Here is a 68,081-nt window from a genome sequence, read left to right on the forward strand (position 1 = left end):
GTTCCTTCGAGGCAGGGACTGTTCTGGCCCTTTTTTGTATACCAAGTGCATAGCACAAGGTCTGGTACATAAGTAAGTGCTTAATAAATCCTTGTTGACAGACTGACTGACCTATAAATATTAACTGGCTGTTGGTACTCTAAATGTGAGATCTTTGTTTAATGACCAGCAAGTGAACATGTTACTGGAAAAGCTGAACCATAGCAGTCTTGATATATTTATTATAAATGAAACTAGGAGAAAGAAAGATGTCATAGCGGAATATAATGCTGCTCATAGGAACCAAGTATAAATGCAAAAGAAAGAGTTGGCAGAATTGGCTTTATTTTATGTCCAAAGGCAATGACAAGAGTCATTTTCTCATATTGCAGGGCTTGTGATAAATATTGGTTTAAAAACCCCACCATGAAAATGATTATAAATTAAGTCTTTCCAAGATGACCTCTGAAAGTATATGGAAACTGGGGAGAGGATAAGGGGATAAATCCACAGCATAGGAATAAGGGGTCATTAAACTTCCCTCTCAAGGGAGAGAAGGAAAGAGCAGAAATAGATAAGAGAGCTCTGAACACAGACACAAATTCTATAGCTAACCTGGCTCTGGGAGGGTTTCCCTTGGGATCAATAATATTTTTAGCACAAAGACAGGTGCAAGATGGATCCTAGAAATGGAAAGGGATATGTCTGGGTTTAGATTAGACAAAATCCTTCACAGTCTGGGGTCACCAGCCTTATTTTACCTTATTCCCCCCACTACATGCTCTATAATTCAACCAAGCTTGGTTACTTGCTACCCTTAAGAATGCACTTTCTTGGGGCAGCTAGGTGGCCCAGTAAATAGAGCACCTGCTCTGGAGTCAGGAGGACCCAAGTTCAAATCTGGCCTCAGACACTTAATACTTACTAGCCATGTGACCTTGGGCAAGTCACTTAACCCCAATTGCCCTGCCTTCCCCCTCCAAAAAGCAAAAGAAAAAAGAAAAAAAGAAAAAGAATGCACTTTCTTCCTCCATACTTCTCTCTCATCCTGGTGAATTCCTCTCCATACACTCAATTGCCACCTCTTCTAAAAAGCTTTCCCTGATCTCTCTGAGCAGTAACAACCTTCGCCTCAGGTCTCACCTAGCACTTTGTTCTGCATCTGTCTAATATACCTATCACAAAATAGCTATGGTTTTTATCTCCCTCCTAGACAGTGCATCTCATAATGGCAATGTCTGTGGGATGATGAGACACTGAGGCAGCAAGACCTGAGCTCAGATCCGGCCTTAGGTTCTTACTAGCCTCTGCCTCCCTCAGTTTCCCCATCTGTAAAATGGGGATAATAATAGCACCTACTCCCCAAGGTTGTTATGGGTCTCAAATAAGATAGTATTAGTAAACTGCTTGACAAACCTTAAAGTGATATATAAATGCTAGCTATTGATATTAATTAGAATTAATTTTCTATTAACACATACTTACTAAGCACCTACTATGTACAGCATTTTGGTTAGGATCAAAATGGTCAACGTTCTAGGTGACTGTGCCAAGGGGCTCCGATCCATCTTGTCCCAGAGACTTGCAGTTCGGGACTGTCTCAGACATTTGCTTGGGTTTCTTTTTCCAATTCCAAATAAATTCATCCTCCTGTATAAACATTTCATGGGGAAAACAAAACAATTCTGGGTTTTATCATGAATTTCTCTCTGGAAAGGGGGCCAGAGCCCAGCCCAACGACTACTGCAGGCACTTTCAAAGTCCACACTGGGAGAGGTGGGCGAACCCTGCCCTGTGACGGTTTATAAGAGAGCAGGGAGAATCTTGGACCAAGAGGCTTATAAAGGGGAAAAAAAAAAATATCCAGCCTGAAATCAACCCGAGCAGACTTAGTGACATAAATTCTCTTCCCAATATAGTCAGCAAGACCCAAGCCCAGCCAGTCCTAATGGATGTGAATGTGAACCATGGGGTGGCAGAGGAAGGAGGGAGAGCTCCTTCAGTAAACAGGGACTCTGAGGGAAGGCATGAAAGAGAAACAGAGGTAGTAAGTGTCCATACCCAGAACTGCAGGCTAGAAAGCCTGGAGCCTGGAAACCCTCAGGGGCCCTGCCCTGAGCTCTGTTCCCCTCAGGGTGGGGAGAAGGACCAAGGGAGGCCAAGTGGGTCCTCTGTGCTTCTCAGCTGGTAAATCCAGCTGACATTTCTCAGTACTCATCCTTCTTGACCTCTCTAGCTTTGGACACTGTAGACCTGGTTCCAGACTGCCTTGGCTTTTGTGATGCTGCCCTCTCCTGGCCTTCCTCCTCCCCAGATGATCACTCCCATTAATGTCCTGGACTTGTCTCCTAACTGAGCGCATCACTCAAGGCTCTATGCTGCATTTCTTGTCAGCTTCCAGACATTAAGTTATCCTGTGTATGTCAGATAAGTCCCCAGTCCCTCTGGACTCAGTCTCCCAGAGGGATAAGATCATGTTGCTAAAGTTCTTAGCACGCTGCCTGGAATACAGTAGGTGCTTAATAAATGCGTGTTCCCTTCCCACTCTGGGGCAGTTAATTCACTCAGCTTTGACTCTGATGATCCACCCAGGGATAGAGCTATCCAGCTGTTCAGTTGCTTTCAGTCATATCTGACCCTTCATTAGTTTTCTTGGCAAAGATACTAGAGAAGTTTGTCATTTCCTTCTCCAGCTCATTTTTTACAGATGGGGAAACTGAGGCAAATGCGGTTCAGTGACTTGTCCAGGGTCACCCAGTTAGTAAATGTCTGAGGCCAGATTTGAACTCAGAAGATGAGTCTTCCTGACTCTAGGTCCAGCACTCTGTGCACTGTCAACGCCTAGCTGCCCTGACTGCTTAATGGGTCAGTCCAAATGTACCTAACCCACTATATCTAGCTGTAAGGACTACTGATGGAAAGTGTGTAACAACTAATGCCCCTATGGCATCATTCACAGTCCCTGTGGCTCACCAGACCAAAACTCTCTTCCTTGACCCGCTATTCCCTTTTGTGGGTTGTATCCCTCTACTAGAATGTAAGCTCAGTTTTCTTAAAATGACAACATGACGGCGGCCAGGTGACTTAGCGAGTAAGATCACCAGCCCCAGTGTCAGGATGACCTGGGATCGAATCTCGGCTCAGATACTTAGCACCACACCCAGAAATAACTGGCCGGGGAACCTTGAGCAAGTTACTTAACCTCAATTGCTTTAAAAAAAAAAAAAAGACACATAAAATGACAACATGAAAGTTCTAAAGCACCCAGATATCCCCCCAAAACATAGAAATACCAGTAAGAGCATCCCACCAGTCCAGGACTACACAAAAATAAAGCTTCCAGAAATCTATAGGCACTCCAAGTGGAGACATCCCATGGGCTTATCACCAGCCCAGTTGCTGATGAATAGGGCTTACAGCCAGAGGGACCCAAGCCCTAACCTGTCTCAATGGCAGCAAGGGGTCAGCTAGTCCCTAGTAGGTCCTGCTCAGGGAGATAGGGCCCCGCTGAATGTCCAAGAGTTCTGAAGCCACAGATGGAGATAGAGACAGCTTATGGTGGGCACTGCTCATAGAGAGAATCAATGCAATGCCCAGGAAGCCCACTTCAAGGGGAAATCAGCACAATCTGCTATATACAGTCAATATTCACCCCCAAATTTAGCTAAGCTAGGTCTCAATGGCAAACAGTTCATAATAATAAAAGCTAACACATATAGCACTCTAAGATTTGCAAAGCACTTTACAAATATATCATTTAGCTTCAAAATAATATTGGGGAGGGGCAGCTTGGTGGTGCAATGAATAGAGCACTGGCCCTGGAGTCAGGAGGACCTGAGTTCAAATCCTGCCTCAGACGCTTAACACAAAAAAAAACTAGTCGTGTGACCTTGGGCAAGTCACTTAACCCCAATTGCCCTGCCTTCCCTCCAAAAAATAAAAAAGCAAAAAAAAATAATTATATTGGGAAGAAGGTGCTATTATTACCTCACTTTACAGCTGAGGAAGCTGAGGCAGGCAAAGGTGACTTGTCCAGGGTCATACCACCTTCAAGTGTCTGAGGCTGAATTTGAAATCAGCTCTTCCTCACTCCAGATGCAGGGCTCTCTCCATTGCACTACCCAGAAGCTGATACTCAATACACAAAGCCTTTCCATCTTAGTGAGACCTGTCAGAACTCATGTTTCTCCTGGGTCATCTTCCCACAGACTTTCATAGAGGATCAAAGTGTATATAAAAGCTTAGTTAGTAATAGCAATCGTTCAGGAGGAGCAAGGTCTTAAGGACAAGTTCCTTACAGATTTTTCCCCATCTTTTACATTTATTTTCCTTTTTTTCTTTTTAATATATTCCATTTGTTTCATTAAATATTTATGTAAAAAGTTTTAACATTCATTTATTTTTTATTTTGAGTTCTAAATTTTCACCCTCCCTCTTGCTCCTCCCCACCTTGAGAAGGTAGGCAATTTGAGATCGATTATACATGTAAAGTCATGCAAAACATATTAGCCTTGTTGCAAAAGAAAACACAGACAAAAAGAAAGAAAAGTTTAAAAAGTATTCTTCAATCTGCACTCAGAGTTCCTCAGTCCTCTCTCTGGAGGTGGATGGCATTTTATTGTTTTCTCCTTACAGATTTCATTTTCATCACAGACACTAATATAGACTCCCCCAAGGTCAAGCTATTCTAGCTCCTGCTTCAGTGTGAGCTTGGAATTAAGCAGCCGATGAAAAACAGTGACTCATGACTCATGGGTCTATGGGTCAATATTACAGAGGACTCTCTGTAATACAAGTACAGCCTGAACTAGAATAAAATGTAATTGTGAAATAGTTAACAAAATAAATAAAAATGAAATAGAACATTTCAGTTGCATTCAACTCTTCATGACCCCATTTGGGGTAAAGATAATGGAGTGGTTTGCCATTTCCTTCTTCAGCTCATTTTACAGATGAGGAAACTGAGGCAAACAGTGTTAAGTGACTTGTCCAGGGTCACACAGTCACTAAATGTCTGAAGCCAGATTTGAACTCAGGAATATGAGTCTTCCTAATTCCAGGCCTGGCACTCTTATCAACTGTGCCACCTAGCTGACCAAAATAGAACAGAGATAATGTTAATAAGGTTTTTAAAGATTTACAAAGAACAATTGCTATTACTAATTAAGCTTTTATATGCACTTTGATCCTCTATGAAAGTCTGTGGCCAGTAATAAGGTGGTCAGTAAGGATCCTTACGAACAGGCTAGTAGCCTTATTTCTATATCACCACTACCTTACAGAATCATCAGTACTTGTGATTTTAATTTATGAATAGCAAAGATTTGTGATTTTACAGATGTGGGAAGATAAATTGCAACTGTCTATAATTCATATTCTCAGAGAATTATCTGCAGCCCAGAGAGTGCCTACCCACAGTCACACAGCAAGGTGGTCCAAGGCAAGATGTGAGTGCACTATAATTGCCTCCTAACTGGTCTCCTTATCCCCCCTCTCCAAGCCACCTCTGCCCAGCTACCCAATGGATCTTCCCAAGGCACAGGCCCAGTATCCTCACTCTTCTGCTCAAGAAACCTTCATGAGTCCCTTTTGCCTCTAGAACAAAACACAGATCTCTCTCCCTCCTTTGAGCTTTTAAAGCCTTCACAATCCAGCTTCAGTGTACCTCCCCAGGCTCATTATTCATCCCTGTCCTTCACACACTCTGCATCTGAGCCAAGCTGGCCCACCTGCTGCCCCCCATCCACAGCCACTATCTCTCTCTCCCTCCCTCACACTTTTGCACAAGCCATCACCCATGCCTGAAATGCACGCCATCCTCATGGAATCCCTGGCTTTTCCCAAGGTTCTGCTCAGGTCCCACTTCCTATAGGAAACCTCTCCTGATCCACCCCAGGGGCTAAAACCATCCCTCTAGGGATTAGTCTATATCTATTTCCTCTGTATCTAATTTTCTGTGTGTGTGTGTTGTTTCCCTTCAATAGAATGTAAGCTACTTGAGGTCAGAGATTTGTGCTCCCAGTGCCTGGCACATAATAGACACTTAATATATTAAGCTCCTTGTTCCTGCATACAAGTCCATGGTTGTGTCCATTATGTCACACTGCCTCTCCATATTGTACTACTGCCATCAGAAAATGCTTCCTGAACTCCTGCTACATAAAAAGGGAGGTGGGTGAGAAGGAAGGAAGGAAGAAGGAGGGAGGGAGGGAAGGAAGGAAAGAGGAAGGAAAGGAAGGAGGGAGGGAGAGGAAGAAGGAAGGAAGGAAGGAAGGAAGGAAGGAAGGAAGGAAGGAAGGAAGGAAGGAAGGAAGGAAGGATTTACTAAACACTCACTATGTGCAGGGCACTATGCCCAGGATTGTAGGAATACAAAAGGATAATATTCCTTATACAAGCTCAGACACAATATAAGGTGGTTTGGGGAAGTCTTTGGGAGAGGAGTGAGGGAGAATGGTCAGCAATAAGGCAGAGGGAAACAGAAAGAATCACACAGCCTGAGATTCAAGGGAACTGTCTTCCTGATCCTTTCTATAGCTGATTCAACATAGGACTTTGGACAAATCACTTCTCTCTGAGTCTCAGTTTCCTCACCTGTAAAATGAGGGGGGTCTGTCTAAGTGATTTCCATCACGCCTTCTAGCTTACACCTACCTCTCTGTTCTCTGTTCTAAAGGCCTATTTAGCTCTAATACAGTATATTCTCAGCAATACCTGCCAACCAAAGGCTACCAACATGGAGCTGAACACAAGAGCCCTGAGGGTAACAGCGCCATCCCCAGCGGTCCTGCTTCCAACCCAGCCTCCTGCAGCCATCATTTGGGGGAGCAGCTCCTGTGGAGAAGAGCCTGGACAACCCCATCATCTACTGACCAGCTGCCACCCGCAGGGCAGCCATGCCAGTTTAGTTAAAGCTGCAAGATCCCCTCAGGGAGAGCCAGTGGGCAGCAGGTGCTGGGCAGGTCAAGTCACCAACCCCACCCTGACCACCCTCTGTCTTCAGATCCCGATGGAGACAGGCCAGAACACTGAACCCAAGAGTCTTGGGAATCGCAGTGGCTCCAGCCCAGCCACCATCCTGGGGAGCCAGTCCTGTGCAGAAGCAACCTCAGTCTGGCAGCTGCTCCCACAGAGGCTACAGCCACCACTACCAGAGACGCACAAACAAATGTCCTTGCCACCAAAATACTTGCTTCCATAGAATCATTCAATATCAGAAACTGATGCCATTTTATCGGTGGAAATGACATCAAGAAGAAGTATTGGGGCGGCTAGGTGGCACAGTGAATAGAGCACCCGCCCTGGAGTCAGGAAGACCTGAGTTCAAATCCAGCCTCAGACACTTAACACAAGAAACTAGCTGTGTGACCCTGGGCAAGTCACTTAACCCCAATTGCCCTCCAAAAAGCAAAAAAATACAAATACAAAATACAAGAAGAAGAATCAGCATTTGCTTTGCTGCTGCCCCCTAAGGACCATAGGACTTTTTCATCGGCCTCACAGCTGAAACCTCAGTAAGGGTGGTCTTCTCCATTAAAATGTGAGCTTCTTGAGAGTGGGGTCTGTCTAACATTTCTATTTGTAACCACAGCTTTACACATAAGTAAAATTTAGTAAATATTTTTTCTTCAATTCATTCCAATTCTGTTTCCTTACAGCACCAACATTCTACAATTCTGTAACTGTAAATTTCATCATTTTGGACCCAAAGCACTGTCCAGGACTTCCTACGATGGGCTTTCCAGATGTAATGAAGAAGCCATTCACTTTCCTAAGTGGGTCCCGCCTGGTAGAATTTCAATTTCATCATTCTCTGGGGAGGACGTAGGGCAAAGTCTGATCCGTAGGTCCAAATACAGAGTAAATTTATCAGCCCTGCCTTATGAGGTATCCTAACCCAGTAAAAAAAAAGTGACTCTGAAAAATAACAACCACTTGTGCCTATATCACATACTCCATTTACAAAACAACTGCCTCATACCAACCCTGTGCAAATATTTATACCCATTTTACAGATAGGTCAGCAAAGAATTTATCAACTAGTGGTCAACCTCCCAGCAATGAGTTTCTCTTATGTAGCTGATCCTGGGACAATGGCTATGGTCTCTCAATTGTATCCATGTCTGAAGTTTGTATAGTTTCATAGGACCTTCAAAAGTCACCTTCATGCCAAAATGGATCAGAGCAGAAATAACAGAATATATCAATAAAGATATTGAGGCAGTGATTTGCCAAAGACAACATAACTAATAAGTGGCCGAGTTGAGATTTGAACCTAGGACTTCTATTAATCCAGTATTTTTTTCTTTCTTTTCTTCCTTCCTTCTTTCTTTCTTTTACTTTTCAGCTACTCAGCCTCAGACTCTCTGGACTCCTCCACATCCAGCCTAGTCACTTTCCCATGCTGAAGATGGCTCAGTCCTTTACTACTCTCTCCAGGTGGAGAAGTTCACCCCGGAATCTTCATCTAAGGAAGTGACCACAACAATCATGGTCGTTTCTAACTTGGCTCAGCCTCACACTCTATGGACTCTGTTATCTTGCCCCACTCAAATTTAAGCTCCTGGAGGGCTATCATTCTTTTTGCTTGTGTTTACATTCCTGTTGCTTGGCACAGTACATAACATAACATGGTTTTTTTCTATCTATAATGATAACGATAACAGCTAATATTTACATAGTGCCCACTGTGTGCCAGGCACTGCTCTAAATGCTTTACAAATATTCTCTCCTTTGAGCCTCACAACAACCCTGGAAAGCAGGTGTGATTATTACCCCCATTTTACAGTTGAGGAAATTGAGTCAAACAGAAGTTGAATGACTTGCCAGAGTCATACAATAAGTGTCTGAAGTCAAGTTTGAATTAAGGTCTTCCCAACTCCATGACCTGTGTTCCGTCCACCCTGGCACTCACCTCTCTGATCTCATTCATTCTCTCTACGGTACAACAGAAAACTCAGAAGATTAATAATAATAATAATATTCAGTCAGCTCAAGTCATGTTCAATTATTCATGACCCCATTTGGGGTTTTCTTGGCAAAGATACTGGAATGGTTTGCCATTTCCTTCTCCAGTTCATTCTACAGATGAGGAAACTGAGGCCAACAAGGTTAAGTGACTTGTCCAGGGTTACCCAGCTTGTGTCTGAGGTCAAATTTGAACTCAGGAAGATGAGTCTTCCTGACTCCAGGCCAAGAACTTTATCCACTGCTCCATCTAACTGCCCAAATAATAACAGGTAACATTTATGTAGCTCTTCAAGGTTTGTAAAGTATTTAGATGGACTGTCTCATTCTTTACAACAACGCTGTGAGGTAGGGACTATTTTTATCCCCATTTTACAGATAAAGAAACTAAGGCTAAGAAAGGTTAAGCCAGTTGCCTAGGATTACACAGTAAGTCAGTGTCCAAGGGAATATTTGAATTGAGATCTTTCAAAATCCAAGCACAGAATTTATTTCTGTCTACCTGGCTTGGTCATGAAAGGTAGACAGTTTTAAAAATGGGAAAAGGCCTTGATAAGAAAATTCAACTGTAAATGAATGGATTTTTTCCAGTTTGACGGTATCTACTATTATTAGAGCATTGTTGAGGCTTCAAAATAGCTTCACAGAGCTCAGAGTGTGACAGCAAAGAGCCCCTTAGGAGAGCTCAGGAAAGGCTCACAGATTTCCAGCTAAAAGGGACTTCAGGGGTTATCTAATCCAAGTCCCTCCAAGATGAGAAACCAAGGCTTAGAGAGACTAAGTGCAGCCAAGATCAAACAGGTAATAAAATGCAGCTGTAGGAATCAACCCCAAGTCTAGGTTTATAGAACTAAAGCTGGAATGTAACTCAGAGATGATCTAGTTAAAATATCTCATTTTTAGAAGAGAAAACTGAGGTTCAGGGAGTTTAAGTGATTTACCCAATGTTATGAAGAAGCAGTTGAACACCAATTCTCTGACAACAAACTCAATCTACCACATTAAGTCTCTTTCCTGGGCAGCGCTCTTAATACTTTGCAAGAGCTTGGAGTTTAGTCCACAGTACATTTCTTTCCTCTGCTCCCCTGTAGTACTACCTGGGAAAGCTGCCCTCTATTTGACTATTCGATCACTTTCATCCCAGTTCCCCTTCTGTGGGAACAGTTGCTGAGGCAAAGGATTTACCTCCCCTCACCCCCAACACACACTCACAACTCATATTGCAGTCTGCATTGTTTTATTTTACCACCTATCTGTGCACCTATACTATTTGAAACTGTTATTAAAGTAGAAAGCCATCTACACTAATTCTTGTTCTAACCTTTAAATGTATGGTCTGAGATCAAAAGAGGGGAAACTAATCCAAAAAGCAGAAGAGATTCTTCCCATCTTAGGCTGGGGTGGGAGCAAACTGATAAGAAAGAAAATTTCTGCAACTGTAGTAACTCAGATAGCCATACCTCCTAGATTGTTTATGAACCCTGAGAGATACTTAACAAAGAAACGAGACAGTAGCAGTGAGAGGTGGATGCTGTTTGTTCAGGTAAGCAGATATACTTCACCCAACCAAAGTTCTATCTACCTATAGATATAAATATAAATTATATAGATGTAGATATATATGTACATATAATTTACTATATTATATAGTTTTTACTTATATTATGTATATACTGCATTCCCCAATAGAATGAAAGCTCTCAGAGTGATGGGGTACCTGGGGTCTAAATCAATTTGTAAAACCAGTTTGTACAATTGTAACTGCAATTTGTATTGTAAAATTGTAATCTGTAAAATCCCTTTCCCAGCCTCAAACTCTGCCCCTTCCCCCTATCCAAACTCTGCCTAGGCAACACCTTGTGACTCCTTTGTTCTTACTTAATCTCTTCATGTCTCCTCTGGTCTGGCCCAAATACTCCTTTGTCCTTGCCTCATGTCTCCTCCATCTGGCCCAAATCCCATCTAAACTATCTATGCACCAAAGTCACAAGTTCCTCTCAGTCAGCTCTAACCTTTATCTATTCCCTGAGGTCCCTTCCCTCCATCCAGTCAGCCCTGACAATGGCAGCCCTACCCTTTAAAAGTAAAAGCCTGTACCCCTCTCCCTTGCAGGTCCCCTAAGGACTCTTGCCCGCTTCTCATAGAAGCATAACAATAAACTTCTACAACTCTCACTCCAATTAAGCCTGAGACCTTGAATTCTTTCCAGATGCTATTGCAGGTTTTCTGGTTTTAGGTAAGATCAGAATTCCTGCTGATCCTATTGGGAGCTATCCCTCATCAAGAGGACATGACTATTTCTATCTTTTTCGTCTTATCTTTATATCCCTAGTGCCTTGCCTAAGATAGGTATATAATAAATGCTTATTGAATTAAATTGAATGAGTTTAGGGACCTCATTTTATTCATCTTTGTATATATCCTGCTACTCCTAGCATATGACTCTGCACACAATAAGTATTTGTCGAATGAATAGCATAAAATAGTTAACTTCAGCCCTGGCTTAATAAAATTCACTTATTCACTTAATAAAAGTAAGGAAAGTAGCAAGACTTCACCTCTAACATAGAAAGAAGATTTTATCTAAGAACAGTAACTCTTCCTGGGGTTTACTCTTTCATTGCACAGCGAGATGAGGGTAGAAGACAGAAAAAACAGATGTTCAGTGTTCTTTGGGGGAAAAAAAACTATCATGTCGTCCTCAATAGGGAATCTAACCCTGATATTTGGGGATAAAGGAGTATTATTTATCCTCCTACACAAGGGGGATGCTCCTTCCCCTCACTAGACTTCAGTTCCATCACCTGTAAGATGAGCAAATTCTTAACCTGGGGTCCTCATACCTCCAAGGGGTTTGTGGTTAGATTTCAGGGAGTCCCCGAACTTCTCCAGGGAAAAATGCATCTTTATTTTCCCTAACCTTTGACTTCCTTTGTGATCCTATCTGTATTATTTTATGCTAAAAACACTATACTGAGAAGGGGTCCATAGGCTTCACCAGACTGCCTAAAGGGGCCATGATACAAACCAGCTTAAGAACCTCATCCTTTAACTAGATGATCTATGAGGGCTCTTCGAACCTGAAAGTCCAAGAATTGATAAAAGTTCTTAGGAGTGCATGTGTCAAAACCAGTTTACTATAGGAGGTAAAACAGGGACATCTTGTGGTAGACTCTATTATTACAGTTCCTCAAGAGCCGGAGAAGGAAGTAGAAAAGGTGGAGATGGGAGGAGGAGAAACAGAAAAAGGGGGAGAAGGGGAGGAGGAGGAGGAAGCATTTGTCTAGCATTTCAGGTTTGCAACGCTCTTTACATATATTATCTCATTTGTTTCTCAAAACATTCCCAAGGTAAGTATTATCATTACCCCCATTTCACAGATACAAAGGAATGCCCTCTGGAACACATGACAAGTGACCATCAAGTGTTTACTTGAAGACTAGAATTGACAGGAAACTTACAGAGGCAGCTCATTCAACTCTGGACAACTCTGGACCCATTTGACTCAGAGGACAATATCTGTCCCAGGCTACTTAGCTGCTGCAATAAGGGCCATCTCCAGCTGTTCTAATCGATATCTGGCCACTGGACCCAGATGGCTCCAGAGGACAGAGAGGCTGGTGACTTTGCACAGCCCTCCCTCCTTTATATCCATCTCATTTGCATGTCATGACATCACCTCCTGGATGTAACGGTCCTTTTCAAACAACAACCACTTCTGTTAGTACTAGAACTGGCCAGTTAGGCAATCGGCTCTTTTTTCTATTTTCCTTCCTTTCTTTCTCTTCTTTCCCTTCCCTCTGTCCACATAGGGTATCATACCCTTACCTGAGGGTGCTCTGCCCAAAGGAATATAAATTTTGATCACTAAAACCTCAAAAGATATCTTTCTAGATTTTTTTTTCTTAAGGATTTTTTTCTTAAGGATGCCTTACCAGGGGTGGGAAACCTATTACCTCAAGGCCAAATGTGGCCCTCTAGGTCCTCAAGTCCCTTTGACTGAATCCAAACTTTACAGAACAAATTAAATCCTTTAATAAAAGGATTTGTTCTATAAAACTTGGACTCAGTTTAAATCCAAATCACTTTGGCTCTCATAGATTGACCAACAATAGGTCTAGCCCAAGCCCCACTTGGTCATTGGGACCTGATTGGCTCAGAGTAAATGTAAATAGAAATTTTCTGTTTTGGCCAGAAACCCTTAGGGTCTTCCCCACCTGGATTTTTTTTGGGGGGGCTAGGTTAAAAAATGCCATTCTCTGCCTCATTTCTTACCTAGACTTAATCACAGAAAGAGTATTGCCTTAGTCAAACTGAGACCTGGGAAAGACCTTAGCTTAAAAAAGCCAAGGTCTCGAGGGTGCCTAGGTGGCACAGTGAATAGAGCACTGGCCCTGGAGTCAGGAGGTCCTGAGTTCAAATCCAGCCTCAGACACTTAACACAAAAACTAGCCATGCAACCTTGGGCAAGTCACTTAACCCCAATTGCCCTCGGAAAAAAAAAGCCAAGGTCTCCCAGACCATCCAGGGCCAACTTCAGTCATCCTGATCTATATCTGGCCACTGGATCCAGATGGCTCCAGAGGAGAGAGTGAGGCTGGTTACTTTGCATAGCCCTCCCTCACTTAAATCCAATTCACTTTCATGTCCTGACATCACCTTTTTAGGGGGAAAGTACCATGCCTTTGAAAGCAGCCCAGTTCCTGACCTTTCCCACACATTTCAGCAGTCCAAATCACTGGCCTTAGCAGAGGCATCTGGCCTATCCCAGTCAACCTAGATACTCAATAATCCTTTTAACAGGCCTTTCACAGTGGCTCTCCAACCACTTAACTCCTTTCATTGTCTGTACCTGGCCCACTCCAGGCTATTTACCACTCCTTTATCCCATCTAGGCCCTTTCACGTAGCCCCAGACCTACTCCAGACTATTTACCACTTCTGGATCCCATCAAAATCTTTTCACTGATGCATTTCCCCTTTTTCCATGTAAGTATCAGTCCCATCCTTATCAAATTTGCTGATTTCACTAGGAACCACATCTGCTCCTACTGACATTACAATAAACCTTGCCACTTTTACTGAAAGATGGTTTAAGTGAATTCATTGCAGGCAGATTCACCCTGTACCCTTACATCCCAGCACCCTAAACCACATTAGTCCCTCTCCTCTCCTCTCCCTCTCCCTCTTTCTCTTCCTCTCCTCTCCCTCTCCTCTCATGCTCTTACCTGAAGATGTTCTGCCCAAAGAAAGGCAAATTGTGATGGCAGAGACCTACCTAGTTAACTTCAGGTTTAAGTGGCCACTGGACCCAGATGACTCTGGAGGAGAAAATAACTTTGCACATCCCTCCCTCATTCAAATCAAATTCCATTGCAAGTCATGTCATTATCCTCTTGAGAGTTAAGGAGAAACCATACCACCTGTTAGTAATGAGAATGATGAGGTACAGGTTCAGGCAACCCCCTTGAACTCTGATTGAATCTTCCCATTAGATGAGGCATTTGCCTGAGGCCACAAGGCTTTCATTATAGACTAAGCCTAGCCCTCCATTGTCCAGCTACTTCCCACCCTTGATCTTCCCAAAATATCTACACACCCTTAAACTAGCCTATCCCTCCATTGTCTCATCTCCAGGTGGCCTCCAGCTATGTGACACCCTTAATCTCTCATCACTGGAGTCTGACCTCATTTGACTCCTCCTCTAGACCACCCCTAGATTCCTCCTGCAACCCTTCTGTATATCTGACCCATCTTGCCTCCAGAGAAGAGACAGGAGAATGATCTAGGGCAGACTCACTCTGTCCAAATGCAAGGTCACAGATACCTAGGCTCCTTGTCACAGAGTCTACCCATTATGGCAAATTTTTAATAAACTTTGCTTTCACTTTGGCTGAGAGAAGGCTTGAGTTGAATTTATTCGGCAAAAACATGTTGATATTTTGGGGTCTGGAGCACCCCTAATTCTATACCTCAACACCAACAACTCTATGAAGTAAGGACTACAGTTATTAGCCACATTTTCAGGATAAGGAAACTGAGGTGAAGTAACTAAGCCACGGTTATACAAAGAGTAACTAGTACAGCTATAATTCCAAACCCAAGTTCTTACTCCAAATTCAGTGTTTGGTGGTATTCGTGAAATGCTCCTCCTCTCCTTTGAGAAAAATAATTTCTTTGCTAAGAAAGGTTCAGCCTGCAGATGCATCTTAGAAAATTACTGGTTGCTAAGTAGTGTCATTTGCGCCCCAAAAAATCCAAGAGGCACCATTTAAGATTTTTTATGAACACACAGCAAACCAAGGGTGAAAATGGGCAAAGGACTGACTTTCAGGGAAACTAAGGTGACCATTGCAGAAAACACACACAAGTCCTGGAAATCTGAGAACTTTCCTTTGAGTGTACAATATCAATGTCCAACTACAAACTATTTTAGGTGAAAATGGAAAACTATAACTAGGTAAAAACAACCATTCTTCTGCTCATTCCCTTTCACACAGTTTATGTTCCAGACAGACTTTACTGTTCCCAGATGGAATCCTGTACTTTTCCATCTCTCTACTAATGTTCATCCAGCCCCCACAGGATTATTCCCACTCATCTAGTGGAAATCCTTTTCCTTCCAAGCACTCCTTCCTTCATTAAGTTTCCCCCCAGTCTTGTCAACCAACAGGTGAGCATTTAGCCCTTAAATCTCTCAAAAGATGAGGTGCAGGCTCTGGGAATCCCCTTGAGCTCTCCTTGAATCTTTGAGGGTAGGCTCTGAGAACACCCCTTGAACTCTGATTTGATGAGGCCATAAACCTTACATTGTGGCTAGGCCCAAACCTCTGTTACTAGCCTAGCCCTCCATTGTCCATCTACTTCCCACCTTTAAGCCTATCAAAATATCAATCCACCCTTGAACTTGCGTAGCCCACCATTATGTGTCCAGGTAGCCTCCAGCAACTTCCCACCCTTAATCACTCATTGACCTCATCTGACTTCTCCTGAAGACCCTCCCCAAATTCCTCCTCTAGACCACCCCTAGATTCCTCCCACAACTTTCTGTATATATGATCCCATCTTTCCTCCATGTGTGTGAGAACACCATAGAATGACCTAGCACAGAACTTTTAATAAACTTTTCTTTTCTTTGGCCAAGAAGGAAGACTTGAGTCAAATTCATTCGGCAGGACCTGGTGTGTTGGTATTTTGGGATCTCCAGAGCAACCCTAACCCTCTTTATGGGTAACCTCTTCATCAAACATTGTTTTGAAAAGAGTTTTCTATTTGTTTCCGAAGTGCCCACCAGAAACCCCCAAAGCCCCCTCCCAGCTGCAACCTGCTAGAAGTGGATCCCTACCAGGGTCCCTGGAAACCACCTAATAGGCCATAATAGTAAGGTTCACCTGTGTTGCTAGAAACATACCCCAGATACAAATCTGTTCTTGTTAGGTACCCAAGACTTTACTAGAAATCGTACCCCACCCCCTTGGAACCACATTTTGTTGATTAACAACACCTAGCTCTATAAAAGTATACCTTTCAGAAGACTCAATGCTGTCTTCCCTACTGGGAGGCAGTCACTGGCTAGTTAAAAACTCCTATCAAATTATAATTGGCTTGGCTGTCATGTCCATTTCATTTGTCCATTTCAGTTTCATTGTTTCTATTGTGAGAAATAATCATCTTACCAAGAATTCCACCTGGCCATTAGTGAATTTAGTGAAAAAGATTTTTATTTCATGTCATCAGCCTTCACCCACCTGTGGAAAAGGGTAATCAACCAGGCACAGGAACACTTCAAGACAATTCCAAAGACCTTTTTGTTGTTTCCATCCTGATTCAAATTCCCCCCCTCCTCCCATTGGTCAGGCATTTCAGGGTTCACAACCTATCCCCATATGGGTCTATAACCCAGCTTACATCTCTCATTTCCACATTTCAATGCCCTCCCCCCTTTCATCCTCATACTTTATATTTTATTTAGTAAAGAAATGCCAAGCCATAAAGGCTCTTAGTCTGCATCACTCAGATTTTATTGTTGAGGTTTGGGGTTGTAGGGGTGCTCAAGGCCCCAAAATATTGACATGCCAGGTCTTGCCAAATGAATTCGACTCAAACCTTCTGTCAGTCAAAGTAAAAGAAAGTTTATTAAAGTTTGGCCATAATGGGCAGACTCTTAAAGAGCCTAAGTATTTGTGATGCTTATACTGGACAAATGGGCCAGAACAATCTAATTGTTAGATTAATCTCAACCCGTTCATGGAGGCAAGATGGATCTTATTACAGAAAGACTGTGGGAGGAATCAAGGAATGATCTAGAGAGGGGTTTGGGGAGGGTCTTGAGGAAGAGTCTAAAGAGGATCTTGAGGAACTGAGATCAGACTCCAGGAAAGGGATTAAGGGTGGAAAATAGCTGAAGGCTACCTGGAGATGACAGACAATGGAGGGCTAGGCTAGTTTAAGGGTAACAGGTTTGGGTGTAGATACTTTGATAGGATCCAGTGTGGGAAAGTAGCTGGACAATGGAGGGCTAGGCTAGGTTAAGAGTAACAGAGATTTGGGCCTAGAAATAATGAAAGGCTTATGGCCTCAGGAAAATTCCTCATCAAGTGGGAAGATTCAAGGGGGTTCCCAGAGCCTGTACCCCATCCTTATGATCTCCATAGCATGAGAAAGGAATTTTCTCAATTGCAAAGAGAGTTGACAAAAATGTGAGTTGAAGATCCAATCTAGGATATCCATAAGAAAATTCCCATTACCTAAAGCAGTGTCTGGGTTAATGGGCCCCCATTCTTGGTTGAGCAATACCTGGTCTGGCACAGAGCACAAAGAAGGGGAGTCTGCTCTTTAGATGTGCTGATTAATAAACAGCTAACATCCCCCACTGCTTTCTTCTGCAATCAGTTTATCTCTTATACTAACAAGAAGTATGACTCCTTAGACTTCGCAAAATTATGTTTCATATAATTTCTGTGGAAACAAAATTCAATCATCCCTGATACTACTACACATGAAAGTTTTGTTGTTTTTAGAAGAAATCTCTCCCTAAAGTCTTCTATAGCCAAAGCATTTTATGAAAAGGAAAGGGAGAAACCACAGCATTAATACTTTGGCTTAGTGTGTTTCTTAAATTCAGATGTAACCCTGTTTCAAAGCAATGGGACTGCTTGACTCTACTTTAGTCAGTAGAATTTTTACAATTTCCTCTGATCTGAGGCATATCTGCTCCAATATCTATGTCCTTCCTTTGCAATCTGAAATCTTGGGAACTACAGGCTAGATTTCTTTCTTAAGAAGGAAGCCTTAAACTAAAATCACTCTGACTCTCACTGATTGGCCAACAATAGGTGCCAGCCCAAGTCTCACCTGGTCATTGTTTTGACCCCCAGTAGCTCAGAGTGAATGTAAATAGCAACTGATTCTGTTTTGGCCAGAAACCCTGAGGGTCTTCCTTTTTTTTTTTTTTAACCAGGTAAAAGAGGCCATTCTTTGCCTCATTTCTTACCTAGCCTTAATCATTAAATGGTAATTGCCCAAATCTAACTGAGACCTTGGAAAAACCTTAGTTTAACAGCCAAGGTTTCCCACACTATCTGAGAACATCTCCATTCATCCTGATCTATATCTTGCCACTGGACCCAAAAGGATCCAAAAGAGAGAGTGAGGCTGGTGACTTTGCACAGCCTTGCTTCACTTAAATCCAATTCACTTGAAAGTCCTGGTATCACCTTCCTGATGTCATGGTCCTCTTCAAGAATGAAGGACAAACAACAAAATCTGAGCCATTTAATGAAGACAAAAATCTTGTACTGATTACATGATGAGATCATCGAGTCAAAGTAAAGATAGAGTAAAAGGACTGAACCTTCCCTGGGGGTGTGATCATCTCTCTTTCCTCAATTCCAGGGTGTATGTATTCCTTTGGAGATGGATTACCTCTATCCTTTTTGCCAGATGGGGAAAGAGGAAGGAGACAAAGCAGCACATGAAGGAGTGGGTAAGATAGAGAAGAAATGTGGTCCAATAAAAAAGTTCTGACTTGGAGTCAGGGAACCTGGCTGAAAATTCCAGTTCTACCATTTCCTACCTCCAACGTAAGGCAAATCACTTACCCTCTCTGCCCTTCAGTTCCTTCCTGTTTATTTTGTCTAGCTCTAAAGCTTTGATCTTTGGAAATCCTCATGCCTAATTCTAGAAATGAATAACTGAATAAAGCCTTTATTAAGTGCTTACTAAGTGTAAAGCACTGTGCTAAGAGCTGGTGGGGAGGGGAGGAAATGGGGCACAACTAGTAAAGAGACAATCTCTGATCTGAAAGAGCTCACATTCTAATGGAAAGAACAAGCCAAGTCAGTAAACATTTATGAGACACCTACTGTGTACCAGCCAATGTGCTACTAAGTGCTAGGGATACAAAGAAAATCAAAAGGTAGCCCCTGCCCTCAAGGAGTTCACAGGCCAGGGGAAGGAAATGACATGTTCACCACTACATGTGAATAGGATATGCAGGGTGTCCCAAAAGTCCTAGTGCACCACTGAGTTTTGACAGGATGAATTAAAACCCTCTCAAAAAGAAGCATTGAGAGGATCAAGAAAAGCCTCTCATAAAAGGTAAGTCTGAGGAAGCCAGAGACTGGAAGGGAGGAGAGAAAGCATTTCAAGCACAGGAGACAGCCAAGGAAAATGCACTAAGAAGATGGCATGTCTTATTTGAGAAATAGCAAGGAGACAACTGACATTGGGTGATAAAGTATGTGCCCGTCTGGGAAGCAGTGACCAGGTAGAGGCAGTATCTGGGTTCCCATCACATGGACACACCTGCTGTTTCTGTGGGAACTAAGTGTTCAGGGACACACGTGTTGTTCCAGTAAGCAGTGAGGCATATATGAAGAAGATAGGACATGGGGGATGGGGGGGGAGTAGGTAGGTGCAGGGGGCAGCTTTATCAGCATTCCATCATTCCCCCCTCAAAGAGTTGGGACCCACATTCATTTGGGAGAAGGGACAAAGGTCTCAGCTTCCATAGCTTCTTTAGGATGAAAAGGGGAGTGGAGCTGTCCCTGTCTCAGTGGGTCCCCAGGAGGAAGTTGACTGGAACTGAGCATAGATCACATGCAGAGGATGATAGGTAAATAGGGACTGGTATCCACTGCTTTCTGCCAACTCTAGGTGAATTGGCCTGTAATCTGAGAGACACAAATCTGACAGGAAAGTTCAATATGCAAGGCCCAAGATATAAGGAGAAAGACAGATATATCTAGTAACAGTCAGTTGACTAGGCCAAGTACCATTTTACTAAATTATTTAGGCTGTAGAAAAGAATATAATTTTAGGCTGAATAGCTCAGATGTATCCAAGCCTTAGTATATGGGATAATGATTAACATTATGTTTGTACTTTTGTTTCACAAACTTCTTTTCCCTTTGTCTAATTTTTCCCATGTCGTTTAGAAAAAAATGTTCCATTCCAGGGATTTAACCTTTCACTTGACTATGCAGGTAGGCAGATGACAAGCCTGCATATTAATTTACCCAGTTGTGTGGGACTATACATTCAGATTGAAAATAGCAAAATTTTATATACCTGCATTGTATTTATGTCTTTTACTGACCACTTACTCTGATTAGAGAAATTTGCCATAAAAGGAAAAAGCAGTGACATGCAAGATATGACAGGATGAAACATCCTTAGCTCTGTTTGAATTCAGATAAGAGTCACTTTAAATCCATCTCATAACCAGACTCAGTTCTAGACCAGTGGAAAACATTCCATTCAAAGGAAGACAATGGGGAAACTGAGCCAAGGTTAGGAACTGTGTGGTTTTTTGTATCTCTCAAATCTACCACAAAGCTTTACAAATAATAGACACTAAATACATATTTCCTGAATTATATTTTGAAAGAAAATTAATTACATTATTCCTTCACTTAGCTTAAAGCCTAGTCAAAATATAATTACTTCTAGGAAAGTTAAATTTTAAAGTCCTATTATATTTCAGAGATTGTATTTCAATATATAATATATTATGTACATTATATACATCTCCCGTGGCCTCTTTTGGTCTCTTACTACTGAACTAAATTTCCCATCATTTTTCACTGTAGTTTCATGTACCTATCTTTGTACTGAATTCACCAAGCATTTAAGTATAGGCTTATTTAGTTAAGGCAGAGTTTGCCAAAGTGGCCAATACTGCCCCCTGGGTGGTACTTGAAAGATGGTGGGGAGGTTGTAGTAGCCTCAGGTGCAGTTGTGGGATGTGGAATAAAAATAAGGGAACAGTGCAAGCATAAGGTAAGGAGAGAAGAAAATTTTTAAAACTGTACATGTTTCATCTGTTGTGTAACAGAGTTAAAAGTCATAGTAATTTCATTATTTTCCAAATAAACACACAAAATGCAAGTTATAAACAAGCAGTGGTCAAGTTCACCAACAGGTCTTTACAAGCAAGTGTTGGCAGGCGAGTGTGTTGAGCATTGTCAGGAAGTCTACAGTATGATACTATATAGTTCCATGATGCAACACTGGATCATCAAAATTTCAATGCTGGGAAAAAAAAACCCACAAATTTGCAATATTATTAAATTTAAGACATGTCTTTTTTGTTTTTTCCAAATCAAATGCTTTATTAACTTCTGGTTTACATCATTCATTTCCACCAGATTTTGAGTTACAAATTTTCTCCCCGTTTTTCCCCTCCCCACCATCCCAAAATAGTGATCCCACTGGATATCCCCTCCTCCAATCTGCTCTCTCCCATATCTTCTCCCATACCCCCTTTGACTTTCCAGTACGGCATGGTAGATCTCTATGCCTCAGTGCCTGTATATCTTATTTCCAAGTTACATGTAAAATAATATTAATAATAGTGTGTGTGTGTGTGTATATAAATGTTAGATTTTAAAACTTTGAATTCCAGATTCATTCCCTTCTTCCCTTGTCACCCACCCTTACTGGGAAGATAAGCAATTCAGCATAGGTTCTACATGTGTAGCTATGCAAAAGCATTTCCATAGTGGATATATTATAAAAGACTGACTATATTTCCCTCCCTCCTATCCCACCACCCACTTGTTCTATTCTCTACTTTGATCCTATCCCTTTTCAAAAGTGGGTACTTCCAACTTCCCTCCCCCCAGCCTGCCCTCCCCTCCTTCATCCCCCATCTCATCCCCTTCCCCCCTACTCTCCTGTAGGGTGACATACCCTATTTAGTGTGTATGTCATTCCCTCCCTAAGCCAAATTCAATGAGAATAAGGTTGACCCATTCCCTTTTGCCTTACTGTTCTTCCCCTCCATTGTAACAGTTTTCCCTTGCCTCTTCTATATGATAGTTTACCCCTCTGTCTCTCCCCATCTCCTCTCATTATATTCCTCTCTCACCTCTTAATTTCACCTTTTAAGTATCATCCCTTCCTATTAAATTGGTCCTGTGCCCTCTATGTATACCTGTAAACATATATACACACATTCACATATGTATTCATACACCCACATACTCTCCTATATAGACATATATATTCCCTTCAACTGTTTTCATACTGAGAAAAATTTTACCAGTTATAATTATCATTTTTCCATGTAGAAATGGTAAATAGTTCAATTTTGATAAGTTCCTTATGATTTCTTTTCCCTGTTTACCTTCTCATGCTTCTCTTGCTTCTTGTATCTGAATGTCACATTTTCTATTCAACTCTGGTTTTTTCATCAAGAATGCTTGAAAGTCCTCTATTCCACTGAATGACCATATTTTCCCCTGAAACATGATACTCAGTTTTCCTGGATAAGTGATTCTTGGTTTTAATCCCAGGTCCTTTGACCTCTGGAATATCATATTCCAAGCCCTTTGATCCCTCAGTGTAGAAGCTACCAGATCCTGGGTTATCCTGATTGTGTTTCCACAATATTCAAATTGTTTCTTCCTGGCTGCTTGTGATATTCTCTCCTTAATCTGGGAATTCTGAAACCTGGCTATAATATTCCTAGGAGTTTTCTTTTTTGGGATCTTTTTCAGGAGGTGATCAGTGGATTCTTTCAACTTCTATTTTGCCCTCTGGTTCTAAAACACCAGGGCAGTTTTCCTGGAGAATTTCTTGAAGGATGATTTCTAGGTTCATTTTTTTTTAAAGCAATTGGGGTTAAGTAACTTGCTCAAGGTTACATGGACAGTTATTTCTGGGTGTGGTGCTAAGTATCTGAGCCCAAATTTGATCCCCAGATTATCCCAACACTGGATCCAGTGCTCTTACTCACTGAGCCACCTGGCTGCCCCTAAATGATGCAAATTTAAAAAAAAAAACTACTAAGGGTTTAAAGAAAGTAGATTTCCAGGGGGCACTGAGTAAGTTTTTTTAAAGGGGGTGGTAGATCAAATAAGTTTGGGAACCTCTAGTTCATATGATCATATTAAGTTTTTATAGAATTTCTCTTCTTCCTCAGATCCTCTGCAATAGCTGATAACACAAAAGCTGCAATTATTTTCATGGTGGTCTCTTTGCAAATGATTTCCATGAGCACTGAAACAAGAAATGACCTATGGTATCACAGTTTTTATTGCCTTTGGACATAAGACAAAAATGCAATTCCACCACCTCATGAATAGCAAATAACTTCACTGAAATAAAATTTATTATATTTTAACAGAAAGCAAACAGCTGATTACCAATGTAGGAGTTACTTCTAAACCAACTGTTTACATATAACTGGAACACTGATTTAGAACAGAGATAAGAAGTGATTCCAAATTAGATTAGAAGTAGAAAGAAAAGCAAGCAAACAAGGCAGTTCCAACGTGGCCAATTTAAGTGAGCTGAGCCTGACCAATGGGAAATAGATAAAAGACATCAACCTCTCTATGTTCATTTGATGAAAAAGTTTAACCAATGTAAATCAATTGCTACAAAGAGGTGAACAAGAGAACATAGAAACCACTCAGCCAGCAAATCCATGATATCTTGGCCAAGCAGAGAGAGCTAGCAACCAAGGGAAACACCAATTTAGAATATAAACTTGCTTGTCAAAACTTAGAGGAGGATGGAAGAGACAATAAGTAAGTAGTATTGCCTCATAAAATAATTAGAAGCAATAAAAGTAAAAACAAGTTTGAAAAAAGCTTGGCATGAATTACAATTAAGCAAAATCATCCCTGGAATATTTATGGATAAAAATGGAAGAAGGACAAGGTGGATAAAAACTGGAAAGGATCCACAAAAGTTTCTCTAACAAACAATTTTCTTCTCAATGAAAGTGAAGTCCACTGCATTTGGACTCCAACACCATGGTCTCTGATATGCTTCATGAAGAAACTAGAAATAACACCAATCATGTAACATCATTGTAAACAATCAATATATTTGGGGCGGCCAGGTGGCTCAGTGAGTAAGAGCACTGGCTCCAGAGTCAGGATGACCTGAGATCGAATCCAGCCTCTGATACTTAGCACCACACCCAGAAATAACTGGCCGTGTAACCTTAAGCAAGTTACTTAACCCCAATTGCTTTAAAAAAAAAAACAACCAATCAATATATTGTTCAGAATAGTTAAACAAAGAGGAGGTCTGTGCTGTAGGTTATAATTTTGAGGGTTTTCAGGGATAAATTCTCCAAGTGTCTGAAAGAAGGGAAGATATTAAAAGCTTGGGAAAAAATTCAGACCTTATTATTATCAATGTTTTTAAAGAAAAAGGAAGAAAATTTCAAAAATAAAATAGATGTCACATACCTGCTAAGTTAGATAAATAGCTAACATTTATGTGGTACTTACCATGTGCCAGGCACTGTGTTAAGTGCTTTACAAATATAATCTCACAACAGCCCTGGGAGGTAGATGTTATTATTATCCCCATTTAACAGATGAGGAAACTGAGGCAAACAGTGTTAAGTGACTTGTCTAGGGTCACACAGTTTATAAGTCAGGACTTCCTGACCCACCCCATCTAGCTCCCTTAAAAGTCCAAAATAGGATCGAACCCCATATTTCCAGGATACAACTAGTTTTTAGTAGAACCAGGATTCAAGCCCAAGTACTTTCCCTCCAAATCCAAGGATTTTTCCATGCCACTAAGGTGGTGGTTTCTCCTTTGATCCCTCTTTTCTCTCAAATCAACACTATATTCACTCCCTCCATGAAAATAATTCAATTCAACAAATATTTTTTAAAGTATATATATGCAAGAGACCATGCTAGGTGATGGAGACAGAGATAAAATTTAAAAATAATCCCTGCCATAAGGAACTTACATGCTATTGGGCAACAGAGCTAAGTAAATACAAGCTACTATCTATCAGAAGGGACTGAGCACAACACCTGGAGTGTGGGAGTCAAACCAGGTTTCACAAAGGAAGATGGCTCTTGATTAGAAATCAGGAAAAGCTCCCTAAAAATTGGAGCTATCCAAAATTGAAATGGGCTGCCTTGAGAAGTAAGAGTTTTTCTCTTCCTTGGAGCTCTTCAAGAATTCCTTTTAGGAATGTTATCATGGGAATTCCCTTCTGACATTGGTTGGACTAGATGGCTAGCCTTCAAATCTTGTAATTCTGTGAGCAGAGAGTGAAAGGAAGCTGAGGATCAAGAGGAAGGAATGAAGTGAGAGAGTATTCTAGGCATAGACAGTCTGGGGAGAAGGAATGATGGATTCAGAAAACAGCCAGTAGGTTAGTTTGGTGGGAACATAGAGTATATGAAGGAAAGTAATGTGAGAAGGTAGGTTGAATCCAGATTGTGATGGATTTTATATACAAGGCTAAGGAGTTTGTATTTTATCCATAAAAGGAACTGGTCAGTGAGCCCAGTGCCTCATGACCATGAGCAAAGGGATCAAGTGATGCAACCTCCAACTGGACTTCAGAGCTTATATAGTCCTCCTGTAACTGGTTCTAGTTAACTGGACTAGTGTAACTAGTCCACTAACCACATGGTGAAGAGGAATATTTGTGATTGTTTGTGTAGCCAAAACTGGGGGGAATTCAAAAAACAGCCTGAGCCGGTCTTTTGGTGACTGATTGGCTGTGTCCTGGTGAAAGAGAAGTATTGGTGTGAAGCCTTGGCATGTATTTCTTTGTTTTTATTTTGGATGGAGATTGAAGGTGGTTATAATCTGATAAGCTTCAGAAGGTTAAGAGAGAAAGCCACCAGTAGGCCTGGGAATGCAGTCCATGCCAGATTAAGCAGCCAGCTAGTCCAGCAGTGATAGCCTAAAGAATGAGGAAGGAGGGACCTTTGCAACCCCAACCAAAAATAGCTGAGATATAAACTCATCCAACATCAATGATGCATTTGAACATGAAGGAGGTGGGAATGATGCTATGCAAAAACTGCATTAAGTCAGAGCCCATTTTCTCTGGGGATGGTATAGGGGAGAATGTTCTTCCTAGGTGTTGGAGGGAAATATATATATAACTTTAACTGGTAGAACTGGGGTGCCAATTGATGGAAGTTAACATCGAGGGACCATGCTGCAAGCCTTAAAGAAGTGATACCCCTTCAGGGTAACCCTAGAACCCTGAGCAGGAGATGGGAGAGTGAAGTCGAAGTCAGAGTCAATAATTACATATCATAAAGGAAATAAGAAACGAGTGGAGATTTTCTTTTTTTTTTCCTTAGGACAAGTTTAATAGAGCTACAAAACATGAGAAGGGCTTGAGCCCAAAGAGGTGACTATGGTACAAACATTGTTAACACAGCACTTGGTCATTAAGAGAAAGAGAGAGAGAGCTGGCAGGCTCAGCCAGCTGGCAGCTGCCCTGAGGGAGGGAGGAATGATGTGGATGAATCAGGCCCTGCGAGCGAGCAGAGGGCATGCCCAACTACCCCACACTGCCTGGGCTCCTGCTACAAAGACCTTCCAGTTGAAAGGTTGGGGAAGATCAAGCACATTTGTTCTGCAGACAGTAGCTAGGGAGTCAGCAGGCCCCAAGGGGGGGCAGGGAGAGGGGCCGGGGAGGACCGTCCATGGCTGCAGAGAGCATCTCCACAGAATACTTGGAGAAATATTCCTTACTCCCCTGAACATCAGGCTTGATGGTGTCACTCCCCGGCTTCCAGCCCACAGGGCACACTTCACCTGGCTCATCTGTGAACTGGAAGGCCTGGACAAGCCGAAGAGTTTCATCTATAGGGCGGCCCACAGGAAGGTCATTGATGGAGATCTGGCGAAGGATCCCCTTCTCATCGATGATGAAGAGAACCCTGAATGAAATTCCCTCATCTGCCTTTAAGACCCCCCATAATCTTGAGCAATGGTGCATTTGGGGTCAGACAACAATGGGATATTCACAGCTCCCAGTCCACCATTCCTCTCTACCGCATTGACCCAGGCAAGGTTCAGAAGTGCGAATCCACTGAGGCACAAATCGCTTGGCAGTTGATTTTCTTAAATTCTTCAGCTCGCTCACTGAAAGCAATAATCTCCATTGGGCACACAAAGGTGAAGTTCAAGGAGAAGAACAGCACAAGGTATTTCTCTTTGTAGTCAGAAAGTCTGATGTCTTTGAAGTGCCGGTCAGGCATAACAGCAGCAGCTTTGAAATTGGGGGCTGGGTACCCAATCTTGGCATTTCCAGCAGACATGTTGACAGCAACAGCAAGGCTCCGCAGACAAGCTCGGAGGAAGGACGAACACGTGGAGGATCTGGAGAACACCACGAGTGAAGATTTTCAAGCAGGGAAGTGACACAGACAAGCTTGCACTTTAGGAAAATTGCTTGAGGCAGCTAGGTGGCAAAGTAGATAGAGTGCTAAATCCTGGAGTCAGGAGGACCTGAGTTCAAATCTAACCTCAGATATTACTAGTTTGTGACCCTGGGCAAGTTACTTAACCCCAACTGTCTTAAAAAAAAAAAAAAAGGAAGAATACTACTTCACCAGCCCTGTGGAGGATGAATTGGAAAGGAGAGACTAGGACCAGGGACACCTATAAGGATGTTGTTGGAATGGTTCAAGTGAAAAGTGCTGAGACCTAAAGTACTGTAATGGCCATACAAGTAGAGAAAGAAGAAACAATGGATGCCAAGGACAACCTTTGTCTTCTGCTTGGAAATAAGTACAAGAACTGGGGGAAGGCAGTGGCTAGATGGCGAAGTCAATAGAGCACTGGTCCTAGAGTCAGGAGAACCTGAATTCAAATTTGACCTCAGACACTTAACACTTACTAGCCATGTGACCTTGGGCAAGTCACTTAACCCCAATTGCCCTGCCTTTCCCCTCCAAAAAAAGCAAGAAAAAAAATGAATTGAGGGAAGACAAGACCATTTTAGTCTTTACCCTAGTCACTGAGTAGTTCACATCCAAGAGACCTATTAACAGATTTTAAAAGGCATGAAACAATGAGTAATGAGAATGTAAAGAAGTGTTTACTGCTTCTTGAGGAGGTATGGAGGAGTTCCTCCATCTATCTGACCCAGTAGTTTGAGTTTGGCTAGGACAGGATGAGTCAGGATGTAGAGAAACACTGAGCCATGACATTTAAAGCCCTTATGCCTAACCCCTTTCCAGTTGTGTGTAATCCAACCACACTGGGCTTCTTGCTATTCCTCACATATAACACTCCGGGTATTTGTACTGGCTGTCTACCATGTCTCAAATGTGATCTCCACACCCATCTAATCCTTGACTTCCTTCAAGACTCAGTTCAAATCCTACCTTCTACAGGAGACATTTCCTGGTCTCCCCACTCAGTCCCTTCTCTCTAAAATTACCTCCCATTTACACGTAGAGTTATTTATTAGTTCTCTCCCCAGGCAGAACATGAGCTCCTCGAGAGCAAGCTTTATGTCTCTGCTTTTCTTTGTATTGCCAGTATTAGCACAATGCCTGGAATATAGTGTAACAAACACTTAGTGACTATAAGTCATGGACCAAGGACCAACTACCCACCTCCTGGAAGAAAGGTGATGGAATCAGGGTGCAGACTAAATTATATTCTTTGAATAGAAGAGAACAGAAAGAAATATCATGCCGTGATTAGGTCTAGGGTGGATAATCAACCAAATAAGACTTCAGGAAGATCTTCTTAGCAGAACTTTAGTTCATTGGCATGCACATAGGCTTGGTTTAGGAACCTAAAGTTAGCTTATGGCAAGTAGTTGTAATGGGAATGTAAATTTGAAAGATCTTCCCTGCCCCTAGGTTAAAGTGCACCTGGAGCCTGGGGTCTGGGAGGCTTGTTTTTCAGTAGATACTTCTTGATTGGCCAGTGAGTCAATAAGGTTGTTACATTCTCTGAGCCAGGAGAAGGCTATATAAGCCCTGATGTGTATCTTTGTTTTGGGGCTCACTTTGAGAAGTGTTCTGTGATTTGATATGGATTCTGGGAAGCCGTTGTCCAGAGCCCCCCAGCTTTGAAAAACCCAGATGTTGAAACCCAGATGTTGATTTGGTATGGATGTAATGCTTGGACAGTTTGGAAAGCTGTCTACTTGATCTGTTTTTGTCTTGATAATTCTGCCTGTATACTTCAGGGTGCTGACCTTTTTCCTCTGAACGAGGTAAAGGATATATGTTTGACTGATTAAAGTAAGCTTGTTAATCCATTTTGAGTTGCTTTCCTTTATCAAAGCAGATCCAAGAACCTGTGTGAGCAGCCACCCTAGGGACGCCAGGGTGCTTGCTGCTATAGTAGTCCAGAAGGCTATTTGGGAGCTTTGAGTATCCAGCACAACTTTCACTTGGTTTGTAAAGTCAGGAAGAATCACCTTTGTGAGTACAAATCTGGTCTCACTCACTAGCCTCATAAAGTGAACTAAAGAAGGAAATGGCAAACCTTTCCAGTCTCTTTGCCAAGAAAACCACAGATGAGATCACACCAGAGTAGGATAGGACTGAAATGACCCAACAACAATAACAGCATAAAGCTATTTGCTGCTCTCTGGTCTCTGGTCACTAGAAGTCAAAGTGGATCTTGTAATCAAGTGATGAACTGAGATGAGATTATTGTAAATCATCATTAACAACAGCTCCCTTTTCTATAGTACTTTATGGTTCACAAAGCACTTTGCATATGTAGGTATCTGTCTATATCTATCTATAGATAGAGATCTATAGATAGATCTGTTGAAAAAGAGAGAGAACATAAGCTTCATAATAATCATGTCAAGTAAGTAGTACAAAGACTAAGCTTCCCATTTAACAGATCAGAAAATTAAGGCTCAGAGAGTTTTAAGTGGTTTGCCACTTAACCCCAAGTGATTCAGCTGGTAAATGTTGGAGCTGAGATATAAAACCAGGGCTCTACTGAAGTCTTTCTCTACCCCTCTTAATTGTAGAGTCTTCCCTCTATTAATTATTTCCTATTTATCCTGTATACAGCTTACTTTTATATACATACATACATACATACATATATATGTGTATATATATATATATATATATATATATGTTTGCATTATCTCCCCCATTAAATAGTAAGCTCCTTGAGGGCAGGAGCTGTCTCTTTTGTATCCCCAGCACTTAGCACAGTGCCTGTCACATAGTAATCACTTAATACACATTTATTGATTCACTCCAAGTCCACTGCTGTTTGCCCTATACCATGTAGCCTACTTACTCGAATAAATATCAAACTAAATAAACATTAGAGTAAATAGAGGCCTTTCTGTTTCAGTTCATTTGAAAGTGAAAGCAGTTGCACTGCTTTTGGCACAGAGCCAACCAGTCATAGGGCAAGGATAGCCTTTTCAAGAAGTTGTACTTGGATGACCCTTACCCTCCCCATAGAAAACCTACTGCACATGTGACTGGCATTGAAAGTAGATTTAAACCCAAAAGGTCTTCTGCCCCGAGTCTGTGTAAATACACTGAGTCTGTGTAAATCCAAAGTGGCTCTCCCTGCAGCTAGTGCCACAGGTTTATGCTTCCAGTTTGTGATTCTGACCCTGGGTAGAATAGGACCTTCTGTCCCCTACACTGAAGTCATTTCTGATGACTCCTGATAAGCAGGACAGTGACAGGTGGTGTGGCATAGTATTAGGAGCTCTGGATTTGCCTTCAGAAGATTCAGGTTCCAAAGCTAGGTCAAGAATCAGAGATTCTGGATTCAAATCCTGACTCACTGTAAAGGTCACTTTGATTCTCTGGAACTCAGTTTTCTAATCTGTAAAATTGGGAGAGCTGGATAGCTGACTTCTCAGAGAGTTTCCCAGTCACAAAATCGCTGATCAAAATGTATTCCATGGGGGTGGCTGGTAGCACAGCGAGTAAGAACACTCCAGTGTCGGGATAACCTGGGGATCAAATCCGGGCTCAGACACTCAGCACCACACCCAGAAATAACTGGCGGTGTAATCTTGAGCAAGTTACTTAACCCCAATTGCTTAAAAAAGAAAAAAAAATTAGATTCATGAAAAGGAAACACCCATCTACCTTCTGATCTTGTGACATGAAACCTTGATCTGAGTAGTCAGCCATTGTCATGGAATACATTTTTTTTTAAGTAATCGGGGTTAAGTAACTTGCTCAAGGTTACATGGCCAGTTATTTTTGGGTGTGGTGCTAAGTATCTGAGCCCGGATTTGATTTGATCCCCAGGTCATCCCAACACTGGAGCCAGTGCTCTTACTCGCTGAGCCACCTGGCCGCCCCTAAGCAATTGGGATTAAGTAACTTGCTCAAGGTTACACAGCTAGGTGTTTCTGGATAGGTGCTAAGTGTCTGAGCCTGGATTCGATCCCAGGACACTGGAGCTGGTGCTCTTACTTGCTGTCCTACCTGGCTGCCCCCATGAATCTAATTTTTTAAAGAAGTCCAGAAGCATTTATTCAGCACTTCATTATTTTTTTTTACTTTTATTTATTTTACTTCATTTTTTACTTTTAATAGGGTTTTGTTTGTTTTTTGCCCTTTTGGAGGGCAATTGGGGTTAAGTAACATGCCCAAGGTTACACAGCTAGGTTTTTGTGTGTGTGTGGGTGGGTGTTAAGTGTCTGAGGCCAGAACCAAACTTGGATCCTCCTGACTTCGGGGGCCAAGCTTTACTTACTCCAACACCTAGCTGCCCCTATTTACTTTACTTTTACTACCTTGATTATGGGCTGAGACTATCAGTACAAGCAGAAAGATAATAAAAGAGTGGGGGGAAGGGTGATGACTCTTGAGTTTTCTGAAGTCTTTCAGTCAACAAGCATCTTCTAAGTGCTTTGTAATCTTTAATCTACTAATACTCCGTATTTATGTAGCAATACCAAGCTGGAGAAACTTGGAGTATGGACTAAGGAACAGGCTCCATCTGCTAACTGTGGACCAGCTAGTTTATGACCAGAGACCACAGCTGATCATCAGAGGATTGGCAACTAGGAGATAAAATTGTTTTGGTCACAATAACTCATTAAACTAAGGCACAGAGAAACAATGATCTGTATCAGGTGAGGTGACCCTCACTTAAAAGTGTAGTTATTTTCAAAGAAACTCAAAACGGATCAACTTTTAGTTATGAGGCATGAGTAGAAGGCTGAAACACCATACTGTAATCATATGGCATCAGAGAGATTTCAGAACGAAAAAGCAACATAAAAAACCTTACTCAAAGTACTTGAGTGGGTTCTCATAGGCCTCACATGCAATTAAGAGAATTTGTCCTTTAAATAAAGCCCTCTTGTAACCAACTGCTCTCCTATTTCAGGTTACTAAATTGAACATTAATGGAAGAAGGGCAAACACATTGTAACGGGAACTTCCCGTGCTTCAGGCCACCAAGTACGCAAGAGTATCCATCCAGCTTCTCTTAAGGGTAGACTTTGAACAGTCTGTTGAAATTTCCAGGGTCAAATAAAGATAGTGAAACAAAAGCTCACCTAATCTATTAACCTAAGGCCCTTAAAAAAAACTAAGTCAGTATAAAAAAAAAAAATCCAAGTGCCAAGATTAGTTTTGCCACTTTATTCACAAGTTGCTCATTTAAATATTTGCGTTAGAAAAAAATCAGTGTCATATGAACATCTGTATATAACAAATACAAATTTCATAAATTATTAAGGAGTACTGTTAATCATTTCTTCCAACACAGTAAATTCTTTTTTTTTTTTTAAGCAATTGGGGTTAAGTAACTTGCTCAAGGTTACACGGCCAGTTATTTCTGAGTGTGGTGCTGAGTGTCTGAGCCGGGGATTCTATCTCCAGGTCATCCCAACACTGGAGCCGGTGCTCTTACTCGCTGAGCCACCTGGCCGCCCCCAACACAGTAAATTCTTAACAAAACAGGACAACTATATTTTCTCCATGGCAAGTTAAACTGGCAGGTGCCTGAGGAATTTGGAGATAAAGATATGTAGTCCACTAGAAAGTGCTTTTAGTCAGTACATCTGGTCAAATCACATTTCACATTCACAGTGGTGGGGAGGACATCACCCTATTAAATATGAGACTGGTAACAGCTATTGCTTCCCCCAAAACCAATACTTCAAAGGACTTTTTTGACCCAGCAGAAAGTAATATTGGGAGCTAGCTAGGCTTCTAAAAATAACTAAGGAAATGCTGTGCTGTTCCTGTGTTTCCCATAGATCAGAAATTATCAGCAATGGTACATTTGTATTAATGGGACCATCAGAAGGTTGAAAACCGCACTAGATAGTGATATTCAAATTTTCCTCATATTCAGAAAGATTGTCCTTTCATTTTGGTCATGAAAAGAGTCCATTTTTTTAATGTTTACTAATGAAAAGTCATTAACATCTCCATTTAAATTAACACTAGGGAAGATAGGTTTAAATTTATCAAATTTTGCAAAAAAGCATTTAATTTAGAATGTGCTTATAAATTATGTGCTTCTGTACACACTTTACAGGTCAGCAGTATCACAAAACTGTTTGGAGAGCTGACACTGAGCAACTTAATTGGCCATATTAATTGTAACTTTGAATTAGTACCATCATCCCTGATAAAATTTTCAGCTCATAATCATTATCAGCAACCAAAGAAAAAATTATCTGTAAATAAAACAATTCCTAAGGATTATTGCAAACACTACCTGAGTTTTACATGTGCAATTTTAAGTATGTTAAGCACCAAATTATGTTTGCAAAATCTATATCCAAATTAAAACAAACTTTCAGTATCATTTGAATCCTACTTCACTGCCACTGAAATACAAAATCATCTTGAAAAGATCTGAAAACAAGCTGAGAAACATGGTCCAACATATGCCTTAGACGTTTTAATTTCTCTCCTAGGTAAGAACTTTATTGCTAACCTCCTATCCCATCCCATAACAGTTCCAACATAAATACATGCCAGAGAAGGTAAATCAATTGGCAGGTTAGATATAACATTCACAACCATCCCCACAATGGAATATATAAGCTACCTCTTTTGGTTGGTCCTTCCAGATCCAAGAGTACATATGGAAAATATATGAAATGAGAGAAAAAAATGTACCAAATTTCTCAGAAGCAGAACAAAGGAGCTCCAGGCACCCTGCCTGCAAAGTGCATTATTGCAGTTAAGTCTGGATTCGACATCTAATTACTCAATAAATTGCTTATATTTATAATCCCAAGTGCTAAACTCAAGTTCAAGTATGGCTCAATATCTAAGATTATAATTATACATATATATATTTAAAGACTTTCCCATCTCTTTAGTAAGCTAAAAGGAAAGGGTAGTTACATGAATTTTATCAGTACTAGAAGTACACTCAATTGTTTACAGGAAAATAATTGTTATTTACTTTGTCAAACCAGAGAAGTCAGAAGCAGCACTAATATTCCCAGAAATACAGGTCCTTGACTCAAGCAATATCTTGAAGAAAGTAAATTAAGGCAAGCCACACTAGTTGACATTTTAAGGCTATCATGAGCATCAGGGATCAAATTTGCCTAGGCAAAAAAATTAGTAACTAGTTATTTCCAATAAATATATTAGATGCAGAATTAAGTTTAAAGGAGTATTTACAGCACCAAATGCCATGTTAAAACTAAAATAGACCACATAAACACAAACAGTCTTTCAGTGAGTGGTGGGTGGCAATGAGAAGAAAACAACAAATTGTCCAAATCCTTAACTGCCACTTATACACAATATCAGGGGCCAAGGGATGCAATAATCTAATAAATACCAAGTAAACAGGAAAGTCCAGTGTCAAGTCACACTAATAGAGGCCCAAAGGGGATGGGGAACTTATGTCTAAGACATACAACTTCCTAGTTAACTTTCAGGGCATCTGTTTCCCTAGAGTAAGGGGAGAAACTTGTTTTCTCAAAATTGGTCTTCAAGTTCATCTCATAGTGGGACCTTTTTAGGTCCCTCGACTTACTCAAAGGTGGTATTTCTGATCATGCCTAGGACACTGCCTGAGTGGTGGGGCCCTTGTTTCCATCCACAGTGGGCACATTCTCAGTGGTTGAAACACCAAACAGCCCTTGCTACAAAGTTCTATTTTCATGAGGGAAAGAAAAAGTCAAACCATTCCAAAGACAAATGAATGTGTTTCAAGGTAGAATTTAAAATATCTACAGCTCCACCTCAGACACCAATTAAAAACTCCCCTTTAATTAGTGCTTTAATTTTTACACTCAGCACTAGATAGCATCTCTAGAGATAATGGCTGTTTGATAACTAGGCCTATTCTAAGAATAACCATTCAGAGGAAGCCCATCCCCAGACAAGCAGACTAGGTTGGCTATTTTGTCCCCAGTTCAGGTAATCAGTCCCCAAATCAGACTACTCTGATTTGAGTCCTAGGCCCAAGCTCAGTCACTAACTTGTTATCAGACTTAAGGCAAGTGTCTTCCTGGTTCTGAGTCTCAGATTATTTGTAAAATGAAGGTGCTGAAACAGATCCTATCTCAAGATCCTTCCAGTTCTGATAGCCTAGGATTCTCTAGGGATTTAGAGATGAATAGCACCTTCTTAGTGCTTCTTAAAACTCCATATATCTGAATATAGGTGAAGGAGCTATGATTTCCTTAATAGGAGGGTCTCCCAGCACAGGAACTCCTATCAATGGACCTTCTATGACTTAGTAGATTCCAAAGGAGGTAGGCAGGTCAATCAAAGTCACAGGGCTAAAAAGCATCAGAGGCAGAGTTTGAAAGTAGTTCTCTTGACCTCAACCCCAGCCCTCATCATCCCTGCTTCTAATTCCATGTCTTGATTTTCACTTCTCAATTCAAATCCTAAATTCATAAGAAAGCCTGCTCCTCCCCATAAAACTGAAAAGCAAGTCACATCTACTAAACACTCTCAAATTTGCTCCTTCAAGTGTTGCTATTTAGCAAGAAAACAAAAATGTAGAATTTCCCCCTCCACTATCATTTCCCCTTTATGTTGTCAGCAATGGCAAACAGAAGGTTTGGTCAAAGTTAAGAGGTAAGCTTAATAACCCTGACAGCTGAAAGCAGGGAAAGACTGCTTCATTAAGAAGTTAAGTTAGATGGATCTTGAGAAGCCAGGACAGGGTTAATATGCCTATTTAAAATCTCTGCCAAAAGTTCTCAGGATAATCTGGGAGTCTGAATTCACTTGCATAATTATTCTACTATCTACTCTTAGGGGAGAAGGGGGGCAAGGTAGGGAAAAGGTTCTACAAATTGAAGATACTTAAAGAGCCTTTGACGTGAAGCCCTTAGCAAAAGTGAGACCTTTATATTTTAAGGCATACATGCAGAGATCTATTTTCAAGTTTCCATACTCACATTTTCTAGGGCCTAAAAAATAAGAACACATCATTACAAAATGTATTCACAAGGACAACAGTCTAAATATTATAATACTGAACAGAATGATGGTGCTTTAGTATGCTTTGTAAATCACGTGTAACATTGAAAACTCCCTTTAAATCCCATTAAGTCTACAAGTGAATCATGACAGAATTATCAAGTTCAGAAGTATAGGGACAATAACCTAAAATGATCATGTTGTACTTCATTTTTAAACAAACTATGACTTTCAAATTTTTATATACCTGATGAAGAGTTCAACAGTAACCTGGAAATGTAGGAAAAGAAACTACTAGTATATTTTATTCTATGGTGACCCAAGAATTAAGCTTTTTTTTACATAAAACAAGCATTATTCAGGATGATTTTCTCAATTCAAATACTCTATAAAAAACCTATTTGTTAAACTAGACTATGCTCTGACCTCAAATTGGTTTCTTTTGTGCTTGTGGAAATAGATACACAACTGAGACCACTGTCTTTATCATCTAACTTAATTTTAATTTTAACCTAATTTAATTTAATTTAGTTTTAGCCTAATCTATTAAGTTAAATACTTTCAGCAGACATTTGTACATCGCTTTTTAAACAGTTAAGTTCAAATTTGATAAATAAAAAAATTCCATATCCCAACATTTGAATCAACTTTGCAATAGGTGGGAGGAGAGGTAGAGACTTACTCACTCCCTTTACAAAACATGTCAATTGAGTCCGAATTAAAATAAACCACTGTAACTGTGATATCATCCCTATACATCCTTGCTAAATCATCTGGCAATGTCAACATGGCAGAAAGCCTCTCCTGGTCCATCTCTCCATATTCGTTGCATCCAATGGCATGCCTTATTAGGTGAGTGGCAGCAGTTTGGTCAGGGGCATGAAGGCCTTTGGCTTTTCTTTGGAGTAACAGGCTTTGCATGAGGCCCAAATTTGTTGGTTTTTCAGTCAGTTCGGGTTTCTGCCTACTGGCCTCAAGGTGCTCCACAACAAGTCTAACCACATCCTCATTACCCAGCAGATCCCACAGTCCATCAGAAGCCATAACAAGGAACTTATCCTTAGGTCTCAATTTGTGGTAAGTTATTTCTGGTTCTGCAGTCAAATAAGGTGGTGTGTAGTAGTTAGAAGGCGTAAACCGATAAATATTCAAAGCCTCAGTATTAAAACCTCTCTGGAGGACACTTTGCTGCAGTTCTTTACTCCATTTTAACTGGACGTCACCAAATGCCCTGGAAGGCATGAGAACGCCTAACAGCCTATCATCCACAATGATAGTTCTCTCCTCAGATTCTGGGTGTTCCTTCTTTAGCCTTAAGAGTTCAGCTTTGTTCCAGGCATTATGGTCTCGGGTGAGGGGCATAGAAGACCATGCCCCATTTTCCTCCTGTACACCAAGTATAGCACGACAGTCCCCAGCATTTGCCACATGTAGGTGAATCCCATCAATGTGAGCCATACAGGCTGTTGCACCAGAAAATGCAACCTGCAGGGAGAGGTTTCTCAACATTTCATCCTCCAAGGGAGCCTGAATTTCCAGAGAGATGTCAGAATCCAATCTCTGGAAGGAATATGTTAATGCTTCCTTTATGCTGAGTCCCATTTCCATATGCAGGTCAAGCAGCTCTTGCCAATAGACGCGGAGATGGTCAAAGTGCACAGAAGTAACTTCCTTGTAAAGACTGTCCCCTGGGTGCTTATGCCACTGAAGGATAGGCAGGAGAGGTTTCATACTCTCCATGGCATCTTCCATCATCTCCAGGGTTTGATGAGACATCAAGGACACGGCAACATAATAGAAGAGCCTTTCACTTACTGCTTGGGCACAAGCATGGCCCCCATGCCCATCAAAGACACCAAACATCATTCCTTTAGTTTGGAGGCAAGTTGCTATACTTTGACGGTCCTCAACTGGAGAGTTGGCTGCCAACTGGTTACTTTCAAACCTTAACACTGAATTGGGAGGTCTGCCCTCATGTTTGATAATTCTATGTGATGATTCACCACCTCTGAAGACTTCACTTATCTGGGCAGGTGTGAGCTGCAAATGAAAGTCATCTTCTTCAGTGGAAGTGTGTCTGAAAGCTTTTTGTATAAAAATGCCATTATTGTGTGGATCACAATCTACTGCTGATTTAAATAGCCCTTTAGAAAAAAACTGCCATTTCAAATTATTCCTGTTTTGGGGGCATCTTGAATACAAATGTCTTTTTCCTTGTAAGGTGGCAATGTTTCTGGCCGAATTTAAAATCCCACAGGTCACAGCATGAAACATTATGAAATTAGACTGGATAGGGCTATTCCTTCAGGAGAACCAGATTTTTTTAAACCTGAAAATCAAAAAAATTAAAAACTTAAAAGCTTAAGGAGATTTAATTCTTGAAATAAGACATGCAAATATATACTGAAATTATTTCACTGTCCTTTAGAATTCAAAACATTTAAGTGCTGGTTTTGGAGTCAGAAGATCAGGCCCAGATCCGAAAGTGACCCCCAGTGGGACTCTAGGGCAAGTCATTTAACTCACCTGGGCCTAGCTAGGTGGCACAGTGAATAAATGCTGGACCTGGAGCCAGAGGGACCTGAATTCAAATTTACTAGCTGTAAGACCCTGGGCAAGTCACTTCACCCTGTTTCCCTCAATTTCCCCAGCTGTCGAATGAGCTGGAGAAGGAAATGGCAAACCAATCCAGTATCTCTGCCAAGAAAACCCCAAATGGGGTTATGGGTTTGGACATGACTGAAACAACTTAACAAAAATGAAAGCTTTGAACCAGCACTGAGAGATGATGAAGTGAATCCCTATCTTAAATACTAATATTCCTACTCAATATATATTTTATTTATTTATTTTTTTAAGCAATCGGTTAAATAATTTGCTCAAGGTTACACGGGCCAGTTATTTCTGGGTGTGGTGCTAAGTATCTGAGCCCAGATTTGATCCCCAGGTCATCCTGACACTGGAGCTGGTGCTCTTACTCCCTGAGCCACCTGGCCACTCCCCCACTATATATTTTAACTTGTAAGGAAAAGACAAGCAAGATTCTGGAACCACAGTCATTAAATATGACTAAAGCTATCCCATCTTCCCAACTGAAATGCAGAAAATATTGGATAAATTTGTCCCTTGCTCAAATCTAAAAAGCAACCAAGCTTCAAAAACAAAAGCCACCAACTCCTGGATCACCAAGCCTCCATCTAATGGACAGGCCTCAGGTTAACTGGGCTAACTCCCAGATGACCCTCAGAAAAACTGGCTCAATCCCCTCAAAGGTCAAGCTCTGAGTCCAGGAAAGGCAAGGCTGGTTTACTTACCCCTTGCCACCACACTCATCACCTCCAGGTGGAAGAGAACAAAGGGCAGGCAGCTTCCTCCTTCAGCTTAACCTCACTTGGAAAGCAAACTCCACCAGACACACCCAGAGTCTGGGCCTGGAGGGTCACTGATGCTCAGGGCCAGGGCTCTTCTGGTCCTGGCAGGGTCTACAGGAGAAAGATACAGGTTAGAGTCCGCAGCTGCATGGGTTTGGGGGAATCACTCAAGGCTCTGAACCTGGTGCTCTAATCTGCAAAATGGGTGGGAGAAGGGGTGGCCAGGTGGCTCAGCGAGTAAGAGCACCGGCTCCAGTGTTGGAATGACCTGAAGATCGAATCCCGGGCTCAGATACTTAGCACCACACCCAGAAATAGCTGGCCGTGTAACCTTGAGCAAGTTACTTAACCCCGACTGCTTAAAAAAAAAAAAATGGGTGGGAGAGGAGGGCGTCGGGCCCTAGCCAAGGGGCGCCCGGGTGGCATTTTATACCTGGAAAAGCTCCGTGCTGACAAAAGGGGGTCAGAGGTCGGGGGTCCAGTAAGGCTGGGCTACCTCGAACTTTGCATGAGTTGGAAGTGGGTGTCGGGGGAGGGGAGCGCGGATGGGGGCGGTGTTGAGGTTGAGAATGATGGCTAACCCTGGCACAGCAGCCTGGTCCAGGCTTTGCTCCTAAGCCCAGGTGAATTACTGATCGCCCGGCCTGGGCCGGAAGCCAGACTGATGCAGACAGTGCAACCCCGGGCACGTCTGGGCCTCAGTTTCCCCAGCTGTAAAACAGGAGGGTCTCTCAGGCGCTTACCGAGTAGGGCTCAGCGCAGGGGGAGCAGGGTCCCTGCCTCCATCGCGGGCAGCCAAGCCCGGCGGCCCCGCCCACTGACCTGGGGCCCGCCTTCCAGCCCCGCCGCGGGCTGCCCTGGGCTCCGCCACCGCCACCGCGCGCTGGCGGCTCGAGAAGGGGCCGCGGGAAGCCCCGGGTCAGGGCGCAGCTGCTGCGGAGACGGAGGAGCCTCGATCAACGGCCGGCCCGGCGCGCGCCCTCCTCCCCCCGCCCGGCGCCCCCCCGCAGTGCCCCGGCCGCACCTGAACAAGCAAAGCCGCAGTCGCAGAGCAAGCACACCTCCCGTCAGGTCCCCAGGTTTCTCCTCCACACCGACAGCTTCAACTCCCCCTGCCTACCCCGGACTCCCGGCAGAGAAGAAGAGAGCAGCAACGCCCACCTCCTTGCCTCCACGCGCCTCTGCCATTGGTCGAGCGAGAGCGGCCCCGCCGGTGACGGCTAGGGGCGGGGCCCAATGGGAAGAGCCGGCTGAGGGTGGCCGGAGGCTTCGTCCCCTCGCCTTACCTCGCTCACCCCGCCTGCCCTGGGTGGGGGCGGGGCGGGGCGGGGGCGCGGCCATTAACCCCTCACCTCCCCATCCCGCCGCTGATGCCCGGAACTGAACCGAAAACGCCTGGGCTGGGGAGAGAGGAGGTTTGGAAATATAGAAGAAAGTCTGTGCTACATCTGAACCCCGAGCGGGGCTGGGGAAGGGGAGGGCGCAGGGACGGCACCCTAGGGCGACCTCAGGGCGACACTGACCTCGGAATGGAGAGTGCTGGACACTCTGTCCGAGCTGGCAGTGACCTCAGACCATAGGCTATCTGCACGCGCAGCGTCAGAGCTAGGAGAAACCCTAGAGGTCATTTCGTTCAGAGGAGTCAAATCAAGGCCTCCGAGGACGAAGCCCAAACCAGATTAAGATGTCATTGGAAAATGTGCAGCAAACTGAATAGAACAGTACGACACAGATGATGCTAATTTGTGATTTTCTAAGACTGTGTGCAACATGTGGCGCCTTCCCTTGGCACCTAAGTTCTTGAACCCAAAGCTTACCTCTTCTTTGAAACTTAATTTCCCACTATGTTTCCTATCTTGTTTTATTTTGTTTTTAATATGATACACAGATAGGATATATACTCATGTAAGTTGTGGACTTGGAGCATTGGCAGCTATGTGCTCCCTCACTGAAATCCAATCCACTTGCAAGAAATTACTTCACCTTCCCAATGTCAGGGTCCTCTTCAAGAATGAAGGACAAACAATGATCTGTATCAGTAGCTGGCCCACTGGGGACCCAACTGGACATTTCCTTCCTTCCTTCTTTCTTTCTTTCCTTCCTTCCTTCCTTCTTTCCCTCACATGTGGATGCTTTGCCCAAAGGAATATAAATTTCGATCCCTGAAACCTCAGGATATCTTGGGGTTTGTAAACTAGATTTCTTTTAGGACCACACCTTAAACCCAATCACTCTTGACTCTTACTGATTAGCCAACAATAGGTCCCAGCCCAAGCCTCTTTTGATCAGTGTTTGGGCCCTGATTGTCTCAGAGTGAATGTAAATAGCAATTGTTTCTGTCTTGACCAGACTGAGGATTTTTGCCTCCCAGATTGATTTTTTTTTTTTGGCTAGGTCAAAAAGGTCATTCTTTGCCTGATTCTTATCTAGCCTTAATCACTGAATGGGTGTTGCCTCAGTCAAAAAGAGACCAGAGAAAGATTTAACTTAAAAAGGTAAGGTCTCCACTGCATCCAGGGCCATCTCCAGTCCCCCTGACCCACTGATGCCACTGGGTCCACATGGCTCCTGAGGAGAAAGTGAGGCTGGTGACTTTGTACAGCCCTCCCTCACTTAAAGCTAATCCACTTATAACTCATGATGACATCACCTTCCTGCTGTCATGGTCCTCTTCAAGAAAGAAGGGCAAAAAAATTAAAAAAAAAAAAAAGAACAAAGGGCAAACAACAAGCTTTCACATAGGTAAAAATTGAGTCAAGGGGTCTGGATGAAAGTTCAGAGAACAATATGAAATAGTCTTCCTGATCATACTCTTATCTACTAGAGTTATTGCTTCCTGCTGTGTAAACAGCCTAATGTTTAAAGCCTCAACAAAACTTCCCAATCCATATGATTCCAGGCCTCTCTGGTCCTGGCCCAGAACAGAGACTTGCTGCAAGGCATTTTCCCCTTATTCTCAATCTAGGGCATGAAATAAAATTACTTTGGAAATGTCTTTGGAGCTCCAAGTCCACAACCTCTTGAGTTGATTCTCTAAGTATCTTTCCCCAGGACTCATAATTATGTGCATTATGTCATCACAATAACTTTATTGAATATAGGATAAAATAAAAAAGAAATTCAGCATAACTCAGTCATCCAAAGGAAATCTGATAAAGGAATCCAGACTCTTATCTCCACCAGAGTGCAGATAGCTATTGATAACTATCTTTCTCCAACATTCCTACTTATTTCCCTCCCCAGTCTTCCTTGCTGACAGAAACATTCTCCAAACACACACATAGCAAGAGTTCACAAAGGATCCTGCAGAAGGAGCTTCTGCTTTCTTTCCTCACTCTCTTGTCAGATTGTGAACCAGATTCATTAGCAGTTTATGGCTCTTGCTGATTTGGGGTAAACAGTCTGCAACATCCCCAGCTTGCATCCTTCTGCTCAAGCTTGATGCTTTATGTTTCTGGATTCCAAGGAAATCAGACTGGCAAGAGAGAGATGCTAAATATAGCCATCATCCCTTTTATCTTGTACTCCTCATCACAAAGGGGATCAGCATGACAGGGGTTTAGGACAAGCCTACTTCACACACATAGTAAATCGGCACTTCATAAATGCTTGTTGATTGACTGAATAAAAAGGATCTCAGAACTTGCCCTCTTCCAGTCATCAGAGGCATAGAGGAAGTGCCCCCTAGTGGGGTGATTTTCCTGTTCCCCACTTTTCAGCTCCTTTTTTGGGTATTGTCTTCTCCCATTAGAGTGTAAATTCTTTGATTGTCTTTCTTCTTCCTTATATTTTTATTCCTTATATTTCTATCACCATGTGCCTAAGCACATGCTGTTCAGTCATTTCAGTTATGTTAATTCTTCAGGACCCTATTTGGGGTTTTCTTGACAAAAATACTGGAGTGGTTTGCCATTTCCTTCTCCAGTTCATTTGATAAAGGAGGAATGGAGGCAAACAGGATTGAATGACTTGCCTGGGGGTCACACAGCTAGAGAGTGTCTGAGGCTGGATTTGAATTCAGGTTTCCATACCTCTTTCTATACCACCTAGCTGCCCTACAAAGACATAGTAAGCATTTAAATTCATGTTGCCTGCCTGACTGTCAGAGACTCAAAGCAGAATCCTTGCCAAGCTACATTCATATACCCCAAACCTCCCCAGACCTGGTCATCATTTTCTCTCTTCCCCTACATTCTGTTGTTATTCAGTCATTTCAGGCTCTTCATGACCCTATTTGGGGTTTTCTTGACAGAGATACTGGAATGGTTTGCTATTTCCTTCTCCAGCTCATTTTCCAGATGAGGAAACTGAGGTAAACAAGGTAAAATGATTTCCCCAGGGTCACACAGCTAGTAAATGTCTGAGGCCAAATTTGAGCTCAGGGAGATGTGTTCCTGACTTCAGGCCAGGCACTGCCCCATCTAGCAGCCCCTAAATTCTTCCACTTCCAATTTCCCTTCTGGAACAGTTGCTTATATGGGTCTATTGCTTAGTTATCAAACAGTTATAGTATCTTTGTATGTCTTATCTTCTTAGAAGAACTTAGAAGTTCTCAAGCACAGGAAATATTTTAATTATTTTAGTAACTCCCCCAGTCTAGTTAGTAATGATTGTTGAACAGAATTGGTGAATTGCTTCTGAGTCTCTCCAACAGAAACACATTCCCCATGGGCAGGAAAATCCAAAGCAGGCAGCTCCTGATCAATCAGAAAATGTAGCAAAGCTAGAAATCCCAGCTCTTCTGTCCATTCTCTGTAAACTTGGGCATTTCCAAGTTCTCTGGTCCTCCTATTTCCTACCCTCAAAAATGAAATGACCTCTTTTTTTTTTTTTTTTTTGCTTCCTCACTACCATAGTTTGAGGGGACAAGTTTCATCATCTTTCTTAGTCTGTTCTTCTAAGGAACCTGAGACAGAGTAGAGAGGAGACCTAGATTTGGAGTGAGAGGACCTGAGTTCAAACCAGGTAACTTACTAGCCATGTGACCTTGGGTAAATCACTTCCTTTGTGGACATTAAACCTACAATAATAAGAATGGGAAGAATAGGAGCAGCAAGCATTGCTTTCACATATTGGAGGACTTTCATGCGGAAGATGAATCAGATTTGTTCGCCTTCACCCTAAGGGCAGAAGTTTTAGAAAAAATAAAAAGCACTGACTGTTAGAACTGTACAGAATTATAATGGGCTCTCTGGAGAGGTGATAGGTTCCTGCTCATTGCAGAATCTTAGCAAAAGCAAAGACCTCAGAAGCCAACTCACATTATTTCTATTACATGCCTGGTCAGAGGGTCGTTCAACCTTTATTTACAGACCTCAAGAGAAACCTACTGCATCTGAGGTGTCAAACTCTGAGCCCTCAAAACTCCCAAGCATAGCCTGAACCAAATTAAAATGGTACTGGAAAATGTTTAATGAAATAAATAAAAATACAATCCAACATAGATAATGTCAAGATGTGGTTTTCTAAGTCAATATACAGCAGCAAGAATCCAATTCTCTTTGATTTGACTCCAAATTACCTCCCAAGGCAATCCATTCTTATCTGGGATAATTCTAATTATTACAAAAGCTTTCCTTACATCAAGCCTAATTTATAGCTTCTTTGCAACCTCTACCAGTTGTTCTTAGTTCTGGCTTTTGAGGGCCAGGCCAAGAAAGTCTAACAATTCTTGCACACAATAACATTTCAAAGGCTTCAAAATCATATAATTTATATGTATAATTTACCCAAGTAACTGACCAAAAAAAAATGTTAAGCAGCATAGAGTCAAGGATAGCTCCCTGGAACCCTCCACTAGAGACCCCCTTTCATCTCTTATGGCCTTTGGATTTGATCATTCAGCCATGTCTGAAGCTACATCATAACTTGAGCAACTCTGTCTCTGTTTCTTCCTTCTTCTCTCTTCTTCCTCTCCCTTCTCCCTCTCCCTTTCCTTCTCCCTTTCTCTTCAGTCCCTTTTGTCCTATCAATGCTTTTTTCTCTTTTTGGAAGGGAAAAACACAGAAATTGAAGCAGAGGTATACTAGAACCAGCTCAAACCTTTTCAAATATGAGCATTTACACCTTGAAAACTAGCAAACAATCAGGGCTTGATTTCTTGTTTCGTTGATTGTCTCAAGATAATGGGAAATTTTTCATAATTCAGATTGAACTTAAAAGTTTGTCCTAGATGTTTTTTTTTTCCTTCAGAAAGCTGGTTGTTAAATATTTGCTAGCACACTCCGGAGGTGAAGCCTTTATGCCAGGTTGAAGGGACTTACTCCAATGTTTTGGGGAGGTTCAGAAAGATTTTGGATTAGGATGGTTGTTGCTGTCCACCTTTAGGAAGTCGGCAGGCAAAAATCAAGGCCTCTAGGGAAACTATATCATGAACCTGGAGGTTAAAATTAAGTTCTTGACTTTCTGCCTTCATTCCTCTTGTTCCCCAATTTGTGCCCCAACCTCCTGGATCCTGATTTTTTATTTTGGTTCCATGTAATGGATTGAACACTTCTATTTTAGCAAAATCACTAAATTAGAAACCTGAGTTATTTTAGAGGCATGATGATGAATCAGAAACCCACAAACAAGGGGAGACTGCAGGCTGTTTTCTAAGTGACCTTAAATGACATTCTGAAGGTATAATAATGGCTCTGGGAAGCCCACCTGGCTATTGAATTGAGCTCAGGGAGTTAGAGAGAAGTAGAGGGCAGGAATGGAAGAACAGACTCATGAAAGTACATTTTTCTGAAGATCTCTTCTTTGTCATTGAAAGGGACAACCCTCACCTAACTGAACACAAGCCTGTTTAGACAGTGAAATAACTTCAGATCCAAACTTTATCCACAACCCTAATATTATCTCAGGCAGCTAGGTGGTGCAATGGATAGAGCACAAGGCTTGGAATCAGGAAGACTCATCTTCGTGAGTTCAAATCTGGTCTCAGACATTTACTAGCTGTGTGACCCTGGGCAAGTCACTTTACCCTATTTGCCTCAGTTCCTCATCTATAAAATAAGCTAGAGGAAAAAAATAGCAAACCACTCTAGTATCTCTGCCAAGAAAACCCAAAATGGGGTCACAAGGAGCTCGACACAACTGAAACAACAATAATATTAACAAGTAGATGAGAAGCCTATTTCCCCAAAAGGGATTCTCCAGTTTTTTTCCATCACAATTGTGTCCCTCTCCAGGTCCTAGTCTGTGAATGTTGGCACAGTGCCCTAAAATGGAAGCTTGTCAACAAGCTGCCCTGGTTTTATCCTTCCCTTCCCTCATGTTCTAGTCTCCAAGTCTCTCTTTAAGCTTCCTCTTTTGTGAGTCGAAATGAACACTTTTATTAAAAGCGTGCAACTAAGTAAAACACTATATTAAGTGCTAAGAGACAGCACAACAAAGGCCTGTTGCCTTAGGCATTTACAAACCTAAGCCCTCTTGTGAAACCTCTTTTAAGTCACAAAAAGATTTAAACTCATTAGTTAGAAGAAGTAGGAAGAGACAACTTCTGAAATCCCTCCTAGCTCTAAATACTCCTTATTCCTATATTCTAAAGTCTCTTCCAACTCTGATATTCTAATACTCAAGGTTCTAAGTGATAAATCCTTTCTTTGGGATGTTTTTAAGAGGCCTCACATGGGACTGACTCAAGGTGAAACTTGTCTGAGGCCAGATAAATGGACAAAATGACCTTAGCTGGGTCATTTCCAGTCCAAGAAAAGTAAGACTTAATCCAAAGGCCAGTTACTCGACTGTGGGAATTAAAGTACACGTTGGACCAGCTTGCCGGAACTGGAAGGTACCCTACTCCAAGAGTTATGTGATTAAGCCCCATGTTATACTCCAGATAAAGGTTTTTAGACACTCTCCCACACAAAGCCACACACTCCAATCTCTTTCAGGAAGCTTAACCAATGAGTCAGGGCTTTTAAAGCCATTCTTCTGACCTCAAATTGGCAGATTTCACACCAAAACTAAAAATGTTGCTAGGAGGTTCTAAAATAATATGTGCCATGCAGGAAGACATAAAGGCATAAATATATTTTTTCAAATTGTTTGTCTGGGCAAAAGAAGTTTTGACAACTAGGCAGTATTTGATAATGAATATGATGGGGTATAGGTTCTGGGAAACCCCTTGAACTCTGAATCTTCCCATTTGATGAGACATTTGCCTGAGGCCATAAGCCTTTCATTATTGCTAGGCCCAAATCTGTTTCTCTTGACCTAGCCTAGCCCTACATTGTCCAGCTACTTGCCACCCTTGATCCTATCAAAATATCTATACCCCAACCTGTTACCCTTAAACTAGCTTTGTCTTCCATTGTCAGTCATCTCCAGGTAGCCTTCAGCTATTTTTCACCCTTAATCCCTTTCCTGGAGTCTGACCTCTGTTCCTCAAGATCTTCCTTAGACTCCTCCTCAAGACCCTCCCCAAATCACTTCTCTAGATCACCCCTAGATCCCTCCTACACTCTTTCTGTATATAAGATCCATCTTGCCTCCATGAAGGTGCTGAGATTCAATCTAGTTCAGACTCACTCTATGTCAGATTGTTCTGGCCTGCTTGTCAACACAAGCTCACAAATACTTGCGTTCCTTAAGTGTCTAGCCATTATGATGAATCTTTAACAAACTTTGCTTTTCTTTGGCTGAGAAAAGGCTTGAGTTGAATTCATTTGGCAGGATCCAGAGTATTGGTATTCTGGGATCTCTGAGCACCTCTAAGCCCCCAACTCTCAATAGATATGTTGTATGCCTTTCAGATATATTTTCACTCATAACAAAACCAGATGTTTTGAAGAGGTCTCTGCTGTATTTCAGTTGTTCCTATTATATTAGAAACCCAGGAAAACTTGAGTTCAAATCCAGTCTCACACACTGGCTGTGTGGATCTGGGCAAGTCATTTAACTTCTGTATTCCTGTTTTCTCAACTGTAAAATGGGGGTGGTGGTAGTATAAAGTTTAGTATAAAATTAGTATATTACTATAAAATAGTTTTTGTGAGGATCAAATTAAATCATGTTTGTATATTGCTCAGCACTGTTCCTGGCACATAATAGGTGCTTAATAAATGCTTATTCCTTTGTCTTCCCTTTTTCAAAAGAAAAACATACAAATCCAGATAGCATGGAGTTTATATCCTAAAAATACCAATCCATTTCAATAGCATTTCTCACATGCCAGCATTGTGGGAACACAGAAGTATAGAAGGATTCCACTTTCAATTTATTTAACTTTTGCATCAGTGGCACTCAAATAAGAGAAAAAAGTCCTGTACATTTGGGAGAGCTCTAACCTGTCTGGTTCCCCCCCCCCCAAGCAGAAACTCTAGTAACTCCATCATATGAAACCCACTCGATGTGTTGTTACTTATCAAAGATATTAATTCTAATATTCTACTCTGCAATTTAGGTTTGGGTCTTCCAATAATAATACATTAACAAATAAAACCTAAAATGTTATATTTAGTAGCTAGTCTGCTGCACCCTCCAAATAGGGTCCATTCCTGTAATTTATGGACAGTTTGTAATCCTCTGAAACTGAAGTAAATAAAAATGTGTATCCTGTACTAACGTCTTGCCCTAATGCTCATCATGGCAACGAGGTGCTCAACTTGGGGCTCTCAAAAGCTATGCCAATAGAGCACAAGCTTTGGCAGAGTATAGCAGACTAGAAAGGCTTTGGAGATGGGCCCTTATTAAGAGACTGTGTTGTTTGTCCAAGAGCCAGGCTAACTTTGGAAAGGCTCATTGTCAGAAATATGGCCATCTAGTGGCAAATTTCTTAACAACAGAAACCTATAAAACATTTGAAAAGGGGTGTTGAGCTTTATCAGTGAGAGATGATAGACTGCCAAAGCTGAAAGGTACCTTAGAAATAATCTAGTCCAACTCCTTCATTTTACAGTTTAACTTGTCCAAGCTCACACATACAGTAAGTAGATGAACCAGGAATTGTACTCAGGTCATGGTAGAATAACTAATTGGTTTAAGATTATAAAAGGAGTACAGTGAGGCTGTATATTGTTACTTTATTTATTCAACTTATAAGCAGAGTACATCGAGCAAAATGCCAGGTTGGATGAGTCAAAAGCTAGAATTAAGATTACCAGGAAAATATAATAGTCTCAGATATATAGACCATACCACTCTGATGGCAGAAAGTGAAGAGGAATTAAGAAGCTCCTTGATGAGGGTGAAAGAGGACAGTGTAAAAGTTCACTTGAAACATAATATTAAAAAAAAAAACAAGATCTTGGCACCTGGTCCCATCACTAACTAGCAAATAGAGGGAGAAGAAATAGAAGCAGTTTTTTTTTTTTATTCTTGGGCTCAAAGGTCACTGCAAACAGCCACTGCAGTCATTAAAATTTTAAAGATGCAAACTTGGAAGCAAAGTTATGGCAAATCTGGATAGCATATTAAAAAGCAGAAACATCGGGGGCAGCCAGGTAGCACAGCAAGTGAGAGCACCAGCTGTAGTGTCAGAACAACCTGGAGATTGAATCCCGGGCTCAGACACTCAGCACCACACCCAGAAATAACTGGCCAAGTAACCTTGAGCAAGTTACTTAACCCCCATTGCTTAAAAAAAAAAAGCAGAGACATCATCTAGATGACAAAGGTCTGTGTAGTCAAAGCTGTTTCTTCCAGTAGTAATATATGGCCTCCAGAGTTGGACTATAAGGGAAGCTAAGCACTGCAGAATTGACATTTTCTAATTGTGGTCCTGGAGAAGACTTTTGGGAGTACCCTGAAGGAAGAGTTCAAATCTGTCAATACTTAAAAGAAACGAATTCAGATTCTTCACTGGAAGGTCAAATAGTGAAGCTGAAATACTTTGGCCACATAAAGAAAAGATGGGACTTATTGGAAAAGACCTTCATGTTGGGAAAGATTTCAAATCCGCAATAACTGAACAACAACATGGGGTTTAGTCGAGGTGTCTTGTCATCTAGAGTGAGTGAGTGTATGTGTGTGAGTGAGTGAGAGAGAGACAGAGAGAGACAGAGACAGAGAGACACAGAGAGACAGAGAGAGAGACAGAGACAGAGACAGAGAGAGAGACAGAGACAGACAGAGACAGAGACAGAGAGAGAGTGTTTCTAAAAGCTGCTGTGAGATTCTCTACCACCACAGAGTAACTGAGATTATCCCCCAGTCAAGTATATGGAGGAAAAAGGAAAATTGATTGGGAGATGATTAAACCACCTGAGTGTCTCTGCTATTAAGTCAAAAATACCAAGGAGGAAGTGTTGAGGGAGCAGACATTCAAACCCAGGAAATATAGAAAGTGGTAGCCTTGAGAAATAGGGTAATAACAGTATTTACTGCTTAATTTAAAAACTTTTTCCTTTACCAATCCATTAGCTTGTAAGCTCCTTGAGGGCAGGGACGGTCTTTTGCCTCTTTTTATATCCCCAGCTCTTAGTTGGTGCCTGATACATAATAGGGTACTTAATTAACATTTATTGATTGGTTTACTGATTGATGTGCTATAAGTAAGTATGTTTTATCTTAATATGATACTCTGGCTGATTAGGGGAGATCCACCACAAAACAGGAATTCCTGAACAGAGGTTTTTAATAAATAATGGACACAAATAGGCTCTACCAACCTGAATGTGACATCAGAGAAAGGGAAATGAACAAGCATTTATTAAGCAACTACTACCATGTTTCCCCGATAATAAGACACTGTCTTATTAAATTTTTTGGACAGAAAAACACCAGAGGGCTTATTTTCAGGGGAGGGCTTATTTTAATGAACATTGACAGCAATTTTAATAAACAGGTAAATGTGAACAAAAAAATGTACCTTTATTCAATAAGCAAATCACTGGGGAAGAACAGGATGACTCGCTCACTGCTGCAGCTCTGATTGGATGTAGCTCGGAGCTAGGCGTGCGTTTCAAGGGGGAAGGGGGGGGCAGGGGATCACCTTCACTACAGTAGCAATCTCAATAGGGCTTATTTTCGGGGGAGGGCTAATTTTAGAGGAATCTTACACAGTAAAGGGAGGGCTTATTTTCAGGATAAGTCTTATTATCGGGGAAACACGGTATATGTCCAGCATAGTGCTATACACTTTACAAATATTATCTTGTTTGATCTTCACAAAAATCCTGTGCCTGACCTTAAGGTACTTGGGAGTCCAAGTACTTGGGTTTGAATCTGATCTTGGTCACTTGCTACCTACCTCACTTTGGGTAAGTCATCTCTCTGGGTTTCACATTCCTCTATAAAGATGAGGGTGTTTGACTAACTGGCATCTAACTTCTATTCCAACTCTAAATCTCTTAGCCAAAGTTCCTTTTACAAGTGACCAAAGTCCTCCATGTTACAATGAAGCTCAAGGTGTCATATAATCTGAGTTGTGTTATAAAGAAGACCCCAAACTCAGTTCCAAAGTTGGAGTCTCACACCTTTTATTTGAGAGGCTGAAGGGTTCTCCAGAGTGGGCACAACTCCTTCCTTAGTAAGGGAGAGTACAGAAGCAAAAACAAGCTTTATAGGATTAGTAATCCTATTTCCTTCCTTCCAGATCAGGACTGGTCCTGATCCTTCCTAGTTATAATATTCCTTTTATGCCCACCCCATGTAACTCCTTGATATGTTCCCCCCCCCCCATGCAACACATGTTCACTTAATGGGGTCCTAATTCTATAGGGAAAGGAGTGTCAGATATATGCATGAGGTTCATTAAGCATGCTCCACTGCAAAAACTCACTGACTGGGGATTAACCCAGACTGGTTAGAAACAGTTTGCCTTGGTCCCCCTAGTTTGTGGTTTCTGAGTCTCACTCAAAGCTGATTGGTTGACAGCCTTTATCTTGTCTTCACAGTTGTCACAAGGCTGTGACACTGTGGAAACTTAACCATATATTTATACTTATATCTCACAAGTTGGAAGAGGTCACTAGTGATTGTTCAATTCAACCTCCTCATTTTACAGGGAAAGAAACTGAGGTCCAAGACTTGCCCAAGCTAATCCAGCAGATAAAGGAGCTAAGAGAGGAAAAGTGACTTACCTAGGGTCACCAAATGAATTAGTGGAAGACCTGAGACTAGAACCAAGATATCCTGTTTCCTGACCTGTGCTCTCCCTACTTGCAATGAAATATAAATTACATTTTTGTGTGTGTGAAATCAGGTGTGGAGGATAAGATGGAAAAGAAAATTCTAGGTAGTAGAAGTTTGAAAATAGGTCATAAACAGAAAAATGGAAAATCAATAAGCATTTTTTTGTCTTTTAAAATTTAAAATTTTATTTTATTTTCACAAAGATCTTTCTTCTCTCCCTTCTCCCTCTCTTTCCTCCCACTGAAAGAGCAAGAAAAACAAAATGTGTGTTACAGATGTGTGGTCAAGCAAAACAAATTTCCACATTGGCCATGTACAAAAAGATATGTCTCAATCAGCAGTCCAAGTCCATCAACTCTCTCTCAGGAGGTGGGCAGAGTGTTTCATCAAGAGTCTTGTGGAAGTGAGGTTGGTCATATCTACAAGCAATTAGTAAGCGCCCACTACACACCAGGCTAAGTGCTGAAGAAAGGCAAAAAAAGGGGGCAGTGGTCTTGATGGGGTACCTGGGGTCTAGGTCAATTTGTGGAACCAATTTGTAAAACCAGTCTGTTCAGTTGTAACTGCAATTTATATTGTAAAATTGTAATCTGTGAAATCCCTTTCCCAGCCTCAAACTCTGCCCCTTCCCCCTATCCAAACTCTGCCTAGGCAACACCTTGTGACTCCTTTGTTCTTACTTAATCTCTTCATTTCTCCTCGATCTGGCCCAAATACTCCTTTGTCCTTGCCTCATGTCTCCTCCATCTGGCCCAAATCCCATCTAAACTATCTATGCACCAAAGTCACAAGTTCCTCTCAGTCAGCTCTAACCTTTATCTATTCCCTGAGGTCCCTTCCCTCCATCCGGTCAGCCCTGACAATGGCAGCCCTACCCTTTAAAAGTAAAAGCCTGTACCCCTCTCCCTTGCAGGTCCCCTAAGGACTCTTGCCCGCTTCTCATAGAAGCATAACAATAAACTTCTACAACTCTCACTCCAATTAAGCCTGAGACCTTGAATTCTTTCCAGATGCTATTGCAGGTTTTCTGGTCTTAGATAAGATCAGAATTCCTGTTGAACCTAGAGGGACCCATCCCTCATCAGTCTCTCAGAGAAAGAAGACTGGCTAAAAAGGCTCTCTTTTGCCTTTTTTTGTATCTCTAGCACACAGCACAAGTACCTACCTGGAATAGTAAGCACAAAACAAAAGTTTAATGGATGAATAAAATACACAAAGAGAAATTTCATCTGATTCCCAGTTTTGTCTAGGGCCAGCCCTGATAGGAGGCTAAATGCAGATATATTTATGGCTGGTCCAATAGTCTAAAGCAATGTGATCAAGAGACTGCTGTAAATTGTTTCTAATGGCCCATAAGAGAGAGGTACAGGCTCTGAGAGCCCCCTTGAACTCTGATTGAATCTTCCCATTTGATGAAGCATTTTCCTGAGGCCATAGGCCTTTCATTGTGGCTCGGCCCAAATCTTTAGCCCTCCTTTGTCCAGAAATTTCCCACCCATGATTCTCCCAAAATATCTATGTCTAAATCTGTTACACCTTTGAAATGGCCTAGCCCCCCATGGTCTTGTAGCCTCCAGCAACTTCCCACCCTTAATCTCTCATCACTGGAGTCTGACCCCATCTTGCTTCCATGTGGTGTGACAGCACCACAGAATTTTCTAATACAAGCCTTACAGATGAGACTCCTTAAGAGTCTACCCAATATGGAGAAATTTTAATGAACTTTGCTTTCCTTTGGCTGAGAGAAGACTTGAGTCGAATTCATTTGGCAGGTTCCTGTGTGTTGATATTTTGGGGTCTTGAATATATGGATCTTGACCTCTTCAATTTTATTAATAATGCCAGCATTCTGATAAAAAGGATGGTGATTTGACTGGCTCTCAGACAAAAGATAATCATCGGGATTCACACATATATTCTTTTGGAAGAGGAATGTTCAAAAATATGGCAACCAACTCTGGTTAAGAGTTAATGTAATAAAAGAGGGGTGGCTAGGTGGTGCAGTGATTAAAGTGCCAGCCCAGGATTCAGGAGGACCAGAGTTTGGTTCTGGCCTCAGACACACTTAACACCCACCCACCCCACCCCCACACACACACTAATTAGCTGTGTAACCTTGAGCAAGTTACTTAACTCCAATTGCCCTCCAAAAAGAAAAAAATAAATAAATAAATAGTTAATGAGAGAGAATGAGTATTACAGTGAATTTTGACTTTGTCACTTAGCTACCCCCAGTCTTAAGTAATCTATTCAAAGAATTTATCCCCATCCAAACCTGAGTGAAACAAGGTCTGCCCCATTTGTGAGAGGTATGGATAGAGGTTAGCTCAAGCTTCAGAGACAGGACTTTTAAGAAAGGGAGGAACTCTAGATCTCCCCAAATCATTGGTTATTAACAATCATTTCTCTGAGGTGTCACCACATCTTGGAGGATCCATATCTTCTCCATAGGACACTTTCCTCCCCTTCACTCAGCCCTTCAATCCAGCTCCACTGGTCCCCTTGTTCCTCACCCCATCTCCAGGCTCATTGCTTTGCCTGGCTGGTCCCCATCTGTAGCAGCAAGCACCCCAGCGTTCCCAGGGTGGCTGCTAGCACAGGTTCTTGGATCTGCTTTGATAAAGGAAAGCAACTCAAAATGGGTTAATAAGCTTACTTTAATCAGTCAGACATACATCGTTTACCTTGTTCAGGCGAAAAAGGTCAGCACCCCGAACTTCAAAGTATACAGGCAGAATTATCAAGACAGAAACAGATCAAGTAGGGGGTGGAGCCAAGATGGCAGAGTAGAAGCAGGACCCTCCCGCAGCTCCGGCTTCCACCCTCCCCAATCCATGTAAAAAGGGGACTCTAAACAAACTTTGGAGCTGCAGAACCCACAAAATGACACAGAGAAGCTAACCTCCCGCTGAGAACAGCCTGGCAGGCCAGCAGGAATGGGCCAGCACAACGCTCTGGGAGCCCAGCCCAGACCCACGAGGCTTTAGCCCCAGGGCGGGCCTGACCAGCCCCAGCCAGAGGGACTCCAGATCAGCAGCAGCTGTGGCTGTTTCCAGATTTATCAATACATAGATGCGAAGGACAAGTTCTAATAAGGAATAATAGCGGGCGACGCGGTGGCCTGCGAGGGAAGGTGCGGCAGCGCAGCTGGGGCAGGCCGGGAAGGCGCAGTGCCCTGTGCGGGAAGGCATGGCGGAGGCAGGCCTGGAAGGGGCCTGATCAACTCTGAGGGCAAGTCTTCCCACCAACCACAAGGTCCACTACCAGGCCTATCACCAAAGGGCTGGGACTGGAAAGAGCAAGCCCCTTTCAGGACTTCCAAAGACAAGGATGGCAGAGTGAACCCCACTTGCTCCAAAACCCCCCTCTGACCCTGAAAATATAGTAACTCTTGCCCCAGGGCAAAACCCTCTACAGTAAAGGCTTGGGATCCTAGAGGAAGGGCGTGGCTAGGACACTGCCTCAAAATGGGTAGAAAGCAGACTACAAACACAAAGACTCTAGAGTCCTACTATCCTCAGAGGGAGGAATCAACCTCAGAGGGAGACACTGTGGACTCCACACCCACAGCTGAGACTTCAACAGGGAATGGATCCCAAGCACAGAAGGCTCTCCTAGATGAGATCAAAAGGAACTTTGAAAGCAAAATGAGAGAGATAGAAGACAAAATGAATAATTCTCTCAAAAGGAAAATAGCAGAATTCGAAAAACATTATAATGAGGAAAACATCTCTCTAAAAAGAAAAGTGTATGATATGGAAAAGGAGCTTCAAAAATTAACCAAGGAAAATGATTTGCTAAAAACCAGAATTAAACAAATGAAAACAAATAACTCTATGAGGAACCAAGAAGTAGCCAAGCAAAACAACAAAAATGAAAAATTAGAAAAAGAGGTAAAATACCTCAAAGAAAAAATAACAGACCTGGAAAACAGATCCAGGAGAGATAATCTGAGAATCATAGGCCTACCAGAAAATTATGATGAAAAAATGAGCCTGGACAACATTCTCCAAGAGCTCGTTAAGGAAAACTGCCCTGAGATACTAGAACCTGAGGGGAAAATAGAAATCGACAGAATCCACCGGACACCTGCTGTAAGAGATCCCAAACTGAAAAATCCTCGAAATGTTGTGGCCAAATTCCAGAACTACCAGATAAAAGAGAAAATACTTCAAGCGGCCAGAAAGAAACAATTCAAATATCGAGGGTCCACAGTGAGGATTGCACAGGATTTGTCAGCCTCCACACTGAAAGATCAGAGGCAGTGGAATACAATTTTCAGGAAGGCAAAACAGCTCAGATTACAACCAAGGATCACATACCCAGCGAGACTGAGCATATTCTTCCAGGCAAAGAGAGGGTCATTCAATGATATAACAGAGTTCCAGACCTTCTTGATAAAAAAGCCAGAACTCAATGGAAAATTCAACCTCCAATTACGAGAAGCAACAGTGACTTAGAAAGGTAAACAAGGAGAACACACATCATTTTAGAGGGAAAGAGGGGAGGGAGAGGAGCTTCGCATAAGATCTGTTCCTGTCATTCTTGATTCGAAGAAAAAATAGCATACCTCATTAAGTATAACAATATCCTACAGGCAGTAGGAGGGAGAAAGGGTTACAAAAGGGGGGTGGGAGTGATTTGTAGGGAGGGAAGTAGTAAGGGGAAAAGGTGAAAAAAAGGGAGGGGAGCCGAAAAGGGAACACTGAGGGAGGCGGTGGTCAAAAGGAAAACTATTAAGGGGGGGAAGGGAGAAGGGAGGGAAAATACGAACATTAACAGGGGCAGGAATAGGATGAGGGGAAAGAAACAGATAAACAATCATAACTGTAAATGTGAGTGAAATGAACTCTCCTATAAAACGGAGACAGATAGCAGAATGGATTAGAAATCATAATCCTACAATATGCTGTTTACAAGAAACACATCTGAAACAGAGGGATACACACAAGGTAAAGGTAAAAGGTTGGAGTAAAATATATCATGCCTCAGCTAAAGTAAAAAAAGCAGGGGTAGCAATCCTTATCTCAGATAAAGCAAATGCAAAAATTGACCTAATTAAAAGAGATAAGGAAGGAAACTATATCCTGTTAAAAGGCACCATCGAGAATGAAGCAATATCACTACTTAACATATATGCACCAAGTGGTGTAGCATCCAAATTCCTAGAGGTGAAGGTAAAGGAATTAGAGGAAGAAATAGATAGCAAAACTATACTAGTGGGAGACCTTAATCTCCCCCTATCTGAACTTGATAAATCCAACCTCAAAATAAACAAGAAAGAAGTTAAGGAGGTGAACAGGATTTTAGAGAGGATAGGTATGATAGATCTCTGGAGTAAACTGAATGGGGATAAAAAGGAATATACTTTCTTCTCAGCAGTTCATGGCACATATTCAAAAATTGACCATGTTCTAGGGCATAAAAACCTCACAATTCTATGCAGTAAGGCAGAAATATTAAATGCATCATTCTCAGATCATGATGCAATAAAAATTATATGCAATAAAGGGCCAGGGAAAGACAGACTAAAAACTAACTGGAAATTAAACAATTTGATCCTAAAGAATGAGTGGGTCAAACAAGAAATTATAGAAACAATCAGTAATTTCATTCAAGAGAATGATAATAATGAGACAACATACCAAAATCTGTGGGATGCATTAAAGGCAGTTCTTAGGGGAAGTTTTATATCCCTGAGTGCATACGTGATTAAATCAGAGAAAAGGGAGCTCAACAAATTGGGTATGCAATTAAAAAACCTAGAAAAAGAACAAATTCAAAATCCCCAATTAAATACTAAACTAGAAATATTGAAGACTAAAGGAGAGATTAATAAAATCGAAATCAAGAAAACTATTGAACTAATAAATAAAACCAAGAGCTGGTTTTATGAAAAAACCAACAAAATTGATAGACCCTTAGTCAATATGATAAAAAAAAAGAAAGAAGAAAACCAAATTATGAGTATCAAAAATGAAAAGGGTGAATCTACCTCCAATGAAGAGGAAATCAAAACAATAATTAGGAATTATTTTTCCCAATTGTATGCACATAAATTTGACAATCTTAGGGAAATGGGTGAATATTTAGAAACATACAAGTTGCCCAGATTAACTGAGGAGGAAGTAGATTACTTAAATAATCCCACCTCAGAAAAAGAAATTGAACAAGCCATCAGTCACCTCCCTAGGAAAAAATCTCCAGGGCCAGATGGATTCACTAGTGAATTCTATCAAACATTTAAAGAACAATTGATTCCAATACTCTACAAATTATTTGGGAAAATTAGTGAAGAAGAAGTCCTACCAAATTCTTTTTATGACACAAATATGGTACTGATACCTAAATCAGGAAGAGATAAAACAGAGAAAGAAAATTATAGACCAATCTCCTTCATGAATATAGATGCAAAAATTCTAAATAAAATACTAGCCAAAAGACTACAGCAACTTATCTCAAGAATAATAAACTTTGATCAGGTAGGATTTATTCCAGGAATGCAAGGATGGTTTAATATTAGGAAAACCATCAGTATAATTGAGCATATCAACAATAAAACTAGCAGAAACCACATGATCATCTCAATAGATGTAGAAAAGGCTTTTGACAAAATACAACATCCATTCCTATTAAAAACATTAGAAAGTATAGGAATAAATGGAGCCTTCCTTAAAATAATAGGTAGCATCTATTTAAAGCCATCAGCAAGTATTATATGCAATGGGGAGAAGCTGGAAGCATTTCCCATAAGATCAGGGGTGAAACAAGGGTGTCCACTATCACCCCTCTTATTCAATCTGGTACTAGAAATGTTAGCAGTAGCAATTAGAGAAGAAAAAGACATCAAAGGAATCAAGTTAGGCAAAGAAGAGACCAAGATATCACTCTTCACAAATGATATGATGATATACTTAGAGAATCCTAGAGAATCAAGTAAAAAACTGCTTGAGACAATAAATAAATTTGGCAAAGTTGCAGGATATAAAATAAACCCACATAAATCCTCGGCATTCCTATATATTTCCAATGAAACTCAACAGCAAGAAGTAGAAAGAGAAATCCCATTTAAAGTTACTGTAGACATTATAAAATATTTGGGAATCTACCTGCCAAAACAAACCCAGGACCTGTATGATCATAACTACAAAACACTTTTCACACAAATAAAGTCAGATATAACTAATTGGAAAAATATCAATTGCTCATGGCTGGGTCGAGCTAATATAATAAAAATGACAATTTTACCTAAATTAAATTATATATTTAGTGCCATACCAATTAATTTACCAAAAAACTACTTTATAGAGTTAGAAAAAATAGTAACAAAATTCATCTGGAAGAATAAACGGTCCAGAATATCAAGGGAATTAATGAAAAAAAAAATGCTAGGGAAGGTGGACTAGCTTTACCAGATTTCAATCTGTACTATAAAGCAGCAGTCATCAAAACTACTTGGTACTGGCTTAGGAATAGAGGAGTGGATCAATGGAATAGATTAGGCACATGAGATTCAGAAGTCAACGACTACAGTAATGTATTGTTTGATAAACCCCCAGACCCTGGTTTTTGGGATAAGAACTCACTATTTGACAAAAACTGCTGGGAAAACTGGAGTATAGTATGGCAGAAACTGGGCATAGACCATTATCTAACACCATATACCAAAATCAAGTCTAAATGGGTTCATGATCTAGGTATAAAGGTTGATACTGTAAGCAGTCTGCTAAAACAAGGAATAGTTTACCTATCAGACTTGTGGAGAGGGAATGACTTTATGACGAAATAGGAATTAGAGAACATTATAAACTGTAAAATGGATAATTTTGACTACATGAAATTGAAAAGTTTCTGTACAAATAAAGCCAATGTAACCAAGATTAGGAGGGAGGTGGGAAATTGGGAAAGAATCTTTACAACCTATGTCTCTGACAAAGGACTCATCTCTAAAATATACAGAGAACTGAGTTAAATTTATAAGAATACAAGTCATTCCCCAATTGATAAATGGTCAAAGGATATGAACAGGCAGTTTTCAGAGAAAGAAATTAAAGCTATCTATAAGCACATGAAGAAATGCTCTAATTCACTATTGATTAGAGAAATGCAAATCAAAACAACTCTGAGGTACCACATCTCACCAGTTAGATTGGCTAAGATGACAAAACAGGAAAATGACAAATGCTGGAGAGGATGTGGGCAAACTGGAACACTAATGCATTGTTGGTGGAGTTGTGAACTGATCCAGCCTTTCTGGAAAGCAATCTGGAACTATGCCCAAAGGGCTATAAATACTTTCATACCCTTTGATCCAGCAATACCACTCCTAGGGTTATATCCCAAAGAGATCATAGAAATGGGAGAAAGACCCATATGTACAAAAATGTTTATAGCAGCTCTTTTTGTTGTGGCAAAGAATTGGAAATTAAGGGGGTGTCCATCAATTGGGGAATGGCTGAACAAGTTGTGGTATATGCATGTTATGGAATATTATTGCGCTATAAGAAACGGGGAGCAGGCGGTCTTCATATTTACCTGGAGAGGCTTAAAAGAACTGATGCTGAGTGAGAAGAACAGAACCAGGAGGAATTTGTACACAATTACAGACACAACGTATGTGTGATGACCAACTTTGATAGACTGGACTCTTCTCAACAATGCAGGGATATAAGTCAATCCCAAAAGACGCATGATGGAGAGAAAAACGTGCATCCAGAGAAAGAACTAGAAAGAACTAAATTTATATCCAGGTGGAAGCAAAATACCTGATCTTTTTCGTTCTCTTATTTGATTTTATGTCCTCTTTGCCATTTTTCATTCCAGCTGGTACAATCCATCCTTATAACCTGACCATTGTATAATGTGAAAGTATTTACAGATCCTATACTTGATTATAAGACGCCATGGGGGGGGGGAAGGAGGGGGACAAAATGTGAAATTCAAGGAATTGTGGAATTGAATCCTGTAAACTAAAAGGAAACAAACAAATTAATAAATTAAAAATTGAATTAAAAAAAAAAAGAAACAGATCAAGTAGACAGCTTTCCAAACTGTCCAGCCATTACATCCATACCCAGTCAACATCTGGGTTTTTCAAAGCCGGGGAGGCTCTGGACAATGGCTTCCCAGAATCCAGATCAAATCACAGAACACTTCTCAAAGTGAGCCCCCAAAACAAAGCCTCACATCAGGGCTTATATAGCCTTCTCCTGGCTCAGAGAATGTAACAACCTTATTGACCCACTGGCCAATCAAAAAGTATCTACTGAAAAACAAGCCTCCCACCCCAGGCTTCAGGTGCACTTTAGCCTAGGGGCGGGGAAGATCTTCCAAATTTGCATTCCCATTACACCATCCCTGGAGTGCCCTGAAGCCTCCTGGCTTCTTTCTAGACTCAGCTTGATTCCCACCTTCTGCAGGGCCTTTTCCAGGTGCTCCCCAGCTACTAGTGTCTTTCCCTCTGGGATTACCTCCCACCTGCTCAGGATATATCTCCTAAGTACCTAGTTATTTATATTTAGTCTACCCCATTAGAAGGTGAGCTTCTTGAGGGCAGGGTCCATGCTCGTTTTGGTTTTTTTATAATAGCTAGAATTTTTATAGTGCTTTGAAGTTTGAAAAGCCCAGTACTACTACCACCACCACCACCACCTATTTTATTGTTGCTTAGTTGTTTCAATTGTGTTCAATTCTTCATGACTCCTTTTGAGATTTTCTTGGCAAAGATACTGGAGTGGTTTGCCATTTCCTTCTTCAGTTCATTTTACAGATGAAGAAAGTGAGGCCAAAGGGATGAAGTGACTTGCCCAGGGTCACACTGCTAATAAGTGAGGTTAGATTTGGATTCAGGTCTTCCTGACTTCAGGTCAAGCACTCTATCCATTGTACCACCTAGCTGCTCAGAGTTAGAAAGACCTGAGTTCAAATCTTGCCTCAGATACTTACCAGCTGTGTGACTCTGGGCAAGTCACTTAACCCTGCTGGCCTCAGTTTCCTCATCTGTAAAATGAACTGGAAAAGGAAATGGCAAACCACTCCAGTATTGGACAGTATTGACATGCTATGGTCTAACAGGTCATGAAGAGTCAGACATAACTGAATAACTAAACAACAAGTCATTATTTTACAGTAGAGGAAACTGAGGCCCAGAGAGATTGCCCAAGAGCTCAAATAAGATGGTGTATAGATATAATCTCTCTCTCTATAGTACCGGTATGTGTGTATTTACTTATACATATGTGTATATATCTCTACATATGTCTATATCTATCTAGTAAGTCCTCAATAGATGTTTGTTGACTTGATTCACTAGGCACTGGGACTTACAAATATATAATCCCTGCTCAGTGAGTGCAGGAGAGATAATGGGTAATTATCCTTATAATATGTCAGTATATGGCAAGGAACAGAAGAGGTGGATGAAGAGCTACTGGGTTCTGGGAAGGGAGAAGTGACCTCTGATCCCAGGGCAGAAGCCGCCTGCCTGCCCAGTGTGGGCAGCTCTGGACCCAAGGGTGTGGATTATAACCAGAAGACGAGAGGATTACAATTGAACCCTGCCCTCAGTTGGGGAGGATTCAAAGCATCAGACTCGAAACCAGAAGGAACCTTAGAGATGCTTTAGCCGAAGCCTTCCTTCTTATCATTTCGCAAGGTTGTAACTTGACTGAGGTCAACATTTAATCAGCAACAGAGCCCAAACTAGACCCTGAGTTTGCCCATAAAATGTTAAAATACTTTTCCTCCCTGTGCACCAACCCATCCTTGCAGTAAGATTTGCCTTAGACCATTCCTCCACACTTTCTAAGCCCTGTTTCTGTTTCTTAACAATCTTCTGATGGTCCCTCCCCTCAGAATTCAGTGCCCTCCTGCTGCCCTGTGACTGCCCAAAGCTTTATATGTTGGCATCCAGCCCAGGAGCTGCCTTCCTCCAAATTGCCCCATGTCCCCCAATGATCTTTTGCTGCTTTTCTCCCTCCACTCACAGTCCCATCCACCTCTCCCATCCCTCCATCTAAACTACCTTTCTGTCAGTAGTTGGTGTTAGGAAAGCAACCTGTTTAAAAAAGGAAACCCTGAAGATCTGAGTATTTGTGAGTTGGTGTCAGAGCTTGTAATGGAAATGCAGATTTAAAGATCTTCCCTGCCCCTAGGCTAACGTGCACCTGGAGCCTGGGGTGGGAGGCTTGTTTTTCAGTAGATACTTTTTGATTGGCCAGTGGGTCAATAAGGTTGTTACATTCTCTGAGCCAGGAGAAGGCTATATAAGCCCTGATGTGTAGCTTTGTTTTGGGACTCACTTTGAGAAGTGTTTTGTGATTTGATCTGAATTTTGGGAAGCCGTTGTTGAGAGTCCCCCGGCTTTGAAAAACCCAGAATGTGGAAACCCAGATGTTGACTGGGTATGGATGTAATGGTTGGACAATTTGGAAATCTGTCTACTTGATGTTTCTGTCTTGATAATTATGCCTGTATACTTTGAGGTTCAGGGTGCTGACCTTTTCTCCTGAACAAGGTAAAGGATATATGTCTGACTGATTAAAGTAAGCTTGTTAACCCATTTTGAGTTGCTTTCCTTTAACAAAGCAGATCCAAGAACCTGTGTGAGCAGGCACCCTGGGGACACTGGGGTGCTTGCTGCTACAAGCTCCATGGACCTGGTTCTCTGACCAGGTGATGAGCTGATGACTGCCTCTGTGACTTTGTGCTATGGCTACACTGGGCACAATACTGGGCATTGCATCGATCCATGATTTTAAAGATGGAAGTGAAAATTACCCTGGCTTTAGCTTTGTGCTCTACACCCATCGTGTCAAATTCAAATTGAAACTGGGACCACTAAACTATGTACATAAGAATCCCTGTGGGCATATATAGACTTCATTTAAAATATAACATCATCCAAGTTTTATTGTATTTTTACTTGTTTTGTTAAATATTTCCCAATTCCATATTAATCTGATTCTGGCTATAGTTTGAGAATGTTGTGCTGGCAGTATCTTTGACATCTGTTTTACTACAGAAGAGGCTGAGTAAATACTGGCTGATGATGAAAAGGATGATAGTCATTTATTGTCACCACCTCATTCCAACATTTGTACAACAGATTACAATTTTCAAAGATCCCATTTGGTTTATATTAGATAGAAGGGGGCAGGTGGCTTTGGTACCTGCCATTAGTCAACAGTTTCATTCATACAGAGCAAAGCTTATCTGATCCAGGTGTCTGGTCCCTTTGCTGAGCTCATCTCTTACACAGAAGCTTCTTAGGACTTAGTAACAATCAGGCTCTTAAGAGTTCTGAGAACTAGGACTGGGAACAACTTGCTATTTTTGTCATATTCAACTATAATTATGCTGATTAGGGGGGTAATTAGTTATGCAAATCATAGCCCAAGCCCCCACTTTTGGAATACATTTTTATATCATACAAAACCCACAAATCCAATAGTAAAAGCATTTAATTAAGATATAAAAGTGGTGTCAGTAAAAAAGAAACAATTGAGTACAGTACAATCATTCTCTGACTTCACACTCTTATTACAGTGTTATCAGTGGTGTCTGATTGGGCAAGTATCTGGACTTCTCTCGGCCTTAGCTTCTTTATCTGTAAAGTAGAGGTCCTCAGTTCTAGAGATCACAGGGTTGTTATGAGAATCAAATGAAAGCATATATGTAAAGTGCTTCATAAGCCTTAAAATGTTATATAAATGTTAGTTATTGGGGCCACTAGGTGGCGCAGTGAGTAGAGCACCAGCCCCTGAGTCAGGAGGACCAGAGTTCGGTTCCATCCTCAGACACTTAACACCCACACACACACACACACACAAAAACTAGCCATGTAAACTTAGGCAAGTTACTTAACCCTAATTGCCCTCCAAAAGGCAAAAAAAAAAAATGTTAGTTATACCACTACCACCACCACTTGTTTTTCAGTTATGTCCAACTCTTGGTGACCCCATTTGGGATTTTCTTGGCATAGATACTGGATTCATTTGCTGTTTCCTTCTCCAGCTCATTTTACAGGTGAGGAAACTGAGGCAAACAGGGTTAATTGATGTGCCCAGGGTCCTACAGCTTGTAAGTGTCTGAGGCTAGAGATTTGAACTCTGGTCTTCTAGACTTCAAGGCCAGTTTCATTTGCAGAAGAAAACAAGAGAGAAACACCAGCTCCAGATCCACACAGCTCTGGCAGGGTTTCTTCATTCAGCTGTCCACCCCTACTCCCAAACCTTTAATATTCTGGTCTTTATTATGGATATGTGGCCAGTCACAAGCCCAGCAGGGTTTAAGCCACTCTAAACACAGATGAGAAAACTAACCCAGAGAGGGGAAAACCTTAGGTGGCCTCAGACACTTACTAGCTGTATGACTCTGAATAAGTCACTTAACTATCAGTTTCCTCATCTGTAAAATGAGTTGGAAAAGGAAATGGCAAACCACTCTGGTATCTCTACAAAAAAAACAAACAAATCCCAAATGGGGTCATAAAGGGTGGACATGACTGAACAACTGGTAGTGGAGGTATAAATAAGATAGCATTTTAAGGCATATAAAGCACTTTACTTATATGGTTCCATTTGTTCCTCACAACAACCCTGTGATCTCCAAAGTAGAGGATCTCTACTTTACAGGTGAAGAAACTAAGATTGAGAGAAGTTCAGACATTTGCTCAGTGTTATCACTATCTGAGGCAGAATTTGAACTCAGGTCTCCCTGACTCCAAGTCTAATGCTCAATCCACTCCTCCATCTAACTGCCCTGAGGGATCTTAGGCTGTATTAATAAGAGTTTGGTGTCTGGATCAGGAGAGATGGTATTCTTGCTGTCCTCTTGCCTTCATCAGACTCAGTCTGGAATATTGCATTATATCATCATTCCCATGCAGCCCACTCCTAGATCTATACAGTCAGCCCAGAGGCAGGTAGGCAGTGCAGTAAATAGAGCACCAGACCAAGAGTAAAGAAAAACTGAGTTCAAATTTTGCTTCAGACACTCACTAGCTTCGTGACCCTAGACAAGTCACTTAAGCTCTGTCTGCCTCATTTTCTTGGTAGTAAAATTGGGATAATAACAGTATCTACCTCCCAGTTGTTGTGAGGATAAAATTAGATAATTGTAAAGCACTTAGCATAGTACCTAGCACATAGTAGGCAGTTAATAAATGCTTATTTCCTTCTCTCCCCACCTATCACCGGTTTCTCTCCTATGCCCTAGAAGCATAATAAATGCAAAATGTTCAAAACAGAATCCATTATCTCCCTGTCTCAATCCACCTTTTCTCTAAATTTGCCTATTCTTGAGAGCACCATCAGTCAGCAGAATATCAGAATCAACCTCGACTGTTTCCTGCCCTCACTCCCTGTGTCCAATCACCCATTTTTAAGAGTGCTTAGTTCTGCCTCCATATCTGTTATATCTGACCCCTTCTCTTCTCTCACACAATTCCTACCTTAGGTCAAGCCCTTACCATCTCTCACCTGGATTGTTGTAAGAGTCCTGAAGGACACTCAGCTTCCAGTGTCACCCCTTTCCAATCCATTCTCCTTCCAACTGCCAACATTGTCTCCCTAAAGCATAAGTTTAACTATGTCACTCCCTTGCTCAAAAACCTTTAGGGGCTTCCACCTGTCCCTCAGATAATAACAAGAGTCAGTATAATATAAAGCACTTTGAAGTTTGCAAAATGTTCTTTACCTATGCTATTCCCTTTGAGCCTCAAGATAACCCTGTGAGGTAGGGGCTCGTATCATCCTTGTTTTACAGGTAAAATTAAGGCAAATCCAGGTTAAATGACTTGCCCAGGGTTATACAGGTCTGAGGGTGGATTTGAACTCAGATCCTCCCAATTCTAGAATTGCTCTGTGTCACTAAAATATAAATTCAGTGTGGCATTTACAACTCTTCACAGTTGTAAATGCTTCAGCCTACATTTCCAGGCATATTATATATCACTTCTTGTTAGGTGCTTTCAATTCCCATCAGACTGGCCTGCTTGCTGGTCTCTGAACTCTGCCCTCCACCTTCTCTCTCTGCCTCTTTGCACAAGCTGCTCCCCCCCCCCCCCCCCC

The 68,081-nt window shown here is 41.5% G+C and overlaps 1 protein-coding gene and 1 pseudogene across 1 annotated transcript; both read right to left on the reverse strand.

Moving 5' to 3' along the window:
- Window positions 1-26,611: 26,611 nt before the first annotated feature.
- LOC138159606 (peroxiredoxin-1-like) lies at window positions 26,612-27,549 on the reverse strand (annotated as a pseudogene).
- A 7,212-nt stretch (window positions 27,550-34,761) lies between these two features.
- Window positions 34,762-41,107, reverse strand: PDP2 (pyruvate dehydrogenase phosphatase catalytic subunit 2). Its single transcript, XM_069085821.1, has 3 exons — window positions 40,973-41,107; window positions 39,892-40,059; window positions 34,762-38,906 (listed from the first exon to the last, which is right to left on the reverse strand). The coding sequence occupies exon 3, from the start codon at window positions 38,849-38,851 to the stop codon at window positions 37,256-37,258; it is 1,596 nt and encodes a 531-aa protein (XP_068941922.1). The 5' UTR covers window positions 38,852-38,906; window positions 39,892-40,059; window positions 40,973-41,107; the 3' UTR covers window positions 34,762-37,255.
- Window positions 41,108-68,081: the final 26,974 nt, after the last annotated feature.

Source organism: Petaurus breviceps, unplaced genomic scaffold, assembly GCF_028583685.1.
Source record: "Petaurus breviceps papuanus isolate PSGF00001 unplaced genomic scaffold, PetGlider_PUasm1.0 176, whole genome shotgun sequence".
Taxonomy (NCBI): Eukaryota; Metazoa; Chordata; class Mammalia; order Diprotodontia; family Petauridae; genus Petaurus; species Petaurus breviceps.

Bases quoted from the DNA above. Each gene is read 5' to 3' on its own strand.
- PDP2 (XM_069085821.1), bottom strand. From the start codon at position 38,851: ATGTTTCATGCTGTGACCTGTGGGATTTTAAATTCGGCCAGAAACATT.